Genomic DNA, 71,905 nt, shown 5'->3' on the forward strand with positions numbered 1-71,905 from the left:
GGCTCCCCTTCCATCTTTGACTCTCCCTATTTCCCTCGCTGCCATCCTCTTACGGAGCTGGTGTGCCAGCATCCGACTAGCCTTTTCCCCATACTCGTAGGTCGCCCCCTGCGCCTTCCTCCACTGTGCCTCCGCCTTCCCTGTGGTCAACAGGTCAAACTCCGTCTGGAGCCGTTGTCTTTCCCCAAGTAATCTTTCCTCCGGGGCCTCTGCGTATCTCCTGTCCACTCTCAAAATCTCCCCCACTAACCTCTCCCTTTCCATGCCCTCTGTCTTCTCCCTATGAGCCCTGATGGAGATTAACTCTCCCCTGATCACCGCCTTCAACGCCTCCCATACCACCCCCACCCGCACCTTCCCGGTGTCGTTGGCCTCCAAGTGCCTTTCGATACACCCCCTCACCTTCCCACACACCAACTCATCTGCCAGCAGTCCCACGTCCAGCCGCCAGAGCGGGGGTTGGTCCCTCTCTTCTCCCAGCTCCAGTTCCACCTAGTGCGGGGCGTGGTCCGAAACGGCTATGGCCGAATACTCCGTCCCCTCCACCCTCGGGATGAGCGCCCTGCCCAGAACAAAAAAATCTATCCGGGAGTAGGCTTTGTGCACATGGGAGAAAAAAGAAAATTCCCTGGCCTGCGGCCTTGCAAACCGCCATGGGTCCACTCCCCCCATCTGATCCATAAACCCCCTAAGGACCTTGGCCGCCGCCGGCCTCTTTCCAGTCCTTGATCTGGAGCGGTCCAGTGCTGGGTCCAACACTGTATTGAAGTCCCCTCCCATTATCAGGCCTCCTATCTCCAGGTCCGGAATGCGCCCCAACATGCGCTTCATGAATCCAGCATTATCCCAGTTTGGGGCGTATACATTTACCAACACCACCCACGTCCCCTGCAGCCTACCGCTCACCATTACGTATCGCTCTCCATTGTCCATCTCAATAGTCTTGGCCTCAAATGACACCCGCTTTCCCACTAATATTGCCACCCCTCTATTTTTTGCGTCCAGTCCGGAGTGAAATGCCTGTCCTACCCATCCCTTTCTTAACCTGACCTGGTCCGCCACCTTCAGGTGTGTCTCTTGGAGCATGACCACGTCTGCCTTCAGTCCCTTTAAGTGCGCGAACACTCGAGCCCTCTTCACTGGCCCATTCAGGCCCCTCACGTTCCATGTTATCAGCCAGATTGGAGGGGCTCTCCCCCCCCCCCCCCCAACCCCCACCCCCCCACCCCCACCGACTAGCCATCTCCTTTTCTGGGCCAGTCCCGTGTCCGCGCCTCCCTCACCCTCCAGTCCCCCAGCCGGGGGACCCCCGTCCCGACCGCCTCTTCTGTGTCCCATTCCCTTTCGGCCAGTGCAGCAGCAACCCTTTCCACCCCCCCCCCCTTCTCCCCTCCCCCCCTCCCCTCCCCCTGCTAGATCCCTGTCTAGCTTCTTTGCTCCTCCCACATCACTCCCGTAAGTCAGCTGACACCTGCTGACCCCGGCTTCCCCCGCCATCCCTTTGACCTCCCCGTGTGGGAGTCTCCCAATCAATATGCATTCCTTCGTTCCCCTTCCCGCCTTTCTTCCCGCACGCGGGAAAAACCCCGCGCTTTCCAAAGCCCGCCCCGCCCCCTCTGGCGCAGCTCCTGTTGTGGCCTTGTCTCTCTCCCCCAGCCCATGTAACATTTTCTGCGTGTGATTGACCCCCTATACACAACAACCATCACACATCAAACTTCAAACATCCCCTCCACCCTCACAAACCCTCAGTTAGAGTCCAACTTTCCGGTTTGTATGAAGGTCCACGCCTCTTCAGGCGTTTCATAGTAATAGTGTTGGTCCTTGTATGTGACCCACAGTCGCGCTGGCTGCAGCATTCCGAATTTCACTCCTTTCCGGTGCAGCACCGCTTTGGCCCGGTTGAAACCCGCTCTCCGCTTTGCAACCTCCGTGCTCCAGTCTGGATATATTCGGATCTCTGCATTGTCCCACTTGCTGCTCCGCTCCGCTCTTTCTTGGCCCATTTCAGGACCCTCTCTCTGTCCGTGAACCGGTGAAATCTCACCACCATCGCCCTTGGCAGCTCATTTGCCTTGGGCTTCCTCGGCAGCACCCGGTGTGCCCCGTCCAGCTCCAGCGATCTCGAAGGGGCCTCCGCGTCCATCATCGCCCTGATCATCGTGCCCACATATGCCATGGCATCGGCCCCCTCCACTCCTTCAGGGAGACCCAGGATCCGCAGATTCTTTCTCCTCGACCTGTTCTCCAGGTCTTCGAGTCTTCCCACCCACCTCTTGTGTAGCGCCTCGTTCTGCTCCACTCTCACCGCCAGGCCCAAGAGCTCGTCCTCATTCTCACTGACTCTGATCCTGGATCTTCACCTCGTGGGCCTTCTGGGTCATCCCTAGTCCTTCAATTGCCGCCAGCATAGGCGCCAGCATCTCCTTGCGCAGCTCCTCGAAGCAGCGCTTGATGAATTCCTGCAGCTCCGGCCCGCACTCCGCTTTGTCCCCGGCCGCCATTTTGTTTTTTTCCCCTCGCTTTTTTGGCCGTTGCACTTCTGGTCCGGTCCATAAAAGTTGGAGGGGGACCTCTCTCTTCCCTTCCCCACGGGTTGTCTTCGAAAAAATTCCGTTGGGGCTCCTCCAACGAGCCCGAAAGTCCGTAATAGTGGGAGCTGCAGAATCGTGCGGCTTAGCTCCGCATAGCCGCAACCGGAAGTGCCGAACGAGATTTCAGCATCGGAGACCGGAGAATCCCGCCCCCTGTTTTTGGAGCTTTAGTTTTGCAAGCGTTCATGATTTCATTCGATTTGATGAATGGGATTTGTTGTCCCCGACTCTGCAATACGTTTTGCGTTCCTTCATCGTTTAGTCACTGCAACCAATCCAGCTCCTGTGGTTGTTACATTTTGTTCAGTTAACCCGCAACATTGTGCAATTTCAGTTTCTCCTTGATGGTAAATGCCAACGAAAGAGAAGATTGTAGCTAACTTTCCAATAACATGGGGTGTGGTTCTATTGTGGTGAGGGATAAAAATGATAATTTAAGAAGGAAACCAGAAATAATTGAGATGATGAAAGATTGTGGGCTGTCAGCTGAAACTGAGGCTGGTGAAGTGGGCAGGAAAGGGGCATGGAAAGCTCGAGTGAAACAAGACTTTCCTCGGTGCTATGGAATGGAACATTGAACCTTTTAGGCATCCAGGGTAGAAGTTAGTACATATTGTGCTTTGTTTCTGGCATACAATGAGTGCAAAGCATCCTGAGTTAGCAGTGGGATGGCCTAGCCCCAGTCTGTGCAGATGTTGTACCCACTCCTATTTTTGCAGGACTCCCATTTTTAAGGCCTAATTCCTGTTGCAAAACCTCCTCCAGAAATGAGTCACTTGCCTTTCTTGGCATCCGTCAGCAGCCGCAAAGTCGGATTTCTGGACCAATCAACCACTGGATTCACCAGAGACATGTGCAGTTCCGTCCCCACCCATCATCCACACATATCCCGTGGTAGAGTGGCTGCTGGATAATTATGATTTTCTCTGTCTCTGATCTCATGCTCACCCATCTGACTTGCCATCAGGTCAATGGGGTCGTGACCTGTTGGTTAGGTGTGGCAGGACTTTAGAAAAGACCCTGGTTGGTTTGGACTGCCTCAAGACCGATGACAGCCCTCCTCCCACCTTGTTCTCACCCTGACTGAGGTTTGACTTCCAGCCTTTCATACGCAACTCTATGACATGACCCGATGAGTGACAACACATTTCACAGAGATGCATTTGCGTCCTCTTTTATGGGAACATGTAAACATAATCCAGCTGCTGTATTTGTTTTAGATGGATTTTCCGAAGGAAGCCGAGAGTTCATCAGCAAAGCTTTCACAACAGCAGAATTGGTCCCATTCATTTGAAAATGAATCCCAGAGTGTGGGGGGAGCAGTGGGAGAAAAAATGTTGCGTGTTTTGAGGAAGAATATAAAGGAACAAAATGATTACAATTTCTGTGTGAAGACCGATGAAAGAGTGAGCCACTGTTTAAAAAAAATATTTATAAATTAAATTGGTATATTTAGATTTCCTCATAGTGACATTTTATTACGTTATCTCTTCTCAAGGGCAGTTTCCTGTTGTAAAATAGCCCAGAAGTGCACATTAATAGGGAACATTTTGTGCCTGAAGCCAAATTGCAGTGTTTATTTGTGCGAGGAGCTGGAGCTGAATGAAGATTGTAGGGAAAATGAACAAAGTTATCATATTATATATAAATTGAGTCAGATTTTTCAGGAGATGTTTTTTAAAAAAAATGTTTTTAATTGGATTTTTGCACAGAGTATATTTTGCCGTTATGTACACAGGATATGATATATCTATATATATGTAAGTAGGCATCCGTTCGTGCCGGCGAGGCACTTCCGGAGGGCAATGCTCGAGTGGGTCTGGTGCCGGTGTTGCCCCTCGCTTCTCCCGGTCGGATTTCGCCACCGTTGTCACCTCGTGCACGCTGCCACTTCAGCCAGCCCTCCCGTCCTCCACCTATATTCTCCTTTTTCTCTGTTCCTGTCGATGTCAGGTTGGCTACCCCTCCCCTTGATTTTGTTTTTTGTAAGACCTTCTTTGTGATCCTAGCATTCTTCCTCCCCCATACGAACGCAAAGATTAGTTTGTCTACTGCTTGGAAAAAGGCCTTGGGGATGTAGATCGGGATGGCTCTGAATGGGAAGAGGTACCTGGGCAGCACGTTCATTTTGATCGTCTGGACTCTCCCCGCAAGGGAGAGTGGGAGTGTGTTCCATCTTTGCAGGTCCTTCTTTACTTCCTCTGTCAGACTGGTGAGGTTCCATTTGTGGATCCCTTTCCAGTCATGGGCTATTTGGATCCCCAGGTAGTGGAATTTGAGTCGGGCTTGTTTAAACGGCAGTCCTGTTAGTGCTGCCTCACCTACTTGTGGGTGTACCGGGAAGATTTCGCTTTTGCTCATGTTGAGTTTGTCGCGCGAGAAGACGCCAAAGTCTTTCAGGAGCGCGATGATTCCGTCCATGCTGCTTTTTGGGTCCGAGATGTAGAGGAGCAGGTCATCTGCATAGAGTGAGACTCTGTGCTGTCTGCCACCCATTCGGATTGCCCTCCAGCTTATTGCCGCTCTCAGCGCAATTGCTAGTGGCTCGATCGCTAGGGCGAACAGCAGGGGGGACAGTGGGCATCCTTGTCTGGTGCCCCTGCGCAGTTGGAAGTATCGGGAGTTGGTGTTGTTGGTCCATACACTCGCCATGGGAGCTTTGTATTACCCAGGAGGTGAATCCTGTTCCAGGCCCAAACTGCTCCAGTACCTCTATGAGGTATTTCCATTCGACTCTGTCGAAGGCCTTCTCTGCGTCTTGAGAGACGATCATCTCTGGTGTTCTCTCCCCGGAGGGGATCATTATCACGTTCAGCAGGCGCCTGATGTTGGAGGTAAGCTGTCTACCTTTGACAAAGCCTGTCTGGTCTTCTGCGACCACCTTTGGCACGCAGTCTTCTAGCCTTTTGGCTAGAATCTTGGCCAGTATTTTGGCATCTGCGTTCAGCAGTGAGATGGGTCTGTATGACCCACATTCCGTTGGGTCTTTGTCCTTCTTAGGTATCAGCGAGGTTGAGGCCTGTGCTAGCGTGGGTGGCAGTGTGCCCTTGGCCAGCGAGTCTGTGAACATCTCCCACAGGTGCTGTCGCAAATTCTTTGTAGAAGTCCGCCGGGAATCCGTCCGATCCCGGTGCCTTCCCCGCCTGCATGGGGCCATGATCTCTCCCAGTGCCAGTGGTGTTCCACGGATACAAAGCACCCAACACATCATGATACCAGTAGTTGAGGGATTTTAGAACTTCTTAGACCTACCTGCAAGTGATCTGCCTTCCACCAGCATACAGCCATCCTGCAAAATGGACAGCGTCCGCCCGCCGCCGCTGCTCCGCATCACCGGTAACCTAGGGGCCAACTGGAAGATATTCAAACAACGCTTCCAGCTCTACCTTGAAGCCACAGACCGGGAAGCTGCCTCAGACACCAGGAAGATTGCTCTCTTCCTATCCACGGCCAGGGACCATGTCATCCACATTTTCAATTCTCTCACCTTTGCTGATGGTGAAGATAAATCAAGATTCAAGACGGTCCTCATTAAGTTTGACAGTCACTGCGACATGGAAGTGAATGAAAGTTTCGAGCGCTATGTATTCCAACAGCGTTTGCAGGGTAAGGATGAACCTTTCCAGTCCTTTCTCACGCACCTCCGCATCCTTGCTCAGTCCTGCAATTACAGGTCCACCTTCAACTCCATGATATGTGACCAGATCGTTTTCGGTGTTCAGTCGGACCCCCTACGCCAGCAGCTCCTCAAGGTAAAGCAGCTCACCCTAACGATTGCCATCGAGACCTGCGTGCTACATGAACACACCACTCGTCGGTATTCCCACATCCAAGTGGCTGAAACAGCGCGGCAAGGTCCCCACGAGGCAGAACGGGTCCAAGCAATCGAGCAACTCCAGGGCCTCAGCCTGGATGAGGGCGGCCATTTCGCGCACTTTTCATGGACTCCCGCGTTTGTGCACACCGAACGAGGGGACGGCGACGTCGACGTCGACGAACGCACTGCGCAGGCGCGCACCACGTACGACCGCACCGCGCATGCGCGGTGGCGCAGCGAACATACTGACGCTACAACGTACGGCAACTGTGGCTCCACCATTTAAAGCGGCAATGTCCTGCCAAATCTCGCCGATGCCTGCAATGTGGCAAACTTGGCCACTATGCCGCTTTATGCAGATCAGCTCAGCCTGCCAACTCTCGACGCTCCAGCCAGCCTCGCAGGAATGTCCGGGCCATTCAACCCACGGTCACCGAGCCCGGTTCAGACCTGCTACCCGATATTGACACCGAGGACCCGAAGGCGACTTTTCGAGTCGGTATCATTACAAAAAACAGGGTGCCCCCGAAGCAAAGAATCCAGCCTCTACAGGTATACAGCATCGATCCGGACGATGAGTGGTGTGCTACCCTTACGGTCAACCGGTCCCAAATATGATTCCGCCTGGACACCGGTGCCTCCGCCAATCTCATTGCGCGATCTGACCTCCAAAGCCTTTGTGTCAAACAAGCCATCCTGCCATCAGCCTGCCAGCTATAAGGTTATAATGGCAATGCCATTGCTGCCAGCGGCTCATGCCAACTTGAAGTGACGCACAGGTCACACAAAGCCATCCTTCCCTTTGAAATCGTGGCCTCCTCGAAAGCCTCCCTGCTTGGCGCACAGGCATGCAAGCTGTTGAACCTGGTTCAGAGAGTTCACTCTCTCTCCTGCTGACGCGTCTGCCTTTCAGAACACTGACTTCAGGGCGCAGCTCAACGCCATTATCAACCAGTACCACGACGTCTTTGAGGACATGGGCATGCTCCCGTACACCTACAGGATTTTATTAAAACCGAATGCCACGCCTGTGGTGCACGCACCTCGCAGGGTCCCAGCACCCCTTAAGGACCGCCTCAAGTAGCAGCTGCAGGACCTCCAGAACCAAGGAGTGATTTCCAAAGTCACGGAACCGACCGACTGGATCAGTTCCATGGTATGTGTAAAAATGCCTTCCGGCGAATTGAGACTTTGCATTGATCCCAAGGATCTCAATCGCAATATTATGAGAGAGCATTATCCAATTCCCAAGCGCGAAGAGCTCACATGTGAGATGGCTCGCGCCAAGCTTTTTACCAAACTCGACGCCTCAAAAGGATTCTGGCAAATCCAGCTCGATGAATCCAGCAGGAAACTGCACGTTTAACACCCCCTTCAGAAGATATTGTTACAACAGGATGCCATTTGGCATCATCTCTGTATCAGAAGTGTTCCATAGGATTATAGAACAAATGATGGAAGGTATTAAAGGTGTTCGCGTCTATGTCGATGACATAATCATCTTGTTTACCACCCCGCAGGAGCATGTTAGTCGCCTCCAGCGCGTATTCAGACGTATACATGAGCATGGCCTCCGCCTCAACAGGGCCAAATGCTCTTTTGGTCAACCAGAATTCGTCGCCCACCTCAGAGACTAAATTTATGAACTTTTTGAATTTATGGACTCTCTGAATTGTTTCATTGCTTTGTTTGATCGTTTCCCTGGTTTATATATAGTGTTGATCTTGTTACTCTTGTTGCATACTGCTTCTCTGCACCAGGCACCTTCCCATGTAAATAGCTTAGTTCTCACGTACATAGTCCTGTAAATATGTCTTCGCATCCCACACGTAGTTAGGAACATGGGGCGTCATTCTCCGACCCCCCCAGAGGGTCGGAGAATGGCCGTTGGCCGCCGTGAATCCCGCCCCCGCCAGTTGCCGAAGTCTCCGAAGTGAGAAAAGTCGGCGGGGCGTTAATGGCGCCGCTGCCGTCGGAGAATGGCACGGGTCTGCACAAGGCAGCCGATTTTCGGCCTGCCGATATTCTGCCTTCCGGATGGGCCGAAGTCCCGTCGACGTGATGACCGTTCACATCGACGTAAATTAAACCTCCTTTTCATCGGCGTGACCCTGTGCTCCAGGGTCACGCCGACCAGCGTGGAGGTGAGTGACGGCCTGGGGGGTTGGCTCTGGGCAGGCGATGACGTGGCTGCAGTCTGAATGTGTGAGGAGAGGTGTGTCTCGGGTTGTGTGTGTGTGTGTGCGGCGGGGGGGTGGTTAGAGTGGGCTGGGCTCCGGGGGATAGCCGGGAGGGGGGTCCGTGCCGGGGAGGAGGTTGGGGTCCGTGCCTGGGAGCGGGATGGGGGGTCCATGCCGGGGAGGAGTTTGTGGTCCGTGCCGGGGAGGAGGTTGGGGGGGTCGTGCCGGGGAGGGGGATGGGGGGTCCGTGCCGGGGAGGAGGTTGGGGTCCATGCCGGGGAGGAGGTTGGGGGGGGTCCGTGCCGGGGAGGAAGTTGGGGGGGGTCCGTGCCGGGGAGGAGGTTGGGGGGGGTCCGTGCCGGGGAGGGGGATGGGGGGTCCGTGCCGGGAAGGGGGATGGGGGGTCCGTGCCGGGGAGGAGGTTGGGGGGGTCTGTGCCGGGGAGGGGGATGGGGGGTCCGTGCCGGGGTGGAGGTCGGGGTCCGTGCCGGGGAGGGGGATGCGAGGGCAAGTGAGTTGGTCTACCTGGCCAGGTGCCAGCCTCCAATAGTTGGACCCATGCGGTCCATGCCACCTGGCTGGGGGGAGGAGGGGATATGGGCAATGATGACATGTCGTCGTTCCCCTCCCCCCCCCCCACAAGGCCGTCATGTTTTCCGATCGTCCAGCGATGTTCGCCGCCGTGGCGGCAGCCGCTAATGTCTATGTTGCCCTGGATGAGGAGGAGGATGAGGAGGAGGAGGAGGAGCGTGCCAGAGAGGGACAGGCGGCAGCCGCCCAGGCTGGAGGGACACCTGACCGACAGGACGAGGAGGGGGAGGAGGACGTCGCGGCCCCATGGCAACGGAGGCACCCGAGGGCGCTCCGTGTGTACCGGCCCCGGCAGTCATACCAGGACCTTACGGACCGGGAATGCAGGAGGAGACTCCGGATGAGGCGGGAAACCGTGGCACACATCTGCCACCTGCTGGCACACCTGTCACCGCGTGGCACTGGCGGGGGGGACCCTCTCCCCGTGTCCGTCAAGGTTACGGTGGCCCTGAACTTTTATGCAACGGGGTCATTCCAGGCACCGAGTGGGGACCTGTCCGGCATATCGCAGACATCGGTGCATCGGTGCATCCGGGCAGTGACAGATGTCCTATATGCCATGGTGCACTGCTACATCCGCTTCCCCGTGGACCGGGCCAGCCAAGATGCCCGGGCCGTGGGCTTCTCTGCCGTGGCCGGGTTCCCCATGGTCCAGGGCGCGATCGATGGGATGCACGTCGCCGTGCGGCCACCTGCAGATAACAGGGCCGTGTTCACCAATAGGAAGGGGACCTATTCGATGAACATACAGGTGGTCTGCGACCACCGCATGATGATCCTGCACGTCTGCGCCCGTTACCCAGGCAGTGTACACGACTCATACGTGTTGTCGCGGTCATCCATCCCCGGCATGTACGAGGGACGCCATCCCCGGCTGAGGGGCTGGTTGCTGGGCGACAGGGGCTACCCATTGCGATCGTGGCTGATGACGCCTATACGGAGGCCACGCAATGAGGCGGAGAACCGCTACAATGATGCCCATGTAGCGACAAGGGGAGTGATAGAGAGGTGCTTTGGCGTGCTGAAGATGCGTTTCAGGTGCCTGGACCTCTCTGGGGGCGCCCTCCAGTATCGGTCAGATAGGGTTGGCCACATCATTGTGGTGTGCTGCGTCCTGCACAACATAGCCCAGCAGAGGGGCGATGTGCCGCAGGCAGAGGAGGGCGGAGTGGAGGAGCAGCAGGAAGAGTCCTCCCCAGATGAGGGGGATGGGGGCAATGGTCAGGGCAGACGGGGTAGACACAGGCGGGTGGCTGTCCACCATTACCGGCTGGCCCAGCGGGCACGGGACAGACTGATAGCCGCCCGCTTCACTGACTAGATGGGCGTGGGAATCGGGTAGTATGGCCACAGACCGCACACCATGGCAACAGCCGACCAACCACACCCCCCACCCATCCACCCACCCAGCACCCTCACCCCCCTCCCCAACCCCACCCACCCCACCCGCATGCACACCACCCCCCCCCATTGCCGATCCACCTGCGGCACAACGGGCCGGGCTCACCCAGTTGCGGGTGAACGCGTGTCTATTGCAGGCCATGGAGGATGATGACAACCCGCCCTGCGGTGAGCTCCTGGCTCCACATCGTTGGACTATGTCTGACCCATGGCCACAGTACCACCATCCACCCGGACCATCCCTACATGCGGCTGTGACACTGCAGCGCACGGTCCCGTCCTCTGCCCAGGGGGATGTTGATGGCGGCCCAGGGGGAACGGGGCAGACTCACCTGGGGCTGAGGTAAGACCACCCCTCACACACACACTTGCGCTCAACGTACATGGCACCCCCGCACGCTTTGGACAGAGCACAAAGGCAGCTTCTGTAGGTGTAACATTGACTTTAATAACCAAAGGAGTTCATGCACGTGCCCTAGCCCCTAAAACTCATCTGTGCCCTGCACCCATGCCGACTTACTCAGTGTCTAATTGTTTGGCCTTACGGGCCCTTTGACTACGTCTACGTGGTTCCCCAGACGGTACAGCAGAACTGGAGGTGGACTCCTGTGATTCCTGCCCTCTGACACTGGATCCCTTTGGTGGCCGTTTCCTGGGGCGTCCTGGCCTAGATGGGCCAGGCTGCGGCCCGGGCGACTGGGATGGCGACCTGCCAGCCTGTCCTGCCCGTTGCCTACCCGATGCACCTGGGACGGAAGGGGGGGAGTCCGAGGTGTCGCGGTGTTCCGAGACCTCCCCTACAGGGGGAGCCGGGACGGACCACACCACCTCCTCCTCCCTCGGGGTGCCCGATGGCCCCCAGGCCTCTTCATGGGTGGGGGATGCGAACGGACTGGCCATCCGACGTCCCCCCGACATCTGGCGCTGCCAGTCCTGGAGGCCCGTGCTGGTATCGACAGGGGTCTGCAGGTTTGCAGCCATGGAGCCCAGGGGGTTGGCAAACCCTGTCTGTGACAGTGCGACGCCGGCTCGCACATGGCCACTGGCGCCGATGCCCTCAGCGATGGCCTGCAGAGACTGGGCCATGGCCTGCAGAGACTGGGCCATGGCCTGCTGAGACTGGGCTATGGTGTTGAGCGCTTCTGCCATCTGGCACTGGCACTGGCTCATGGCCTCCTGTGAGAGGGCAGCCATGTCCTGGGCCACAGACGCCGCCTGCACGGAAAGCCCCAGGCCTCGCAAACCGTTCCCCATGTCTGACACCGCGGACGCCACCCGTGCGGTGTCGGCCTGGGTGGCACGTATGACCGGCACCACTTCCAGCACCTGGACGCGGGTGGACTCCTCCACCTGTGACTGCAGCCGCCGCAAGCCAGCCGTCACCCTCTTCGCTCGTCTCCGGGTTGGTGGTTGCATCGGATCTATGTGTGGGTGTGGTAACTCCAGGAACCCGGGATCCATCTGGGCGGCAGGTGGTCGCTTGGGCTGGGCTGCCCTCCGACCGCCCGGCCCCTCTGCTACTCCTACCTCCACCTGCTGTACCGGGACGGCTGTGTTGTGCGCACCAGTGAGTGTACCAGACGCCTCATCACTAAAGTGCCCAACCGAGGTGAGTGTTTCTGCGATGGTGGAGGGTGTTGGTGACAGCAATGGCGTTGTGTCGTGCTCTTCGTCCCACTCTGAGTCCATGGCACTTTGGGGTGGGGGTTCGTCTCCACCCATCCACTCTGAGTCACTGTCCGGTATTTCGTCTTCCTGGGTAGTGCTGTCCCGGGTAGGGGTGTCCTGGGTAGGGGTGTCCTGGGTAGTGGAGCGCCAGGTCTCTCCGTCTCCCGTGGCCTCCGAGGAGCATCCTGCGGGCGTCGCATGCTGGAGGGTCCGGGTCTCTCTGTCTCCCGTGGCCTCCGAGGGGCATCCTGCGGGCGTCGCATGCTGGAGGGTCCGGGTTTCTCTGTCTCCCGTGGCCTCCGAGGGGCATCCTGCGGGCGTCGCATGCTGGAGGGTCCGGGTCTCTCCGTCTCCCGTGGCCTCCGAGGGGCATCCTGCGGGCGGTCTGCATCTGCGGGGATGGGTGCCTGGACGTTTGCTCCTGCGATACACAATGAAGCATGTATGGTTAGACACGCAGGCAGTGATCAGGTGATATGGGGAGGGGGATATAGGGGAGGCGGGATATGGGGACGGGCTGTCGGTGGCTAGTACGCCCCGACCTCTGCATCAGCATCCTCCCTGGTGCCTGTTCCTGCTGTCAGTGGTACTGGCAGCTGACACTAACCATGCCAGCGGTATGCTCCACAGCAACCATCCGGCACCCACCTGCAAGAGCTACTGTGGGCGGTGCCCTCGGGTGCTGCCCCGCTGGCAGGTGGGGACTGGTTGGGGTTTGGGGGGGGGGGCGGATTGATGGTGTGGGGTTTGTGGGTTTTCAGGGATGGTGCGGTGTGGGCACCCATACGGGCGGTGTCACTCTGCACGACCAGAGACTACAGTGGGGGTCAGTGGGGTGCGCAGCAAGATAGCTGCCTTGCAGGCCGTGGCAATGGCGGTCTGTGCCTGGATACCCCCTCCCCATGGGGGGGGGGGAGGTTTCCTTGATCCCATGGCCCATGCCCTGGTCACCTCCAACAACCCATGCTGCCCCCCCGGGAACTGGCAGATGCATCCTCCTCCACCACCAGCCCTGCCAGCGGCAGGACCGGCAGCCTCTGCATGTCTTACCGCCTCTCTCTCCCTTGCCAGCTATGACGCCTGTTTCCCGATTTTTAAAACCACAAGTGACACTCGCCGTCAGTAATTCCCCCTGGAGGAGGCACCGCTTCAATGTCCAGGTGGCCCTGGTACATGCTACCTGTGACAGGACAGTCATGTCGTGGGCCTCGGCCACCCCCACACAAAGTGACCAAGGCTTTGGACATTTTGATCCATGGCCAAAACCATGCCCCAAGGCCTCCACCGCGGATGCGCGATGTTGGCCTGAGTGGCAAGCATGGGCAGCACCATCTCCTGCTCCTGCATGCAGTAGGAACATTGCAGAGGCCCTGGAGAATATTGGGTTATGCCCGCTAATGATTTGCAAATGGCATTTACTGTACTTGCGGAGTAGAACGCATTGACGTCGCTATCGAGGAACCAGAACATTGCAACTTGGCATGCGCCTGGCATACACTACGGTTTTGGCTTCACGACCGATTCTCTTCCAATTGCCTTTCTTGATATTGGCGTTGGCTCGCGGAGATGGTTTAGCACACTGGGCTAAATCGCTGGCTTTGAAAGCAGACCAAGGCAGGCCAGCAGCACGGTTCAATTCCCGTACCAGCCTCCCCGAACAGGCGCTGGAATGTGGCGACTAGGGGCTTTTCACAGTAACTTCATTTGAAGCTTACTTGTGACAATAAGCGGTTTTCATTTCATAGATCATTTGTATGGAGCTCCTGATATATCTGGGTCAGGACATTTAATACTACGGGGAATAGTAGTTTGCTAGTGCGAATGCATCCCACTTTTATTTGAAACAGCGATGTTCAATCAATGCCGTGGACATGCTGCAACTCATTTTTTTCTGTAATAATTTTCACCTTTCCTTGTTAATTTCATGGAAAACAGCACATCTTTTTGTAATTCAGCCAAACAGTCAAAATTTCCATATCGTTATGCAAATATCAGCAGCTAGTTGCTCTAACCTGTCCATTGTGCAGTTATCACAGCAGAGTGCAGTCACACCCCCTCACAAAGACAAATGAGGGGCAGCACAGTGGTGCAGTGGTTAGCACTGCTGCCTCATGGTGCTGAGGACCCTGATTCGATCCCGGCCCTGGGTCACTGTCCGTGTGGCGATTGCACATTCTCCCCGTGTTTGCGTGGGTCTCACCCCCACAACCCAAAAAGATGTGCAGGGCTAAATTGTCAAAAGATAAAGACAACCCAAATGAATTTCCAGGAAATGCCAGGAATTACCAGCACGGTAGCATTGTGGATTGCTTAATTGTTTCACAGCTCCAGGGTCCCAGGTTCGATTCCGGCTTGAGTCACTGTCTGTGCGGAGTCTGCACATCCTCCCCGTGTGTGCGTGGGTTTCCTCCGGGTGCTCCGGTTTCCTCTCACAGTCCAAAGATGTGCAGGTTAGGTGGATTGGCCATGATAAATTGCCCTTAGTGTCCAAAATTGCCCTTAGCGTTGGGTGGGGTTACTGGGTTATGGGGATAGGGTGGAGGCGTTGACCTTGGGTGGGGTGCTCTTTCCAAGAGCCGGTGCAGACTCGATGGCCCGAATGGCCTCCTTCTGTACTGTAAATTCTATGATCTAATTCTATGAAAGGTTACCTAAATAATAAGCTGATGCAGAATATTGCCTAACGCCGGAGCAATATTCGCCACATACATCCCAGGCTTTTTTCCCTCTCCAATATTAGGAAGGATATCCTCTCCAATATCAGGAAGGATTCCCTCTCCAATGTATGGCTAATTGGACTAGAAGTGGCCGTGTGAAAAGACTCAGCCTGGATAGAGTGAAGCAGTTGGAGTTGGGACCGCGGTGCAGCTTGGCGGAGGGTCAGGGCCAGGGAGCGGTGGCTCAGTGGTCTAAGGAGCAGCAGATGAAGTTCTTTAAGGACTGTTTTGCTGAACTGAAAAAGGAAACGTTGGACCTGATCAAGGCTGCGATCGATCAAATGATATTGAACCAGGCGGCCCAAGGGAAAGCGATACAAGAAATTGAGCTGAAGTTGTCTAGCCAGGAGGACTATCTAACCGTGCTGGAGAATAAGGTGGAGGTGTTGGATGAGCGCCACAAGAAAATGCAGGAGAAGTTGGAGGACCTGGAGAACAGGTCCAGGAGGCAGAACTTAAGGACTATTGGCCTCCCCAAAGGAATTGAGGGGTTGAATGCGGGAGCATGTGGCGAGCATGCTGGAGACGCTGATGGGGCCTGGGGCATTTTCTTGGCCCCTGGAAGTGGGCGGAGGCCATCGAGCCCTCGCAAGGAAGCCTAAGGCGAACGACCTGCCGAGGGTCATGGTGGTCCTCTTCAAGAAGGGGGTGAAATTCGGGATGCTGTATCCAGCGCAGTTGTGGGTTATGCATGAAGACTGGCACTTTTACTTTGAGGCACCGGACGATGTATGGTCTTTTATCAAAGGAAAGAAGTTGGAAGCGTCTTAAAGGACACTTAAGCCTTGAAGAAGTTATGTGGCGGCGATTTTTAATTTTTGTAATTCTTGAATCGTTTCAAATAAGACTGTATGTGGTTCTGGGTGAAGTAGTGGGCTGGGGTGGTGGTTTGAGGCTGCTTTGTTTTTGCAGAGATTGGATGCGGAAGGGGGAGGGTGCCCCGATTCTGTGGGAGGTTGGGTTTGGTTTCAAGCGATTGTTTCTGCGTTGGTTTATGTTAATTTATTTTACTTGAGGTTGTTTACTTACTGGGGACTGCGATGTTTTTAAATGGTTTATGCATGTCGGGAGAGGGGTTCGAATATTAGGGAGCCAGACTGTTTGGCACCAAGGGTGGGGGCTGTCGGGATCAGCATGGGTCAGCTGACTCTCGGAAGCGTGGTGGGGGGTGCACATGCGCTAAGATGGTGCTTGTCCCCCATCCAGGTTGATTACATGGAATGTGAGGGCTTTGAATGGGCCGGTCAAAAGGGCTCACGTTTTCAGGCATTTAAAGGGGCTGAGAGCAGACGTAGCGATGCTTCAGGAGACACATCTAAAGATTATTGATCAGACAAGATTGAGAAAGGGGTGGATTGGTCAGGTGTTCCACTCTGGGCTGGACTCAAAGACCAGGTGGGTAGCAATATTGATCAGCAAGTGGGTGGCGTTTGAGCCTGGAAGAATTGTGGCAGATAAGGGGGGTAGATATATTATGGTGAGTGGGAAGCTGGAGGGTGTATGGGTGGTGCTTGTAAACGTATACACTCCGAACTGGGACGATGTGGGAATTATGAGACGGGTGTTAGGCAAGATCCCGGACCTAGATTCGCATGGCTTGATCATGGGGAGGGGGGGCTTTAACATGGTCATTGATTCCGATCTGGACCGGTAAAAATCCAGGACTGGGAGGAGGCCTGCCGCGGCGAAGGAGTTGAGGGGTTTCATGGAGCAGATGGGGGTAAGACCCGTGGAGATTCGAACGGCCGAGGGCGAAGGAGTTTTCGTTTTTTTCTCATGTCCATAAAGTTTACTCCCGCATTGATTTTTTTGTTCTAAGCAGGGCGCTAATTCCGAAGTTGGCGGGGACGGAATGTTTGGCGATTGCAGTCTCTGATCATGTCCCGCATTGGGTGGATTTATGGTTGAGTGAGGAGAGAGTGCAGTGCCCGTTGTGGAGACTGGATGTGGGGTTGTTAGCAGACGAAGCAGTCTGCGGGCGGGTCCATTGAAAATTACCTGGATACAAACGATATGGGTGAGGTATCAGCAGCGGTGGTTTGGGAGGTTCTGAAAGCAGTTGCAAGGGGGGAACTAATTTCAATTCGGTCCCATAGAGAAAAGGTGGAACGAGCAGAGAGGGAGAGATTATTGGAGGAGATACTTCGAGTGGATAGGAGATATGCGGAGGCCCCGGACGTGGGGCTCTTGAGGGAGCGTCGGAAACTACACGCAGAGTTTGAGCTGTTGACCATGGGGAGGGCGGTGGAGCAGTTGAGGAGGGCAAGGGCGGTGGTCTACGAATATGGGGAAAAGGCGAGCAGGATGTTGGCGCACCAGATTAGGAAGAGAGAAGTGGCCAGGGAGATTGGGGGAGTAAGGAATAGGGAGGGCAACATGGTCTTGGACCCAGGGAAGGTGAACAACGTTTTTAAAGAATTTTATAGCAAATTAAATGAGTCGGAATCCCCGCCTGGTGTAGAAGGGATGAGGCAGTTCCTTGATCAGTTGAGGTGTCAGAGGGTGGAGGAGGACCTGGTCGAGGGGCTGGGGGCCCCGATTGAAGCAGAGGAAATTGTTAAAGGATTGGAGGGCATGCAGACGGGCAAGGCTCCGGGGCCGGACGGTTACCCAATAGAATTCTACAAGAAGTTCTCAGAGGTGTTGTGCCCACTGCTGATGAGGACCTTTAATGAGGCTAAAGAGTGGGGAATCCTCCCTCCAACGATGTCGCAAGCCTCGATTTCGCTCATCCTTTAACGAGAAAAAGACTCGGAGCAATGTGGGTCATATAGGCCGATCTCGCTTTTGAACGTAGATGCCAAGCTGCTGGCTAAGTGTTTGGCCACTAGGATAGAAGACTGTGTCCCGGGGGTGATAGGGGAGGACCAAACCAGATTCGTTAAGGGTAGACAGCTCAATGCTAACGATGGAGGCTTTTGAATGTAATTATGATGCCCTCAGAAGGAGAGGAGGAGGAGGTGGTGGTTGCGATGGACACGGAGAAGGCTTTTGATCGGTTGGAGTGGGGGTATCTTTGGGAGACGCTGGGAAGGTTTGGGTTTGGTGAGGGCTTCATCAACTGGGTGCGATTGCTCTACCAGGACACATGGCTATAGGCCATGGCGCTGAGAGCATCAAGGAAGAGGCAGGGGCTGGTTCGGGGAGGGGTGGAGCACCGGGTTTCGCTGTACGATCTGCTCTTGTACATCTCGGACCCGGTGGAGGGAATGGGGAAGGTTATGCAGATCTTGGGGGAATTTCGCAGGTTCTCGGGTACAAATTGAACATGGGAAAAAGTGAATTGTTTGTGTTCCAGGCAAGGGGGCAGGAGAGGAGACTGAAGGAGCTGCCACTCAGGATGGTAGAGAGGAGCTTTCGCCAACTGGGAATACAGGTGGCACAGAAATGGGAGGCATTACACAGGCTGAACCTAACCCGGCTGGTGAAGCAAATGGAGGGGGACTTTAAAAGATGGAATATGCTCCCGTTATCATTGGTGGGGAGGGTACAGACTGTGAAAATGACGGTGCTCCCCAGGTTTTGTTTGTCTTCCAGTGCCTCCCCATCTTCATCCCTAAGGCCTTTTCAAGCGGGTAAACAAGATTATTTTGGGCTTTGTGTGGGTGAATAAAACCCGGCGGGTGAAGAAAATGTTGTTGGAGCGCAGTGGGGGAGGGTGGGCTGGTGCTGCCGAACTTCTGCAACTACTACTGGGCGGCGAATATAGCGATGATTAGGAAGTGGGTATTGGGGGAGGGGTCGGTGTGGGGGTGGATGGAGGCGGCGCCATGCAAAGGCACCAGTTTGGGAGCACTGGTAACGGCACCTCCGGTACTCCACTAGCCCGGTGGTGGTGGTGGCACTGAGGATCTGGGGGTAATGGAGGAGGTATAAGGAGGTGGAGGGTGTGTCAGTCTGGACCTCAATTTGTAATAACCACAGGTTCGCGCCGGGCAGGATAGATTGCGGGTTCCAAAGTTGGCAGAGAGCAGGAATTAGATGGATGGGAGATCTATTCATAAACGGGAGTTTTCCCAGTCTGAAGGCGCTGGAAGACAAGATAAAGCTGCCGCCGGGGAACGGTTTCAGATATTTACAAGTCTGGGACTTTCTGAGGAAACAGGTGTTGGCTTTCTCGCTGATCCCGCCACGGGGGATACAGGACAGAGTAGTGTCCGGTACTTGGGTGAGGGAGGGGAAAGTGTTGGATATCTATCAGGAGTTGTTGGAGGCGGAGGAGACCCCGGTGGAGGAACTGAATGGCAAGTGGGAGGAGGAGCTAGGTGGGGAGTTAGAGGCGGGTCTGTGGGTGGACGCCCTAAGCAGGGTTAATTCCTCCTCAACATGTGCCACGCTCAGTCTAATACAGTTTAAGGTGGTACACTGGGCACACATGATGGCGGCGAGGATGAGCAAGTTTTTCGGGGTAGAAGATACATGTGCGAGGTGTTCGGGGAGCCCAGCAAACCATGTCCATATGTTTTGGGCATGCCCGAAGCTGGAGGGGTTCTGGCAGGGGTTTGCCAGGGCAATGTCCAAGGTGCTAGGAACACAGGTGGTGCCGAGTCCAGAGGTGGCGATCTTTGGAGTGCCAGACGACCCGGGAGTTCAGGGAGTGAAAGAGGCCGACGTTCTGGCCTTTGCCTCCCTGGTAGCCCGGAGGCGGATCCTTTTAATGTGGAGGGACTCGAAGCCCCCGAGTGTGGAGACTTGGGTCAGTGACATGGCTGGGTTTCTCAAGCTGGAGAAAATAAAGTTTGCCTTGAGGGGGTCAATGCTGGGGTTCTCTCTTAGCAGCCGTTCGTCGACTTTCTCGGGGAAAATTAAAATGTCAGCAAAAGCAGCATTCTGAAGGGGGGGTGGGGGGGGGGGCGGGTAGGTGAAATATGGTTAAGGGATGTTCGGAAGGGGTTGGGTGGGAAATATCTAGTTTAGCATGTTGATGTTTATGTTATTATTGTTTTGTTTGTTATTGTTATAAAAATTTTGCAAATGCTTCAATAAAAATATATTTTTTGAAAACTGTGAAAGTGGACGATGCACTACAACTGGCCTCTGGGTTAGGGAAGGGAAATCAACCAATGTTCCCAATCCTGACGTACTCAGTGATTCTCCATTGAAAATGTGTGTGTGTGGATGTTGTGTGACCATACTCAGTTATGAATAGTCACGGTCAGGGTGGCACAGTGGTTAGCACTGCTGCCTCACAACGCCGAGGACCCGGGTTCGATACCGGCCCTGGGTCACTGTCCGTGTGGAGTTTGCACATTCTCCCCGTGTCTGCGTGGGTTTCACCCCCGCAACCTAAAAAGGTGTGCAGGGTAGGTGGATTGGACACGCTAAATTGCCCCTTATTTGGAAAAACATTAATTGGGTACTCTTTCGGGACTTGTGGAAGGAAACCGGAGCATCCGGAGGAAACCTACGCAGACACAGGGAGAACATGCAGACTCCGCACAGACAGTGCCCCAAGCTGGGAATTGAACCTGGGTCCTGTCGTGTTAAGCACATTGAGATAACACGCGCTGCAACTGGATGCAGCTATAACTGAAATATACTCTAGACCTTGAAGTTAGTTCAATTTGATTTATTGATCCTGTCACACAGTTAGCTCAGTTCTCTGTGAGTTCGACAATCTGCTAACCTAAGTGTGATTACTCTGACTGAACCAGACTAGCTCTTAGCCACATGCTGTAGGTGTTATGTGATATATACACCTGACTCACTCTGCAGATGTCCCCAGTGGAAAGAAGCGGAGTGTGAGTGCCTCGTGCCTTTTATAGTGGGAAACCACCCCCAAGTGTTCTGCCTTCTGATTGGTTATGTCCTGTTCTCTGTGTTCATTAGCTGCCTGTCTGTATCTCATTATGTGCATGTCTGCATATCATGACAGGTCCCTGGCGCTATCAAACAGCAATGGTAACCACTGTGCTACCGTGCACATAGGGAGGCGAGTGAAACTGTGCTCATTCTCCTTTAAAATGTAAGAATTTATTCTGTGCTCCAACTAATTACCTGAAATGAAATGAAATGAATGAAATGAAATGAAATGAAAATCACTTATTGTCACAAGTAGGCTTCAAATGAAGTTACTGTGAAAAGTCCCTAGTCGCCACATTCCGGCACCTGTTCGGAGAGGCTGTTACGGGCTGTTACCTGAGGTTGTTTTATGTTTTGCCACACAAATATTCCATAGTTCTCATGGTCGAGAGAGACCAGGAGCAGAATCTTACTAGAATTTGGCAAGGTGTCAGGCTCAGACTGAAAACTGCCGTGTAACTCTCCAGTTGGGGGGGGGGCAGCATGGTGGCACAGTGGGTTAGCCCTGCTGTCTCACGTCGCCAAGGTCCCAGGTTCGGTCCCGGCTCTGGGTCACGGTCAATAACCCACAAGCACCTGTAATCAAGCATCCCAGAAGAAATGAGAGGCGAGGAGTTTTATAAAGCCACAAAGGAGTCCACACAAGTAGTTCACAGAAAGTTTAAGGGCGTGATTCAGTGGCCGCATTGCGCTTGAGCAAGAGTGTGTCGAGGCCGTTAAATATCGGGAAAGACCAAAAACGAGAAACGCACGCTAGCCCGTCATGCCAACTGATCATGTGAACCTGTAGCTCCTGCCTGTCTACCCCACTGACCACCAAAGTCTCCCACTGACCGTGGAGGCCTCTGGCCGTGCAGCTGAAGGCTATTGCTAATGGGGAATCACCATTAAGGGAGCACTTCACACAACTCAATTGGATTCCCGTGGATGGGCAGGCCATGTAGCATGTGAGAGTCATTGCCTAGCATCCCAATCAGACCGTGATACCTGGACACTGTGCCTGAATACTGAGGGAGGCAAGACCACACAGGCAGCAGCCAACATCCAAACACCCAAGGATTGGTCCCCAGCACCGGGGACATGTCCCCGGCCGGAGGGTGAGTGAGTGCAATGGTGGCGGGGGGGGGACCTGCTCCCATTCCAGGTAACATAATGTGCCGGTGTCTGGGGTACAAGCTCTGGGGTCCGGTGAGCATGTGCCCACGCTGTGGCGTGGTGTATGTGGCCAGAGGGTGCCAAGGGTGGGGAGGAGAGCAATGAGGTACTGGAGGATCCCAGGTGGAAGATATCGCTGTTTGTCAGTGTCACACCCTCTCTCAATTCAGTACAGATGTCAAACAGTATGGATGATATTCTGGACCTTGTGGAGCTGCTGGTAGGCCGGGCAGCCAGGCACTGGAGGTGGCAACAGCAGCAGCGTCGATAGAGGCTCGAGGTGGCGGCCCCTGTGCAGGACTCTGCCCCACACCCTGAGACCCGGCTGCCCGTAAGGCCAGAGTGAGACGCGGAGGGTGAGGCTGGCACGGCCCAAGGTGTACAGGTGTCGCTGGTGTTTCGAGCAAATGACGAACAGCGTGAGTTGCAGGAGGCTCCGCAATAACAAGAAGACGATGCGGCACCTGTGCCATGTCCTTGCAGACCTGGCACCACATGGAGGAGTAGGAGACCCCCTTCCGGTGGCCATCAAGGTCACTACACCCCTGAACTTCTACGTCTCAGGATCATCCCAGGCCTCGAGCGGGGATTTGTGCGGCATCTTGCAAGCTACAGTCCACAGGTGCATCCGAGAAGTCATGAATTCTCTATTTGTCCAGGCAACCGACTATGCACACTTTGGCATGGACCAAGCCCAAAAGGGTGCCCGGTCAGCAGAATTCGCCGCCACCGATGGGATGCCCCAGTCCAGGGGCTGATAGATTGCACGCATATTGCGTTGTGTGCATGGGGACTTTTGGGAATGCCCTACGTCAACAGGAAGGGGTTCCACTCCCTGAATATCCAATTTGTGTGTGACCACCACATGAAGATCATGCACATGCGTGCACACTTCTCAGGAGGTGTACAGACAGCTACATCCTGGGATAGTCAAACATCCCCGGCCTCTTCAAGGACCACCATGGGATGACCGGTTGGCTTTTGGGGGATACGGGCACCCACTGAGGTCCTGGCTAATGACACCAGTACGGAAGCGGGTGACCAATGCAGAGGCCCGATACAACGAGGCCCATGCGGCCACCTGGTCTGTCACTGAGTGGTGCATCGGACTGCTGAAAATGCGGTTCCAATGTCTCAATCGCTCTGCTGGTGCCCTGCAGTCCATCCTCCAGAGGGTCGCCCACTTTGTGGTGATCTGCTGTGTCCTCCACAACCTGGCACAGCAGTGGTGCGATGTGCTGGATGTGGAGGAGGAGGAATATGTGGCCACCTCCAAGGAGCAGCAGGACAAGGAGGCACCAGATAAGGAGGGGCTGGAGGACATTCACTGAATCACAGATAAATACCGTGCAGAAAAGGCCCTTCGGCCCATCGAGTCTGCACCGCCGCGTGAAAGGCATCCAATCTGCCAATCCCAATCCCATTTGTCAGCACTTGGCACATAGCCCTGAATGTTAAGACGTGCCAAGTATTCATCCAGGTACTTTTTTTTTAAAGGTTGTGAGGCAACCCGCCTCTACCACCCTCCCTGGCAGTGCGTTCCACATCGTCATCACCCTCTGGGTAAAAAGACTTTTCTTCAAATCCCCCCGAACCTCCCGCTCCTCACCTTGAACCTGTGTCCCCTCGTAACCGACTCTTCAACTAAGGGGAACAGCTGTTCCCAATGGGCCAAATGGCCTCTTCCTGCACTGTAAATTCTATGATTTTATGTTTCAAGAATCATAGAGGGGCTGTTTAGCACAGGGCTAAATCGCTGGCTTTGAAAGCAGACCAAGGCAGGCCAGCAGCACGGTTCAATTCCCGTACCAGCCTCCCCGAACAGCCGCCGGAATGTGGCGACTAGGGGCTTTTCACAATAACTTCATTTGAAGCCTACTTGTGACAATAAGTGATTTTCATTTCATTTCATTTCTATCCATCCTGTCCATGCCCCTCAATCTTGTACACCTCGATCAGGTCGCCCCTCAGTCTTCTCTGCTCCAACGAAAACACCCCAAGCCTATCCAACCTCTCTTCAGAACTAAATTGTTCCATCTCAGGCAGCATCCTGGTGAAACACCTCTGCATCCGCTCTAGTGCATTCACAACACTCCTATAATGTGGCGACCAAAACTGCACACAGTACCCCAGCTGTGGCCTCACCAATGTTCTATATAACTCCAACATGACTTCCTTGCTTTTGTAATCTATGCCATGATTGATAAAGGCAAGGTTTCCACCTCCGGGCGAACCCTGACAGTGACCCTCTCGGAGCGAACTTAATTTTCTCCATCCCGAGGAAGCTCGCCATGTCCGATAGACAGGCCTCCGACTTCGGGGGCTTTGAGTCCCTCCATGCCAACAGAATTCATTGCCGGGCTACCAGGGAAGCAAAGGCCAAATCTTCGGCCTCTCTCTCCTCCTGGACTCCCGGGTCCTCCGAAACCCCAGAAATTGCCACCTCTGGACTCATCACCACCCTTGTTTTCAGTACCCGGGACACAACGTCCGCGAATCCCTGCCAGTACCCCGAGTTTTGGACATGGCCAGAACATGTGGACATGGTTCGCTGGTGCTCCCGCACATCTGGCGCACCTGTCCTCCAGTCCAAAGAATTTACTCATCCGGGCCACTGTCATGTGGGCCCGGTGGACAACCTTGAATTGGATCAGGCTGAGCCTAGCGCATGTTGCGGTCGCGTTTACCCCACTCAACGCCTCTTCTATCTCACCGCCGAGCTCTTCTTCCCACTTAAGCTTCAGCTCCTCGGTCTGCGTTTCCTCAGACCCCATAAGTTCTTTATATATATCCGAGACCCTCACCTCCCCCACCCATCCACTGGACACTACCCTGTCCTGGACTCCCCGAAGTGGCAGGCGTGGGAAGGATGGAATCTATCTGCGTAGAAAGTCCCGCACCTGCAAGTACCTGAAATCATTCCCTCTCGCCAACCCAAATTTCTCCTCCAGCGCCCTCATGCTCGGGAAGCTCCCGTCTAAGAACCGATCCCCCATCCTCGCAATCCCAGCCCTCCGCCATGCTCAGAACCCACCATCCATATTCCCCGGGGCAAACCGGTGATTGTCGCAAATTGGGGACCAAACTGATGCTCTCACTTCCCCCACGTGCCTTCTCTATTGGCCCCAGATCTGCAAGGCCGCCACCACTATAGGTCTGGTGGAGTGCCGTGCCGGCGGGAGCGGCAGGGGTGCCGTAACCAGGGCTGCCAAACTGGTGCCCCTGCACGAAGCGGCCTCCATCCGACCCCGCACCCACCATCCACTTCCTTATCATAGCTATGTTGGCCGCCCAGTAGTAATTACTAAGGTTTGGCAGCACCAGCCCCCCTTCCCCTCGGTTCCTTTCGAGCATCAATCTCCTCACCCGCGGGGACTTTCCAGCCCACACAAATCCCATAATCATTCTATTGACCTTCTTAAAAAAGGACCGCTGAGTGAAAATGGGGAGACACTGGAATACGAACAGGAATCTCGGGAGAATCGTCATTTTAACCTTCAGCACTCTTCCCGCTAGTGTCAGTGGGAGCGCACCCCACCTCCGGAACTCCTCCCTCATTTGCTCCACCAACCGAGATAAGTTGAACTTGTGCAGCCGGCCCCAGTCCCGCGCCACCTGTATCCCTAAGTATCGAAAACTGTCCCCCTACTAACCTAAACGGCAGCCCCCTCAGCCGACCCTCCTGGGCCCGTCGCCTGGACTACAAACAACTCACTTTATGCCATGTTCAGTTTATACCCAGGAACCGGCCGAATTCCCTCAGGATTCCCATGATTTCGTCCATCCCAGCCACTGGATCCATGATGAAGAAGAGCAGGTCATCAGCGTATAACAACTCAACCCGGTCAAAAGCCTTCTCGGCATCCATTGCCACAACTACCTCTACCTCCCTACTCTCCGGGGACATCATGATCACATTCAGCAGCCTTCTTAGGTTGGCCCCCAACTGCCTGCCCTTGACGAACCCGGTTTGATCTTCCATAATAACGTCCGGCACACAGTCCTCAATCCTAGCAGCCAAGAGCCTGGCCAGTAATTTTGCATCAGCCATATTGCCATATTGCCCTCAGCAGCAGCTTCCACTCTGCCCTTGTTTGCCCACTTCTTCAACTGTTTACGATTCTTTCTGCTTCTTAATTCCAGACACCACACAGCGCTCAAAAGTACAAAAAAGTCAGGGGAAAAGGTCCAAAAGTCCGACTGGAGCGAGAGCCACCAAATGTGCGACTTACTCCCTCATATCCGCCACCGGAAGTCCCCAGTGATGATTGTTGACCTTCTTGCGGCACTGGAGGCCAGTCCTTCTGTCATGCTGCCTGAAATGATGGCCCTGCCACTTCCTCCCAGACAGCACTGGCTGCCCTGTGGCTGACCCTTCTGGACCCTCAGGGGAGGCCTTTTGGCCTCAACGGCCTCTCGGAATCTCCCAAGGTCCGCATCTCCGAATCGAGGGGTCGGTCGTCTCGGCATCATGGCTGTGAACTTAGTGGGGTTGGCTGTGCAAGACCAGTTTAAGTGATGCTCTACCTTGTTAGTGGAGGGGGGATTGGGGGCATGGCAAATTGGCTGGTGAGCCATGGTTTGTGGCGTGAAATCCGTGGGGCCTCCTAAAGTAGACTAATTAACGTTGGACTGCGGTGACGGCCTCGCCGGGCTGAGCACCGGGAAGTTCGCGGCATTTCCCGCTTGCTATCACACTTCAAAACATTTTCATTGAATTGCACCCTTAGTTTATTTACAATAACTATTATATACATTACATTGTAGACCCCAACCGGCTCTGCCTTGCCGGTGCCTAACTGGCCAGCTTCATATACCATCCAACTATACATTGTTTAGAGATCTCCCGCCCCCATCAACGGCGGAGCTCGTATCCAGCAAGGTTCATGGGGAAGTTAATCATTCCCACCCCTTAAGATACTTGCGGGCTATAACAAGGAAAGAATACACAGTTGAATAAGAAGTGTAATTTGTCCAGTAGAAAGTTTAATATGGTGGAACTTACAGCTCCTTATTTTACTTTTCAGCTTTTTATTATCTCTTTTTTATCAGTTCCATTGGTATCACAGCAGCATGGTCACCTGGAGCTGGAATCATTCAACGCCCCTGTCTACCGGCATTGGGATGATGAATTGGCTCATTATCACACATGTGAGCAATGCCCTCCTGGTACTTACAGGAAGACTCACTGCAATACAAAACAGAGGACTCAGTGTGCTGACTCACACTATACAGAATACTGGAATTACCTGGATGAATGCCAGTATTGCAATGTGTTTTGCAAAGAGTATCAGTACATTAAACATGAATGCAACAGCCCTCACAACCGTGTCTGTGAATGTGTCGAAGGTCACTACTATGAATTTGAATTTTGTCTGAAGCACTACAAATGCCCACCGGGATTTGGCGTGAAGAAGCTGGGTGAGCAGGATTAACGTTTAAATTTATGCTCTGTGAAGTATTCAATGTTTTAGCTTTTTATGGCTGATTAAAATGCAATTTGACACCAAGCTTCATTTCAAGAATGTTGCCACACATGCTTTTCCATCTGGGTTAAAAAATAGTTTGAGTCAGGTTCATAGAATTTACAGTGCAGAAGGAGGCCATTCAGCCCATAAAGTCTGCACCGGCTCTTGGAAAGAGCACCCTACCCAAGCCTGCACCTCCACCCTATCCCATAACCCAGTAACCCCACGGCAATTTATCATGGTCAATCCACCTAACCTGCACATCTTTGGACTGTGGAAGGAAATCGAAGCACCCGGAGGAAACCCACGCAGAAAAGGGGAAAACGTGCAGACTCCACACAGACAGTGACCCAAGCCAGGAATCGAACCTGGGACCCTGGCGCTGTGAAGCAACTCTGCTAACCACTGTGCTACCCAGGGAGGCAAGGTTAGCCCTGTGCCTCACGGTGCCAAAAACCCGGGATCGATCCCGGCCCCGGGTTACTGTCCATGTGGAATTGGCATTAACCCCGTGTCTGCATGAGTCTGACCCTCACAACCCAAAGAAGTGCAGGGTTAGGGCTGGTTTAGCTCAGTGGGCTAGATAGCTGGTTTGTGATGCAGAACAAGGCCAGCAGTGCGGGTTCAATTCCCGTACCAGCTTACCCAAACAGGCGCCGGAATGTGGCGAGTAGGGGCTTTTCACCGTAACTTCATACTTGTGACAATAAAAGGTTATTATTATTATTATTAGGTGGATTGGCCAAGCTATATTGCCCCTTAATTGGAAAATCTAAAAAACAATTATTCGAGTCAGACAGATCTCCCTGACTGCCATCAAAGTTAAAATTTGATCAAGAATGATTTGGTGAGCTGTCCTTTATAAATTAAATTATCATCTCCTCTCCCCTACTTCTATGCTGCCCCCTACTGTCACCTCTATGCTGCCCCCTATCACCATCTCTATGCTGCCCCCTACCACCACCTCTATGCTGCCCCCTATCACCGCCTCTATGCTGCCCCATACCGCTCCATCTATGTCCCTACTAACACCCTTCAAGCAAAACATACATTAAAAATCATTTGCCAATGCTGCTTCTAAGGGAAAAATCTTAACTGAATACTGTTTCGCCAGCCCAGGTCCCCCCATGCCCTGGCATCCTCGGACTTCTGACCATGCCATCGGGAATTTGGCCCATTCGGGGTGCAGCATCGTTGGGGGCGCGATTTTCGGGGGAGCGGAGATTCGCAAAACAGCGTCAGAAGCAATTGTGCTATCCACAATGCTACCGTGCTGCCCTTAAGAACAAATAAATCTACACTATATCATTTTACCATAATCCATGTACCTATCCAATAGCTGCTTGAAGGTCCCTAATGTTTCTGACTCAACTACTTCCACAGGCAGTGCATTCCATGCCCCCACTACTCTCTGGGTAAAGAACCTACCTCTGATATCCCTCCTATATCTTCCACCTTTCACCTTAAATTTATGTCCCCTTTCCTCGTAAGACCTACTCTCCATTCTAGGCAACATCCTGGTAAATCTCCTTTGCACCTTTTCCAAAGCTTCCACATCCTTCCTAAAATGAGGCGACCAGAACTGTACACGGTACTCCAAATGTGGCCTTACCAAAGTTTTGTACAGCTGCATCATCACCTCACAGCTCTTAAATTCAATCCCTCTGTTAAAGAACGCGAGCACACCATAGGCCTTCTTCACAGCTCTATCCACTTGAGTGGCAACTTTCAAAGATGTATGAACATAGACCCCAAGATCTCTCTGCTCCTCCACATTGCCAAGAACTCTACCGTTAACCCTGTATTCCACATTCATATTTGTCCTTCCAAAATGGACAACCTCACACTTTTCAGGGTTAAACTCCATCTGCCATTTCTCAGCCCAGTTCTGCATCCTATCTATGTCTCTTTGCAGCCGACAACAGCCCTCCTTACTATCCACAACTCCACCAATCTTTGTATCGTCTGCAAATTTACTGACCCACCCTTCAACTCCCTCATCCAAGTCATTAATGAAAATCACAAACAGCAGAGGACCCAGAACTGATCCCTGCGGTACGCCACTGGTAAATGGGCTCCAGGCTGAATATTTGCCATCCACCACCACTCTCTGACTTCTATCCAACTGGCCAAATTTCCCACTATCCCATGCCTCCTTACTTTCTGCATAAGCCTACCATGGGGAACCTTATCAAATGCCTTACTAAAATCCATGTACACTACATCCACTGCTTTACCTTCATCCACGTGCTTGGTCACCTCCTCAAAGAATTCAATAAGACTCGTGAGGCAAGACCTACCCCTCACAAATCCGTGCTGACTGTCCCTAATCAAGCAGTGTCTTTCCAGATGCTCAGAAATCCTATCCCTCAGTACCCTTTCCATTACTTTGCCTACCACCGAAGTAAGACTAACTGGTTGTAATTCCCAGGATTATCCCTATTCCCTTTTTTGAACAGGGGCACGACATTCACCACTCTCCAATCCCCTGGTACCACCCCTGTTGACAGTGAGGATGAAAAGATCATTGCCAACGGCTCTGCAATTTCATCTCTTGCTTCCCATAGAATCTTTGGATATATCCCATCAGGCCCGGGGGACTTGTCTATCCTCAAGTTTTTCAAAATGCCCAACACATCTTCCTTCCAAACAAGTATCTCCTCGAGCTTACCAAACTGTTTCACACTGTCCTCTCCAACAATATGGCCCCTCTCATTCGTAAATACTGAAGAAAAGTACTCGTTCAAGACCTCTCCTATCTTTTCAGACTCAATACACAATCTCCCACTACTGTCCTTGATCGGACCCACCCTCGCTCTAGTCATTCTCATATTTCTCACATATGTGTAAAAGGCCTTGGGGTTTTCCTTGATCCTACCCACCAATGATTTTTCATGCCCTCTCTTAGCTCTCTTAATCCCTTTCTTTAGTTCCCTCCTGACTATCTTGTATCCCTCCAGCGCCCTGTCTGAACCTTGTATCCTCAGCCTTACATAAGTATCCTTCTTTCTCTTAACAAGACATTCAACGTCTCTTGTCAACCATGGTTCCCTCACTCGACCATCTCTTCCCTGTCTGACAGGGTCATACATATCAAGGACACGTAGTATCTGTTCCTTGAACAAGTTCCACATTTCAATTGTATCCTTCCCTGACAGCCTATGTTCCCAACTTATGCACTTCAGTTCTTGTCTGACAGCATCGTATTTACCCTTCTCCCAATTGTAAACCTTGCCCTATTGCACGCACCTATCCCTCTCCATTACTAAAGTGAAAGTCACAGAATTGTGGTCACTATCTCCAAAATGCTTCCCCACTAACAAATCTATCACTTGCCCTGGTTCATTACCAAGTACCAAATCCAATATGGCCTCCCCTCTGGTCGGACAATCTACATACTGTGTTAGAAAAGCTTCCTGGACACACTGCACAAACACCACCCCATCCAAACTATTTGATCTGAAGAGTTTCCACTCAATATTTGGAAGTTGAAGTCACCTATGACTACTACCCTGTGACTTCTGCACCTTTCCAAAATCTGTTTCCCAATCTTTTCCTCCACATCTCTGCTGCTATTGGGGGGTCTAGAGAAAACTCCCAACAAGGTGACTGCTCCTTTCCTATTTCTGACTTCAACCTATACTACCTCAGTCGGCAGATCCTCCTCGAACTGTCTTTCTGCAGCTGTTATACTATCTCTAATTAACAATGCCACCCCCCCCACCACCTCTTTTACCACCCTCCCTAATCTTATTGAAACATCTATAACCAGGAACCTCCAACAATCATTTCTGCCCCTCTTCTATCCAAGTTTCCGTGATGGCCACCACATTGTAGTCCCAAGTACCGATCCATGCCTTAAGTTCACTCACCTTATTCCTGATGCTTCTTGCGTTGAAGTATACACACTTCAACCCATCTCCGTGCCTGCAAGTACTCTCCTTTGTCAGTGTTACCTTCCTCACTTTGGCGTCCTGAATATCAGCTACCTGAGTTGCTGGACTACATATCCGGTTCCCATTCCCCTGCCAAATTAGTTTAAACCCTCCCGAAGAGTACTAGAAAACCTCCCTCCCAGGATATTGGTGCCCCTCTGGCTCAGATGCAACTCGTCCTGCTTATACAGGTCCCACCTTCCCCAGAATGCGCTCCAATTATCCAAATGCCTGAAGCCCTCCCTCCTACACAATTCCTGCAGCCACATGTTCAACTGCACTCTCTCCCTATTCCTAGCCTCGCTATCACGTGGCACCGGCAACAAACCAGAGGCTGATTTTGCACACTGGGCTAAATCGCTGGCTTTGAAAGCAGACCAAGGCAGGCCAGCAGCACAGTTCAATTCCCATACCAGCCCCCCTGAACAGGTGCCGGAATGTGGCGACTAGGGGCTTTTCACAGTAACTTTATTTGAAGCCTACTTGTGACAATAAGCAATTTTCATTCATCTCATAACAACTCTGTCTGTCCTGGCTTTTAACTTCCAGCCTAACTCCCTAAACTCGTTTATTACATCCACACCCCTTTTCCTACCTACGTCGTTGGTACCAATGTGCACCACGACTTCTGACTGCTCCCCCTCCCCCTTAAGGATCCTGAAGACACGATCCGAGACGTCATGGACCCTGGCACCCGGGAGGCAACAAACCATCCGAGAGTCTTGCCTGTGCCCACAGAACCGCCTGTCTGTACCTCTAACTATTGAGTCCCCTATAACTAGTGCCCACCTAATCTCCCCCCTTCCCTTCTGAGCCCCAGAGCCAGACCTCGTGCCAGAGACCCGGTCACTGTAGCCTACCCCTGCTAGGTAATCCCCCCCAACAGTATCCAAAGCGGTATACTTATTGTTGAGAGAAAAAACCACAGGGGATCCCTGCTCTGACTGCTTCCTCCTCTTCCCACCTCTAACTGTTACCCAGCTACCTTTATTCTCAGGTGTAACTATGTCCCTGTAGCTTCTATCTATCACCCCCTCAGCTTCCCGAATGATCCTCAGGCGAAACACTGTTTCAATAACCTACATTTCTTGAAAATTGAATAAAAGTGGCTCCACATACGTGAAAATTACTGGAGAGAGGGAATTAAGGCCAGATTTCTGGGTGGATTCAATGCCCAAATATAACTGCGTGTTGTGCTTCTGAAAAGAAGCTTTGTGAATTATGTGGCCTGATGCTAGAGATCGGTGAAGCAGAGTCATTCGCTGGGAGCAATATCAAAACTGCTTCTTTTAAAAATTATTTTCATTCCTCATCTCAACCTATTAAATCCATTACCATTCTCTGTCACCGTTTTAGTTTGCCTGTAATTATTTCAAATCTGTGCTCATTTTAAATATGTCATCATGGGGACAAATAAAGTAACACCATTAAGCATAACAACCTTTGAGCCATCAATTTGTTCTCTTGTATTTACGGATCAAAAGAACTACAGGGCAATGTGTGTTTCATGAACGATAGAGTCTTACAGAGGTTCACAAAAGAAAAAGGACCATGATTCAAATCGCTGGCTTTGAAAGCAGACCAAGCAGGCCAGCAGCACGGTTCAATTCCCGTAACAGTCTCCCCGAACAGGCGCCGGAATGTGGCGACTAGGGGCTTTTCACAGCAACTTCATTGAAGCCTACTTGTGACAATAAGCGGTTTTCATTTCATTTTTCATTTCATATGGGGAAAATTAAATAGAATCAAAACAAAAGACAAAACGAAAGGAAGAAAGAAAGAAACACCAACACATACAGAAGGTGGGAAATGCTATAATGTGGGAAGCGTGTTACAACATGTAATGGGCTAGCTAATCATAAAATAGATAATGGGCGCGATCTAACGCAACCATTTCTATGTGTCATTTGTAGTGGGTTTTGTTGGGATTTTCCTGCCGGCTCAGTTGGGAAGTTCCACACCACTATCTAACCATGCTTAAGTCACTTTTGGCACCCCGGGGAGTTTCTCACCAGTTTATCCCACACTTGGAATTATTTTCATCACTGGGGAGCTGAACTCGCCAGCCAGGCCGGCTCCTCAGAGATAGGGTCGCCATTTTGAAAGGGTGCTCTGATCTCTAAGTGAGCTTGTGGGTCCCCCACTTCCCCCAACCATGGACAATGTCACCCTCCACAATTATGGGCATTACCCCACACTCCCCAAGTGATGACACCACACTGTGGGGTCCCTGGGGCTCCCCCTCTTCAGGCCCCCCACGCTCCCTTATAAGCCCACCCCTTCCAGGCCCCCCACCCTTCAACCCCCCAACCTCCCAGAGGAGGTCTGCACTGCACCCGCCGCCCTTAATACCCCTCTCATCCATCTTTCATGGGCATGGTCCCCCTCAGCCCCAGGTCCTTGACAGTTCCACCCTGGCACCCTTGCACTGCCAGCCAGGCACTGTGGCAGTGCTAAGGTGCCAACCTGACAGTATCAAGGTGCTCACGTTCCAGGGGAAGCGCCAGGCGTCTATCTTGCACTGTCCCTGACCGATGGCCCAAAGAGACCGCCCCCTCCCTCCCCACCCCAGGTGCCATTCCGTTTTGTCCATTGTTGTGTGGACCAGTACGGAACAGCACCCGGCTGAGGCCTTCCTGGGGAGGCCGATAAATCCCGGGAGGCCGATGGATCTCGGGTGAGCTCACCTAAGTAGATTTAAAACTTAATTAAGCAAGTGTGGTTTGGTCACGTTCATTGTGGGCGTGATCCTGATCTCGACGCCACGCGAGAACTGGGTAGATCTCACGATGTGTACTGGTTGCCGAGAAGCCCACGGGAGGCTTCTCCCAACATCTATAGGCTGTGCTGTGTTCCCAGTCGAGCATGGTAGATCGTGCCCAATGCTGCCAGAACTTCATTTTGACGAAGGCTGTTCACATGGAATATCTACTGACCTCGTCATTATTTTTTTCAATTATTAATTCTATCAGCGATCGATTTATTCCAAGCAAAAAATATTATTTCCTTTGTGGACCTCCGTTGCATTGAAATGAAGATTTATTGCTTTGCCTTTTACTAATTTTGATCCACCTGAGCCTCAATCCATCCTATTTCATCCCACCCTGTCAGTATGTCTTTCCATTCCTTTCTCTCTCATGTAGTTATCTAGCTTCTGGGTAACTTGTTAATCGCGTCAGCCACTCCCTGCGGTCGTACGTTCCACATTCTAACCACATAGGCATAACAAATTTACACAGAATAGCTTATTAGATTTATTAAGTCATAGGGAACATTACCAGGATTAATTGATGCTACAGTCTATTTATAGTGCAGTATTGTGGTAGTCACTACTCATGTATTATACTGTATATATATGGGTTTTACAGTAAGGCCCCTGTACTACAGGTACGGGGTAAATCCCTGCCTGCTGGCTCCGCCCAGTATAAATAGGCGGAGTATAAATATGTGTGCTCTCCGAACAGCAACCATTTCGTCAGCTGCTGTAGGAGGCCCCACATCTCTGTGTAATAAAGCCCCGATTACATTCTACTCTCGTCTCGTCGTAATTGATAGTGCATCAATTTATTACACAGAGATTTTTCAGAGATGGACCTCCACATCAAGCCGGATCGCCTGCAGCTGCATCCTCAAGCAGACAATGTCAAAAAAGGCTTCGAACATTGGCTAGCCTGTTTTGAAGCTTACATCGGGTCTACGCCAGACCCAATCTCAGAAGCACAGAAGCTCCAGATTCTGTACACGGGCTGAGCTCCAACATTTTTCCCCTAGTCCAGGATGCGCCGACCTACGCAGAGGCCATGACACTACTGAAGGAAAATTAGGCTCAGTCGACCAACAAAATCTACGCCAGGCATCTCCTATCCACGTGGCGCCAACTTCCCGGTGAGTCTGTGGAAGATTTCTGGCGTGCCCTGCTTGCCCTAGTGAGAGACTGTGACTGCCAGGCCATTTTGGCCACTGAACACTCGAACCTACTGATGAGAGGCGCGATCGTTACGGGCATAGGGTCTGACTACATTCACCAGCACCTCTTAGAAGGGGCCAGGCTTGACCTCGCGGCGACCAAAGATCTAGCGTTCTCACTTACGGTCGCATCACGCAACGTTCAGGCCTATGCCCCCGACCGCGCGGCCCACCCCCCCTGTGCATCATGGACCCCGACGACAGCCAATCCATCGTGGACCCAATCAGTGACAGCCCCCAGCCAACCCCACGACTGCGCCGCGCGTCAGCCAACCAACCACGGGGGACCGAAATGCTATTTCTGTAGACAGTCAAAACACCGCTAGCAGTGCTGCCCGGCGTGCAGTGCCCTCTGCAAGGCCTGTGGCAAGAAGGGACATTTTGCTGCAGTGTGCCAGGCCCGCTCAATCGCCCGCTATTGTCCCGGCACCCCCCATGTGCGGACAGTGGACGCCGCCATCTTCCCCTCCACGGACCACGTGCGGCCCGTGAGTGCCGGCATCTTACCCACCTCAGGACTCCTGCCCGTCGCGCACCTCATCAGGCTGCTCATCACCTGCAACCACTGACGACCAGCCGCGTCTCGCCTCGGTCACGATTGACCAGTCTCGACCGCACAACCTCGCGACCGCTTCGACAAAGGTGAAGGTCGACGGGCACGTGGTCTTCTGCCTTCTGGACTCCGGGAGCACTGAGAGCTTCATCCACCCCGATACGGTAAGGCGCTGCTCCCTCGCGGTACACCCCGCTAACCAGAGAACCTCCCTGGCCCCTGGATCCCACTCCGTGGCGATCCGGGGGTACTGTATCGCCACCCTCACCGTCCAGGGTGTGGAGTTCAGCGGCTTCCAGCTCTACGTCCTCCCCAACCTCTGCGTTGCCTTGCTACTCGGCCTTGACTTCCAGTGCAACCTCCAGAGCCTAATCCTGAAATTTGGCGGGCCCTTACCACCTCTTACCATTTGCGGCTTCGCGGCCCTTAAGGTTGATCCGTCTTCCCTTTTTGCAAACCTAACCCCGGATTGCAAACCTGTTGCCACCAGGAGCAGACGGTACAGCGCCCAGGACAGGACCTTCGTCAGGTCTGAGGTCCAGCGGCTGCTGCGGGAAGGTATCATCGAGGCCAGCAACAGCCCCTGGAGAGCCCAAGTGGTAGTCGTGAAAACCGGGGAGAAAAACAGGATAGTCGTTGACTAGTCAGACCATCAATCGCTACACGTAGCTCGACCTGTACCCCTTCCCACGGATATCTGATATGGTCAATCAGATTGCACAATACCGGGTCTTCTCGACAGTGGACCTGAAATCTGCCTACCACCAGCTCCCTATCCGTAGGGCAGATCGCCAGTACACTGCGTTCGAAGCAGACGGCCGCCGTTACCCCTTTCCCTTTGGTTCCCTTTGGCGTCACCAATGGAGTCTCGGTCTTCCAACGGGAGATGGACCGAATGGTTGACCGGTAGACTGCGGGCCACCTTCCCGTGCCTGGACAATGTCACCATCTGCGGCCACGACCAGCAGGACCACGACGCTCACCTTTCCAAATTTCTCCACGCCGCCACTCTCCTCAACCTCACGAATAACAAGGAGAAGTGCGTGTTCAGCATGAACCGTTGAGCCATCCTCGGCTATGTGGTCCTGAACGGAGTTCTGGGCCCCTCCCCCGATCGCATGCGCCCCCTCATGGCACTCCCCCTCCCCCACTGCCCCAAGGCCCTCAAACAATGCCTGGGGTTCTATTCGTATTACGCCCAGTGGGTCCCAAACTATGCAGACAAGGCCCGCCCTCTCATTCAATCCACCGTTTTCCCACTGACGGCAAGGCTCACCAGGCCTTCAACCGTATCAAGGCCGACATCGCCAAGGCAGCGATGCACGCGGTTGACGAGATGCTCCCCTTCCAAGTCGAGAGCGATGCATCAGACGTCGCTCTGGCCGCCACCCTCAATCAGGCAGGCAGGCCCATGGCATTCTTTTCCCGCACCCTCCATGCCTCCGAAATTCGGCACTCCTTTGTCGAAAAGGAGGCCCAAGCCAACGTTGAAGCTGTGCGGCATTGGAGGCATTACCCGGCCGGCAGGAGATTCACTCTCCTCACTGATCAATGGTTGGTTGCCTTCATGTTTTATAACACACAGCGGGGCAAGATCAAAAACGATAAAATCTTGAGGTGGAGGATCGAGCTCTCCACCTACAACTACGAGATTTTGTATCGCCCCGGTAAGCTCAACGAGCCACCCGATGCCCTATCCCGAGGTACATGTGCCAGCGCACAAGTGGACCGACTCTGGACCCTAAACGACAATCTCTGTCACCCAGGAGTCACCCAGTTTTACCACTTCATTGAGGCCCGCAATCTGCCCTACTCCATCGAGGAAGTCAGGGCTATCACCAGAGACTGCCAGGTCTGCGCGGAGTGTAAACTGCACTTCTACCGGCCAGACCGTGCGCGCCTGGTGAAGGCCTCCCACCCCTTTGAACGTCTCAGCTGGGCTTCAAAGGGCCCCTCCCCTCTACCGACTGCAACACGTAATTACTCAGTGTGGTCAACGAATATTCCCGATTCCCCTTTGCCATCCCATGCCCTGATATGACATCTGCCACCATCATCAAAGCCCTCAACACCATCTTCGCTCTGTTCGGTTTCCCCACCTATGTCCACAGCAACCGGGGATTCTCATTTATGAGCGATGAGCTGCACCAGTTCCTGCTCAACAGGGGCATTGCCTCGAGCAGGACAACCAGCTACAACCCCCGGGGAAATAGAACATAGAACATAGAACAGAGAACATTAACGCGCAGTACAGGCCCTTCAGCCCTCGATGTTGCGCCGACCTTTGAAACCCATCTACACTTTTCCCTTATCATCCATATGTTTATCCAATGACCATTTAAATGCCGTTAATGTTGGCTAGTCCACTACTGTTACAGGCAGGGCATTCCACGCCCTTACTACTCTCTGAGTAAAGAACCTACCTCTGACATCTGTCCTATATCTATCTCCCCTCAATTTAAAGCTATGTCCCCTCGTGCTCGACTTCACCATCTGAGGAAAAAAGCTCTCACTGTCCACCCTATCTAATCCTCAGAACGTCTTGTATGCCTCAATTAAGTCACCTCTTAACCTTCTTCTTTCTAAAGAAAATAACCTCAAGTCCCTCAGCCTTCCCTCATAAGATCTTCCCTCCAGACCAGACAACATCCTGGTAAATCTCCTCTGCACCCTTTCCAATGCTTCCACATCCTTCCTATAATGCGGCGACCAGAATTGCACGCAATACTCCAAATGCGGCCGCACCAGAGTTTTGTCCAGCTGCAACATGACTTCATGGCTCCAAAACTCAATCCCTCTACCAATAAAAGCTAACACACCGTATGCCTTCTTAACAACCCTCTCAACCTGGGTGGCAACTTTCAGGGATCTAAGTACATGGACACCAAGATCTCTCTGCTCATCCACACTACCAAGAATCTTACCATTTGCTCAGTACTCTGTCTTCCTGTTATTTCTTCCAAAATGAATTACCTCACGTTTTTCTGCATTAAACTCCATTTGCCACCTCTCAGCCTAGCTCTGCAGCTTACCTATGTCCCTCTGTAACGTGTCACATCCTTCCACACTGTCCACAACTCCACTGGCTTTAGTGTCATCGGCAAATTTACTCACCCATCCTTCCAAGCCATCCTCCAGGTCATTTATAAAAATGACAAACAGCAGTGGCCCCAAAACAGATCCTTGTGGTACACCACTAGTAACTGGACTGCAGGCTGAACATTTCCCATCAACCACCACCCTTTGCCTTCTTCCAGCTGGCCAATGTCTGATCCAAACTGCTAAATCACCCTGAATCCCATGTCTCTGTATTTTCTGCAATAGCCTATCATGGCGAACCTTATCAAACACTTTACTGAAATCCACATACACCACATCAACTGCTTTACCCTCGTCCACCTGTTTGGTCACCTTCTCAAAGAACTCAATAAGGTTTGTGAGGCACAACCTACCCTTCACAAAACAGTGTTGACTATCTCTAATTAAATTATTCCTTTCCAGATGATTGTACATCCTATCTCTTATCAACCTTTCCAAGACTTTGCCCGCAACAGAAGTAAGGCTCACTGGTCTATAGTTACCGGGGTTGTCTCTGCTCCTCTTCTTGAACAAGGGGACAACATTTGCTATCCTCCAGTTTTCTGGCACTCTTCCTGTAGACAATGACATAAAGATCAAAGCCAAAGGCTCAGCAATCTCCTCCCTAGCTTCCCATAGAATCCTAGGATAAATCCCATCCGGCCCAGGGGACTTATCTATTTTCACACTTTCCAGAATTGCTAACACCGCCTCCTTAAGAACCTCAAGCCCTTCTAGTCTCGTAGCCTGTATTTCAGTATTCTCCTCAACAACATTGTCTTTTTCCTGTGTGAATACTGACGAAAAATATTCATTTAACACCTCTCCTCTCTCCTCGGGCTCCACGCACAACTTCCCACTACTGTCCTTGACTGGGCCCACTCTTACCCTAGTCATTCTTTTATTCCTGACGCATCTATAGAAAGCTTTAGGGTTATCTTTGAACCTACCTGTCAAAGACTTCTCATGTTCCCTCCTGGCTCTTCTTAGCTCTCTCTTTAGGTCTTTCCTAGCTAACTTGTAACTCTCGAGCGCCTTAACTGAACCTTCACGCCTCATCTTTACATAAGCCTCCTTCTTCCTCTTAACAAGTGATTCAACTACTTTAGTTAACCACGGTTCCCTCGCTCGACCACTTCCACCCTGCCTGACAGGGACATACTTATCAAGGACACGCAGTAGCTGTTCCTTGAACCATCTCCACATTTCAATTGTGCCCATCCCCTGCAGTTTCCCTCCCCATCCTATGCATCCTACGTCTTGCCTTATCGCATCATAATTGCCTTTCCCCCAGGTATAACTCTTGCCCTGCGGTATATACCTATCCTTTTCCATCGCTAAAGTAAACGTAATCGAATTGTGGTCACTATCACCAAAGTGCTCACCTACCTCCAAATCTAACACCTGTCCAGGTTCATTTCCCAATACCAAATCCAATATAGCCTCACCTCTCGTTGGCCTATCTACATACTGTGTCAGGAAACCCTCCTGCACACATTGGACAAAAAAGGACCCATCTAACGTGCTCGAACTATAGCGTTTCCAGTCAATATTTGGAAAGTTAAAGTCCCCCATAACAACTACCCTGTTACTTTCGCTCCTATCCAGAATCATCTTTGCAATCCTTTCCTCTACATCTCTGGAACTTTTCGGAGGCCTATAGAAAACTCCCAGCAGGGTGACCTCTCCTTTCCTTTTTCTGACCTCAGCCCATACCACCTCAGTAGACGAGTCCTCATCGAACGTCCTTTCTGCCACCGTAATACTGTCCTGGACTAACAATGCCACCCCTCCCCCTCTTATACCACCTTCTCTGAGCTTACTGAAATATCTAAACCCCGGCACATGTAACAACCATTCCTGTCCCTGCTCTATCCATGTCTCCGAAATGGCCACAACATCGAAGTCCCAGGTACCAACCCATGCCGCAAGTTCACCCACCTTATTTCGGATGCTCCTGGCATTAAAGTAGACACACTTTAAACCACTTTCCTGCTTGCCGGTACACTCCTGCAACTTTGAAACCTTACTCCTGATCTCACTACTCTCAACCTCCTGTATATTGGAGCTACAATTCAGGTTCCCAGACCCCTGCTGAACTGGGCAGGTGGAGCGGGAGAATGGGACGGTCTGGAAGGCCGTCCAGCTGGCCCTACGGTCCAGAAATCACCCGGCCTCCCGCTAGCAGGAGGTCCTCCCCGACGCATTTCACTACATTTGGGCGCTCCTGTGCATCGCGACCAACGAAACCCCCCATGAACATCTCTTTGCCTTCCCCAGGAAGTCCACCTCCGGGATTTCACTCCCAACATGGCTGGCAGCTCCAGGACCCGTTCTCCTCTGTAGACACGTGCAACTCCACAAGGCGGACCCGTTCGTTGAGAGGGTACAGCTACTCCATGCCAACCTGCAGTACGCTTACGTAGCGTAGCCTGACGGCCGCCAAGACACAGTCTCCCTCTGGGACCTGGCACCAGCTGGTTCCACACACAACTCCCCCCTGCCCCGGCGCCACCCTCCCTTCCCCCGGCGCACCCCACCGCAGCCCCCGCTCCAGGACAATCCGTCCTCCCCTTGCTCCCACCCGGGGATTAAGAGGATTGCGACACGCTCCCGGAGTCACCGAAGACCAAGCCGACGCCTGAGTCGCCACCAGCACTGCGGCGCTCTCAGCAACAGATCAAGGCACTGGACCACCTAAATTTGTAATATTCTCTGCGATTTTTAAAAGCAACTTGGCTGTATATAGTTCTCCACCATCCCCGCGGAGTATAAATATGTGTGCTCTCCGAACAGCAGCCATTGCGTCAGCTGCTGTAGGAGGCCACACATCTCTGCATAATAAAGCCTCGATTACATTCTACTCTCGTCTCGTCGTAATTGATAGTGCATCATGTATTAAACACTGAGATTTAAGAAAGTGATTGAAGAAATTGTGATATTTCTCTATATGTTTCTAACTTTCTCATGTCTCTTCAGGAACTCCATATTTCAACACAGAGTGCATGAAGTGTTCAAAGGGTTACTTCTCAATGAATAGTTCTGCCACCCAACCCTGTCAAAAGCACACAAATTGCACTGTACTTAGCTTGAAACAGGTTCTCCAAGGATATGCTTTTCAAGATAATGTGTGCAAGCCATGTCACAACAGAGAGCCATTAAGCTTAGAGTGTTCGGACCCACCTATAAAGAAAGTTAAATATTTGTCTCCTATATAAAATAGCACTTAATAAAATTTCAACTTCTGGATCGTTTAATGATTTGAAACATTGACAACTTTTTTAAAAGCTTCATTTATTTCAGAAGAAGCTTATGAAAGAGTTGATATCGCACTTAACTGCAATTGAAAGTGCGAAGTAACAAGTTAAAATATCGGGCGCAATCTGCCGGCCTCGTCGCACCGGCCGCAAAAACGAGCGGGCCAGTTAGATAGAGGGAGTGGCGGAAATCAGGAAGCACGCCGGCTGCTGATCGGTTTCCGATCTAACAGGCCCTCTTCCGTTGGCGATACACGGATCACACCGCAACATGGCGAGAAACCAATAATCACCAATTAAATCTAATCTCCATACCATCAACGCGAAGGATGCCCTAACGAACGGCCACCCATGATCTAACCACCTCCCCAGCGAGTGGTCACGGAGATACCATTCAGTACACCTATTTAAAAACGTGAAGCCAGAAGAATAGCTGCTGTGGGGATCTGAGGAGCTGAGTAGCTATCCTGGCAATCAGGTAGTCAGGGGGCGGAAGGGGGCACCATTGGTGGCGGTTCACGTCTGGGCTGACGGAGTGGGGGGGGTGGTCCATCTCCCGCGCATCCCCCGTGCCACCTCCCTGATTGAGTATACCCTAACGGGGGCAGCTCCAGCTGCTGGCGGTCTGTCCCACTGACCACCCCTGTTGTGACAGTGCGCCGTCTGTGGTAATATGGTGAAGGTCACTTTAACTCTCATTGACTCTGGCGGCTGCAGGCCACACAACTGAAGGCTATTGCTAATAGGGAATTGACAATTCTCATAATGTGAGCACTTCACAGCTCCCAAGTGAATTCCCGTGGGTAGACAAGCCACAAAGCAGGCGGTTGTTACTGCCGAGCATACCAATTAGACTGTGAGGCCCAGACATCTTGCCAGAATTCCAGAGGCAGCAACACCAGAGGCAGCAGCCAACTTTCAAACACCCAACAGCCTGCCACAGCACTGGAAACATCTCCGCAACCAAAGGGTGGGTTTGTGAACTGGGGAGGGAACCAGAGTCCGGTCCAGGTCACATTTGCAATGGATGTCCATCAGGCCAGGGAAGGACCCAAAGGGGGAGGTGGTGATGGTCCAGGGTGTACAGGTCGAGGATCTTTCGAACTGATGTCGGATAGCATGTGCCGCAGGAGTTTCCGCCTTAAAAAGACAACGGTGCAGCACCTGTGCCATGTATTTGCGGACTTGGCACCATGTGGAGGAGGAGGATATCCACTCCCGATGGCTGTCAAGGTCATCGTGGCCCTGAACATTTATGTTTTGGGTTAATTCACGGGGATTTATGTGATATATCCCAACCAACAGCGTGCAAGTGCATCCGTGAAGTCAGGGATGCCCTGTTTGCCCTGCAAGAAAACTGTATAAACTTTGACCTGGACCAAGCACAATAAGATGCCGGGCAGCAGGATTCTCCACCATTGCCGGATGCCCCAGTTTCAGGGGGTAATAGATGGCACGCATGTCACCTTGCGCACACTGGGCGGTCCGGGAGTGCCCTTCATCAACATGAAGGGGTTCCACTCCCTGAACGTCCAGCTTATGTATGACCACCACCTGAAGATCATGCCCGTGTGTACACACTCTGATGGAATGAGCACGACAGCTACATTCTGGGGCAGTTAGAGATCCCCAGCGATCTTCAAGGGTCACTCTCGGATGGCCGGTTGGCTCCTGGCTAATTACGCCAGTAAGGAGGCTGGTGACCGATGTGGAGACCCAGTATAACAAGGCCCATGTGGCCACATGGTCTGTCATTGAGCGGTGCATCAGACTGCTGAAAATGCCGTTCCGATGCCTCGACTGCTCTGATGGTGCCCTGCAGTTCATCCCGGAAGGTCGCCCACTTTGTCGTGGTCTGCTGTGCCCTCTGCAACCTGACAAACAGTGGGGCGGCATGTTGGAGGTGGAGGAAGAGGAACACGCGACCGCGCTGAGGAAGAGGATGAGGAGGAGCTGAAGCAAGAAGGGCTAGAGGAGGTGCCCAGGGAGTACCCGCAGGACCAGCCGGAGGATGGAGGACAGTTGGAGATGGCGAGGGTCTGGGAGGACCAGGGAGGCCCTCATCCTCGTCAACTTCTCATAGGACGTGGCTTCGTCCATCATTTTACCTCCCCTCCCCATCCCACCCACCAGCCCCCCACAACCATGCTCCCCTCCCCATGTCCTCCCCCTTTCCCCTCACCCTCATCGCCACCACCCCCCACCCCCGCTCCATCACCCTGTTCCACCATCCCAGGTGTTACATCGCTCCAGGGTAATGGATCTGAGTCGGCACTGTCAGTGGGTCAATGGACAAGACAGGTGGGTGATGATAACACGCTGTCAGCTGAGCTCTAGTGCTCCTCAATTGATGCCATAGTCTGATTCCTGTCTGTCTGCTGAGTGTGTGCTCACACCCATCACCTGCACATGGTATGTCTATGGGCAGGGGCCCTAGCGAGCCCAGGGAGGCACATGGAGGATCACTGAGACGGTTTGGGGAGGTCAGGGGACAACTGGTGTCGGGGAGAGGGTGCAGGCCAGTCCACAGCGTGGAATAACGTGACGGATGCTTCATATTCTTGGGTGTAACGTGTAACGGCTAGGTCTCCGTGCTCTGTTGCTAGGTGTGTCCCCAGGGTAAGCCTGCTGCTTACCATGTCCTGTGGCCTTTGATGTCCTTGGCAGGTGTCCTCTGGAGGACCATGTGCACGTCGTGGGAGGGGGGTGCAGCGCCCCGGATTAGATAGCACTGCTAGCTGAAGATCTTGCGGGAGAAAGGACATGTGGTCAGTGAGAGGGAAGGATCATCATGCTGGCATTAACAACTCATGTGTGAGTTGGGCGGTGTGGTGGCACAGTGGTTAGCACTGCTGCCTCACAGTGCTAGGGACCTGAGTTCAATTCCCACCTTGGGTCACTGCTTGTGTGGAGTTCTCTCCATGTCTGCGTGAGTTTCCTCCGGATGCTCTGGTTTCCTCCCACAGTCCAAAGATGTGCAGGTTAGGTGGATTGGCCATGATAAATTATCCCTTAGTGTTCAAAGGTTAGATTGGGTTGCGAGGATAGGGTCGGTTGCGGGCCTAGGTAATGTGTTCTTGTAGAGGGTCAGTGCAGACTCAATAGGTCGAATGGCCTCCTTCTGCACTATGATTCCGTTCCAGTCCAAAGATATGCAGGTTAGGTGGATTGGCCATGCTAAATTTAAAAACTCTTACCTTTACAGGAGCAGCCCTTTGAATTTCGGCGGCAGCGGTGCGCAGGGGCCTTCTGGGAGGTGAGTACTTACTTTAAAAAGCCTTGCCTTTACAGGACCAGCCCTTTGGATTTCGGCGGCAGCGGTGCGCAGAGGCCCTCTGGGAGGTGAGTACTTACTTTAAAAAACCTTACCTGGTCCCGTGTCTGTCCTTCTTTTCTGTTTTATTTGTTTTTATATAAGGCGGGAACCGGAAGTTCGACCCGCGGACCTCTGGGAAGTCCCCCCCCTCAATCCCGCCCCCAACCAATAAATTCTGGTGGAGAGGAAACCCGAGACACTACACGTGTAGTGTCTCCCACCCGCCCTCCTCCTCTAACCTAATAATAAGACCCATTGGTGTAAGGTAAGTGCCATATTATATTATTATTATATTATTAGCATTGTGCAGGTCAAGGTTCGGAGGTGGAGGAGCAGTCTCTGTCAGCGAGAGAACCTGAGAACATCTAAGACACTCAGAAGGTAAGAAGGTAAGTAAGTGATTTTTACTTATTTTTACTTTTATACCTTTTTTCAAATTGTGTGTGTCGGGGGGAAACTGAAGTGACATCACAGAAAAGCTGTGGCCAGAGTGGCGGGTTGGGATTCTACCATAAATTTTAAAAAAATTTGAGTATTTGGTAACTAATTAAACATAATAACTTAATTATAATTTAGAGGGATATCTAAGCCAGAGATCGGAGAGTATTATAGTTAGCTATCGCATTTCTATTAGAAATCTAGTGCTAGGAAACAGATAGTTGACAGTAACTTTGAAATTTAAAAAAAATATTTTAAAAAAAAAGACAAATTTTAATTTTAATTAATTGACGCAATGTCAGTTAGAGGGGTGCTGTGCTCTGACTGTGAGATGTGGCAGGTCCGGGAGGCTTCCAGCGTCCCGGATGGCTTCATCTGCAGAAAGTGCACCCAACTGGAGCTCCTCACAGACCTCATGGTTCGGTTGGAGCAGCAATTGGATGCACTTAGGAGCATGCAGGTGGCGGAAAGCGTCATAGATCGCAGTTATGTAAATGTGGTCACACCCAAGGTGCAGGCAGAGAAATGGGTGACCACCAGAAAGGGCAGGCAGTCAGTGCAGGAATCCCCTGTGGTTGTCCCCCTCTCGAACAGATATACCCCTTTGGATACTGTCGGGGGGGATAGCCTATCAGGGGAAAACAGCAGCAGCCAGAGCAGTGGCACCACGGCTGGCTCTGATGTTCAGAAGGGAGGGTCAAAGCGCAGAAGAGTAATAGTAATAGGGGACTCTATAGTCAGGGGCACAGATAGGCGCTTCTGTGGACGTGAAAGAGACTCCAGGGTGGTATGTTGCCTCCCTGGTGCCAGGGTCCAGGATGTCTCCGAACGGGTAGAGGGAATCCTGAAGGGGGAGGGCAAACAGGCAGAGGTCGTTGTACATATTGGTACTAACGACATAGGCAGGAAGGGGCATGAGGTCCTGCAGCAGGAGTTCAGGGAGCTAGGCAGAAAGTTAAAAGACAGGACCTTGAGGGTTGTAATCTCAGGATTACTCCCTGTGCCACGTGCCAGTGAGGCTAGAAATAGGAAGATAGAGCAGATAAACACGTGGCTAAACAGCTGGTGTAGGAGGGAGGGTTTCCATTATCTGGACCACTGGGAGCTCTTCCGGGGCAGGAGTGACCTGTATAAGAAGGACGGGTTGCATCTAAACCGGAGAGGCATAAATATCCTGGCCGCGAGGTTTGCTAGTGTCACACGGGAGGGTTTAAACTAGTATGGCACGGGGGTGGGCACGGGAGCAATAGGTCAGAAGGTGAGAGCATTGAGGGAGAACTAGGGAATAGGGCCAGTATGGCTCTGAGGCAGAGCAGACAGGGAGAAGTTGCTGAACACAGCGGGTCTGGTGGCCTAAAGTGCATATGTTTTAATGCAAGACGTATTACGGGTTAGGCAGATGAACTTAGAGCTTGGATTAGTACTTGGAACTATGATGTTGTTGCCATTACAGAGACCTGGTTGAGGGAAGGGCAGGATTGGCAGCTAAACGTCCCAGGATTTAGATGTTTCAGGCGGGATAGAGGGGGATGTAAAAGGGGAGGCGGAGTTGCGCTACTTGTTCGGGAGAATATCACAGCTGTACTGCGAGAGGGCACCTCAGAGGGCAGTGAGGCTATATGGGTAGCGATCAGGAATAAGAAGGGTGCAGTCACAATGTTGGGGGTATACTACAGGCCTCCCAACAGCCAGCGGGAGATAGAGGAGCAGATAGGTAGACAGATTTTGGAAAAGAGTAAAAACAACAGGGTTGTGGTGATGGGTGACTTCAACTTCTCCAATATTGACTGGGACTCACTTAGTGCCAGGGGCTTAGATGGGGCAGAGTTTGTAAGGAGCATCCAGGAGGGCTTCTTAAAACAATATGTAGACAGTCCAACTAGGGAAGGGGCGGTACTGGACCTGGTATTGGGGAATGAGTCCGGCCAGGTGGTAGATGTTTCAGTAGGGGAGCATTTCGGTAACAGTGACCACAATTCAGTAAGTTCTAAAGTACTGGTGGACGAGGATAAGGGTGGTCCGAGGATGAATGTGCTAAATTGGGGGAAGGCTAATTATAACAATATTAGGCGGGAACTGAAGAGCATAGATTGGGGGCGGATGTTTGAGGGCAAATCAACATCTGACATGTGGGAGGCTTTCAAGTGGCAGTTGAAAGGAATACAGGCCGGCATGTTCCTGTGAGGAAGAAAGATAAATACGTCAATTTTCGGGAACCTTGGATGACGAGTGATATTGTAGGCTTCGTCAAAAAGAAAAAGGAGGCATTTGCCAGGGCTAAAAGGCTGGGAACAGACGAAGCCTGCGTGGAATATAAGGAAAGTAGGAAGGAACTTAAGCAAGGAGTCAGGAGGGCTAGAAGGGGTCACGAAAAGTCATTGGCAAATAGGGTTAAGGAAAATCCCAAGGCTTTTTACACGTACATAAAAAGCAAGAGGGTTGCCAGGGAAAGGGTTGGCCCACTGAAGGATAGGCAAGGGAATCTATGTGTGGAGCCGGAAATGGGCGAGGTACTAAATGAATACTTTGCATCAGTATTCACCAAAGAGAAGGAATTGGTAGATGTTGAGTCTGGAGAAGGGGGTGTAGATAGCCTGGGTCACATTGTGATCCAAAAAGACGAGGTGTTGGGTGTCTTAAAAAATATTAAGGTAGATAAGTCCCCAGGGCCTGATGGGATCTACCCCAGAATACTGAAGGAGGCTGGAGAGGAAATTGCTGAGGCCTTGACAGAAATCTTTGGATCCTCGCTGTCTTCAGGGGATGTCCCGGAGGACTGGAGAATAGCCAATGTTGTTCCTCTGTTTAAGAAGGGTAGCAAGGATAATCCCGGGAACTACAGGCCGGTGAGCCTTACTTTAGTGGTAGGGAAATTACTGGAGAGAATTCTTCGAGACAGGATCTACTCCCATTTGGAAGCAAATGGACGTATTAGTGAGAGGCAGCACGGTTTTGTGAAGGGGAGGTCGTGTCTCACTAACTTGATAGAGTTTTTCGAGGAGGTCACTAAGATGATTGATGCAGGTAGGGCAGTAGATGTTGTCTATATGGACTTCAGTAAGGCCTTTGACAATGTCCCTCATGGTAGACTAGTACAAAAGGTGAAGTCACACGGGATCAGGGGTGAGCTGGCAAGGTGGATACAGAACTGGCTAGGCCATAGAAGGCAGAGAGTAGCAATGGAGGGATGCTTTTCTAATTGGAGGGCTGTGACCAGTGGTGTTCCACAGGGATCAGTGCTGGGACCTTTGCTCTTTGTAGTATATATGAATGATTTGGAGGAAAATGTAACTGGTCTGATTAGTAAATTTGCAGACGACACAAAGGTTGGTGGAATTGCGGATAGCGATGAGGACTGTCGGAGGATACAGCAGGATTTAGATAGTTTGGAGACTTGGGCGGAGAGATGGCAGATGGAGTTTAATCCGGACAAATGTGAGGTTATGCATTTTGGAAGGTCTAATGCAGGTAGGGAATATACAGTGAATGGTAGAACCCTCAAGAGTATTGAAAGTCAAAGAGATCTAGGAGTACAGGTCCACAGGTCATTGAAAGGGGCAACACAGGTGGAGAAGGTAGTCAAGAAGGCATACGGCATGCTTGCCTTCATTGGCCGGGGCATTGAGTATAAGAATTGGCAAGTCATGTTGCAGCTGTATAGAACCTTAGTTAGGCCACACTTGGAGTATAGTGTTCAATTCTGGTCGCCACACTACCAGAAGGATGTGGAGGCTTTAGAGAGGGTGCAGAAGAGATTTACCAGAATGTTTCCTGGTATGGAGGGCATTAGCTATGAGGAGCGGTTGAATAAACTCGGTTTGTTCTCACTGGAACGAAGGAGGTTGAGGGGAGACCTGATAGAGGTATACAAAATTATGAGGGGCATAGACAGAGTGGATAGTCAGAGGCTTTTCCCCAGGGTAGAGGGGTCAATTACTAGGGGGCATAGGTTTAAGGTGAGAGGGGCAAGGTTTAGAGTAGATGTACGAGGCATGTTTTTTACGCAGAGGGTAGTGGGTGCCTGGAACTCGCTACCGGAGGAGGTAGTGGAAGCAGGGACGATAGGGACATTTAAGGGGCATCTTGACAAATATATGAATAGGATGGGAATAGAAGGATACGGACCCAGGAAGTGTAGAAGATTGTAGTTTAGTCAGGCAGCATGGTCGGCACGGGCTTGGAGGGCCGAAGGGCCTGTTCCTGTGCTGTACATTTCTTTGTTCTTTGTTTAAATTGTCCTTAGTGTCCAAAAAGTTTCGGTGGGGTTACTGGGTGGAGGTATGGGCTTCAGTAGGGTGCTCTTTCCAAGGGCTGATGGAAACCCCTGCGGCATAGGCTAAGCTTGACATCAGTGACCGATCTGTCCTTGGCCACCCTGCGACCTCCAGGGCTCATTCCTAGTAGGGGGTGAGGATCCGGAGGTCTGGCAACCCGCCGCCCATTCGCACCCTTTCCCGCTGACTGTGCCGGTGGGGTGGTGCCAGGCACAGAGTCACTGGTGGGGGGGGGGGGGGGGGGGGGGCGGGGTTGTCAGGCACAGAGTGGCCTGGAGGGGGTCAGGGGGATGGCAGGTGGGGCCGATGCCAGGGGACAGATGTCAACTCACCCATGCGACCTGGTGGAGGTCATTGCTTCTTGCCGCAATTGGTGGCATTCCTCCTGGTCACAATCCCCGAGTTGACGGCCACTGCCACTGCCTCCCAGGCATCACTGACTGCCCTGTGGTTGACTCTCAGACCCCCTCGGGTGAAAAGCGTATCCCTCGTGGACTTCATCGCATCCATGAGCTTGGCCAGACCGGCATCCCTGAATCATGGCGATGGTCTGTGCGGTGGCACAGCTGCCTGGATTTTGTTCTGAGGGATCGGTTTAAGTGCTGCACCCTCTCGTTAACGGGAAGTTGCCAGGTAACAGCAGGGAAGAAGCTGTTTTTGAGTCTATTCGTGTGTGTTCTCAGACTTTTGTATCTCCTGCCCAATGGAAGAAGTTGGAAGAGTGAGTAAGTCGGGTGGGAGGGTCTTTGATTAAGCTGCCCATTTTCTCCAGGCAGCGGGAGGTGTAGATGGAGTCAATGGATGGGAGGCAGGTTTGTGTGATGGACTGGGCTGTGTTCACGACTCTCTGAAGTTTCTTGCCGTCTTGGATCGAGCAGTTGCCATACCAGGCTGTGATGCAGCCAGATAGGATGCTTTCTATGGTGCATCTGTAAAAGATAGTGAGAGTTAATGTGGACATGCCCAATTTCCTTAGTTTCCTGAGGACGTATAGGTGCTGTTATGCTTTCTTGCTGGTAGCATCGACGTGGGTGGGCCAGGACAGATTTTTGGAGATGTGCACTTCTGGGAATTTGAAACTGCTAACCATCTCTACCTCGGCCCGTTGATGCTGACAGGGGTGTGTACAGTACTTTGCTTCCTCAAGTCAATGACCAGCTCTTTAGTTTTGCTGGCATTGAGGGATCGATTGTTGTCGCTGTACCACTCCACTAGGTTCTCTATCTCCCTCCTATATTCTGACTCGTCGTTATTTGAGATCCAGCCCACTATGTTCGTATCGTCAGCAAACTTGTAGGTGGAGTTGGAACCAAATTTTGTCACGCAGTCGTGTGTGTACAGGGAGTATAGTAGGGGGCTAAGTACGCAGCCTTGCGGGGCCCAGGTACTGAGGACTATTGTGGAGGAGGTGATGTTTATTCTTACTAATGGTGGTCTGTGGGTCAGAAAGTCAAGGATCCACTTATTGGACACTTATGGTCCTCAATTGGGGTGAGGGTGGCAGGAAGGCCAACCTGGAAACGTCAGGGGCCTGTAAAATTCTGCCCCTCTGAGTGAAAGACAGATTCTCCATACTGTGACAACTGTTGAAACATTTGAAAGGAAAAGTATTCTCATTGTTATGAATGTTCCAGCATCATTTATGGTGCAAAAAGGAAGTTTGGCAAAATATGGGACCACATTTGCTCAAATGATTTAGAATACCCAGGATGGTATTATTCTGAATAATGTAGCTTAGGAAAGTTCTGAGTTTAATGCCTTGTCTGTGCTGAGTTAACCAATATCAACTGGGACAACAGGGAGGCTTCTCCACTTTGATCACCATCTTACTGAGTTAGGCAGATTAAAGTAATTGGGTAGGATTCCCGCTGTCAACTGCAGTGAGCAGTGTTTGAATGCCAGATCAGGATCTGCCTCTCCAATGGTTCTTCCCACAAGTAGCTTGTCAACGCTCACTGTATTGACTCAAATATAGGGCGGCACGGTAGCACAGTGGTTAACTCTGTTGCTTCACAAGTCCAGGGTCCCAGGTTCGATTCCCGCCTTGGGTAACTGTCTGTGCGGAGTCTGCACATTCTCACCGTGTCTACATGGGTTTCCTCCGGGTGCTCCGGTTTCCTCCCACAAGTCCTGAAAGACGTGCTTGTTAGTTGAATTGGACATTCTGGATTCTCCTTCAGTGTAACCAGGCAGGTGCCGTAGTGTGCGACTAGGGGCTTTTCACAGTAACTTCATTGCAGTGTTAATGTAAGCCTCCTTGTGAAAATAATAAAGATTATTATTATTAAATGAAGAGTAGTCACTTGGAACTAGATCGCTGGAACATTGAAATATAAATTAGATGCAGTTTGCAGCTTTACAAGTATGGAAAGGGGAAAACACTGGGGAAAATCAGTACACATATCTGAAGAATGTGTTGGACACACTAGTGATCATATGGCATTATTATTGCAAGAGGAAAATGCTATATTTTCTGGAGACATTACGCTGGGAGAAGTGACCGCAGTCTTTTAGGACTTATACACTTACATGCTTTCTTTGGAAAAGTCACTAACTTTAAAACCTGACTTAATATATCTAGTACATGGCCCAGTGGTGCAAGATGGATCTGATAAAATTAGGGTGTACATAGCTCACAGAAACTTGAGGAAACAGCAGATTTTGAAAGTTTTTCTGAAGCCTTCAGAGAAGCAGATTCACCCCAATGGAACTTGTTAAAAGTGTTTACAACGATCCTCCACCACACTTGCATCAAGCAGCTGAAGTTAATCTTACCCACCATCTGAAAAGGTTGGGTAAGAAAACACAGAATATCTGTCATGGCACAGGGACATTTGGAGTTCTCAGTAGCAAGGATAACTTTCATAATTGTGCTCATAATTTGGTGGCAGTCTAGATCCCGGTTTCAGCACAATTCTGATATATCAGAGAAATGGTGATGGGTACACACTTAACCTTCTGCTTCCTCGGGAATTGGTTGTTTTTTTCCATTGCTATCTCCACAAAATAACAATATTTAGTAACAGTTCATGCAACTGATCTTCAATCATGGGTCAACAGTGCAGAATTATACATTTTGATGTGACCTGCTTGTCTCATTTGCAATGAGCTAATTGTAATTGTCAGAATTTTCGAGCATTATCTTACACTTTGCAAGTCCTTTATTCAGGGCTACCAAGGTGCAATGTTGAACAAAGTGAAAATTGAAACAATTGACACGATATTTATATTTGAGCGTTAAATAGAGTAAACAGATAAGGTAGTGTATAACTTATTACTGGACTAGTAATCCAAAAAGTCTGAGTTCAAATCCCGTTAGGAGATTACTATTGAACATTTAATTCTGCTCCACAAAGGGGAAAGAAAGTGTTGGTGTCAGTGAGTAGCCACACAGCTGTGGGATTATTATAAAAACCCAACTGGTTTACTAACGTGCTTTAGGACAGGAAACCTGCTGCCCTTTAAATTGTCTGGCCGATATCAGACTCCAGATGCACTACAATGTGGTGCTTCTCAACCTCCCTCTAAAATGGACCAGCAAGTCACTCAGTTAAGGGAAACTAGGGATGGGCTATAAATGCTGGCCTTTGTCGGTGATGTCCACATCCCGATAATGAATTTTGAGATAAGTCACCTCGTCAGCACAGGATAGGTATGTAATTTATACACTGCTAGGAAGATTCAAGTTTAGAAGAAGACATTCTGAAATATCCTTGACAAAGGTTTAATATTGACTGCTGAAGGGGCTTTATACACGATTTAGTAGGTTTACTATTTTATATGTGTCACAGAGTAGGGGATGGTAAACCTGAGGCACACAAGAGAGACATAGCCTGCAAGCTGTCAAATGTACACCTGGGGCGTCATTCTCCGACCCCCCGCCGGGTCGGAGAATGGCCGTTGGCCGCCGTGAATCCGGCCCCGCCCCCGCCGAAGTCTCCGAAGGGAGAAAAGTCGGCGGGGCGTTAATGGTGCCGCTGCCGCGGAGAATGTCACGGGTCTGCGCAAGGCAGCCGATTTTCGGCCTGCCGATATTCTCCCTTCCGGATGGGCCGAAGTCCCGTCGACGTGATGACCGTTCACGTCGACGTGAATCAAACCTCCTTTTCATCGGCGTGACCCGGTGCTCCAGGCTCACGCCGACCAGCGAGGAGGTGAGTGACGGCCTGGGGGGTTGGCTCTGGGCAGGAAATGGCGTGGCCGCAGACTGATTGCGTGAGGAGAGGTGTGTCTCGGCTTGTGTGTGTGTGTGTGCGGCGGGGGGGGGGGGGTTAGAGTAGGCTGGGCTCCGGGGGAGTGCCGGGAGGGGGTCCGTGCCGGGGTGGAGGTTGGGGGTTGGGGGGGGGTCCGTGCCGGGGTGGAGGTTGGGGGTTGGGGGGGGGTCCGTGCTGGGGTGGAGGTTGGGGGTTGGGGGGGGGTCCGTGCCGGGGTGGAGGTTGGGGGGGTCCGTGCTGGGGTGGAGGTTGGGGAGGGGGTCCGTGCCGGGGTGGAGGTTGGGGGGGGGGTCCGTGCTGGGGTGGAGGTTGGTGGTTGGGGGGGCTCCGTGCTGGGGTGGAGGTTGGGGGGGGGGTCCGTGCCGGGGTGGAGGTTGGGGGTTGGGGAGGGGGTCCGTGCCGAGGAGGGTGATGGGAGGGCAAATGAGTTGGTTCACCTGGCCAGGTGCCAGCCTCCAACAGTTGGACCCATGCGGTCCATGCCACCTGGCTGGGGGGAGGAGGGGATATGGGCAATGATGACATGTCGTCGTTCCCCTCCCCCCCACCAGGCCGACATGTTTTCAGACCATCCAGCGATGTTGGCCGCCGTGGTGGCAGCCGCTCATGTCTATGTTGCCCTGGATGAGGAGGAGGAGGAGGAGGAGCGTGCCAGAGAGGCGGCGCAGGCTGCCGCAGAGGGGCAGGCGGCAGCCGCCCAGGCTGGAGGGACACCTGACCGACAGGACGAGGAGGGGGAGGAGGACGTCGCGGCCCCACGGCAATGGAGGCACCCGAGGGCGCCCCGTGTGTACCGGCCCCGGCAGTCATACCAGGACCTCACGGACCGGGAATGCAGGAGGAGACTCCGGATGAGCCGGGAAACCGTGGCACACACCTGCCACCTGCTGGCACACCTGTCACCGCGTGGCACTGGCGGGGGACACCCTCTCCCCGTGTCCGTCAAGGTTACGGTGGCCCTGAACTTTTATGCAACGGGGTCATTCCAGGCACCGAGTGGGGACCTGTCCGGCATATCGCAGACATCAGTGCACCGGTGCATCCGGGCAGTGACAGATGCCCTTTATGCCATGGCGCACCGCTACATCCGCTTCCCCGTGGACCGGGCCAGCCAAGATGCCCGGGCCGTGGGCTTCTCTGCCGTTGCCGGGTTCCCCATGGTCCAGGGCGCGATCGATGGGATGCACGTCGCCGTGCGGCCACCTGCAGATAACAGGGCCGTGTTCACTAATAGGAAGGGGACCTATTCGATGAACGTACAGGTGGTCTGCGACCACCGCATGATGATCCTGCATGTCTGCGCCCGTCACCCAGGCAGTGTACACGACTCATTCGTGTTGTCGCGGTCATCCATCCCCGGCATGTACGAGGGACGCCATCCCCGGCTGAGGGGCTGGTTGCTGGGCGACAGGGGCTACCCATTGCGATCGTGGCTGATGACGCCTATACGGAGGCCACGCAATGAGGCGGAGAATCGCTACAATGATGCCCATGTAGCGACAAGGGGAGTGATCGAGAGGTGCTTTGGCGTGCTGAAGATGCGTTTCAGGTGCCTGGACGTCTCTGGGGGCGCCCTCCAGTATCGGTCAGATAGGGTCGGCCGCATCATTGTGGTGTGCTGCGTCCTGCACAACATAGCCCAGCAGAGGGGCGATGTGCCGCAGGCAGAGGAGGGCGGAGTGAAGGAGCAGCAGGAAGAGGCGCAGTCCTCCCCAGATGAGGGGGATGGGGGCAATGGTCAGGGCAGACGGGGCAGACACAGGCGGGTGGCTGTCCACCGTTACCGGCTGGCCCAGCGGGCACGGGACAGACTGATAGCCGCCCGCTTCACTGACTATATGGGCGTGGGAATCGGGTAGTATGGCCACAGACCACACACCATGGCAACAGCCGACCACCCACACCCCCTACCCATCCAGCACCCTCACCCCCCTCCCCAACCCCACACACCCCACCCGCATGCACACCACCCCCCCCCCCCCAATTGCCGATCCACCGGCGGCACAACGGGCCGGGCTCACCCAGTTGCGGGTGGACGCGTGTCTATCGCAGGCCATGGAGGATGATGACAACCCGCCCTGCGATGAGCTCCTGGCTCTACATCGTTGGACTATGTCTGACCCATGGCCACAGTACCACCATCCACCCGGACAATCCCTGCATGCGGCTGTGACATTGCAGCGCACGGTCCCGTCCTCTGCCCGGGGGATGTTGATGGCGGCCCAGGGGGAAGGGGGCAGACTCACCTGGGGCTGAGGTAAGACCACCCGTCACACACACACTTGCGCTCAACGTACATGACACGCCCGCACACTTTGGACAGAGCACAAAGGCAGCTTCGGTAGGTGTAACATTGACTTTAATAACCAAAGGAGTTCATGCACGTGCCCTAGCCCCTAAAACTCATCTGTGCCCTGCACCCGTGCCAACTTACTCAGTGTCTAATTGTTTGGCCTTACGGGCCCTTTGACTACGTCTACGTGGTTCCCCAGACGGTACAGCAGAACTGGAGGTGGACTCCTGTGATTCCTGCCCTCTGACACTGGATCCCTTTGGCGGCCGTTTCCTGGGGCGTCCTGGCCTAGATGGGCCAGGCTGCGGCCCGGGCGACTGGGATGGCGACCTGCCAGCCTGTCCTGCCCGTTGCCCACCCGATGCACCTGGGACGGAAGGGGGGGAGTCCGAGGTGTCGCGGTGTATATGGACCTCCCCTACAGAGGGAGCCGGGACGGACCACACCACCTCCTCCTCCCTCGGGGTGCCCGATGGCCCCCAGGCCTCTACATGGGTGGGGGATGCGAACGGACTGGCCATCCAACGCGCCCCCGACATCTGGAGCTACCAGTCCTGGAGGCCCATGCTGGTATCGACAGGGGTCTGCAGGTTTGCAGCCATGGAGCCCAGGGGGTTGTCAAACCCTGTCTGTGACAGTGCGACGCCGGCTCGCACATGGCCACTGGCGCCGATGCCCTCAGCGATGGCCTGCTGAGACTGGGCCATGGCCTGCTGAGACTGGGCCATGGCCTGCTGAGACTGGGCCATGGCCTGCTGAGACTGGGCTATGGTGTTGAGCACCTCTGCCATCTGGCACTGGCACTGGCTCATGGCCTCCTGTGAGAGGGCAGCCATGTCCTGGGCCACAGACGCCGCCTGCACGGAAAGCCCCAGGCCTCGCAAACCGTTCCCCATGTCTGACACCGTCGCACCCATTGCCTCCACCGCGGACGCCACCCGTGCGGTGTCAGCCTGGGTGGCACGCATGACCGGGACCACTCCCAGCTCCTGGACGCGGGTGGACTCCTCCACCTGCGACCGCAGCCGCCGCAAGCCACCCGTCACCCTATTCGCTCGTCTCCGTGTCGGTGGTTGCATCGGATCTATGTGTGGGTGTGGTAACTGCAGGAACCCGGGATCCATCTGGGCGGCAGATGTTCGCTTGGCCTGGGCTGCCCTCCGACCGCCCGGTCCCTCTGCTGCTCCTACCTCCACCTGCTGTACCGGGACGGCTGTGTTGTGCGCACCAGTGAGTGTACCAGACGCCTCATCACTAAAGTGCCCAACCGTGGTGAGTGTTTCTGCGATGGTGGAGGGTGTTGGTGACAGCAGTGGCGTTGTGTCGTGCTCTTCGTCCCACTCTGACTCCATGGCACTTTGGGGTGGGGGTTCTTCTCCACCCATCCACTCTGAGTCACTGTCCGGTATTTCGTCTTCCCGGGTAGGGGTGTCCTGGGTAGTGCTGTCCCGGGTAGTGCTGTCCCGGGTAGTGCTGTCCCGGGTAGGGGTGTCCTGGGTAGTGCTGTCCCGGGTAGTGGTGTCCCGGGTAGGGGTGTCCTGGATAGTGGTGTCCTGGGTAGTGGTGTCCTGGCTCGGATGTGACGGGGGCCTATGGCTGCCCCCCTCATCGCTGGGTGATCGCTCCCGCACGTGACGGGGGTGTCGTCTCCCTGTTGCTCCAGGTCTCTCCGTCTCCCGTGGTGTGCGAGGGGCATCCTGCGGGCGTCGCATGCTGGAGGGTGCGGGTCTCTCCGTCTCCCGTGGTCTCCGAGGGGCATCCTGCGGGCGGTGTGCATCTACGGGGATGGGTGCCTGGACGTTTGGTCCTGCGATACACAATGAAGCATGCATGGTTAGACATCAGGCAGTGATCAGGTGATACGGGGGAGGGGGATATAGGGGAGGGGGGATATGGGGACGGGCTGTTGGTGGCTCACTTGCTCGTGGGCCCCCGACCTCTGCATCAGCAACCTCCCGGTCCTCAGGTCCGCCAGCCAGTTCCAGGGCCCTTTCCTCGTGTACGGTCAGTGGCCTCTCATCAGCGGGCCCTCCTCCAGTCCTCACATGCTCCCTATTGTTGTGTGCGCGCTTCTCCTGTGGGGGGGGGGGGGGGTGCTGGCAGGGGTAAAAGGCAACAGTGTTAGGCAGGTATATGAATGCACGCCATCGGTTGCGCGTGCATTGCAGAGGTTAAGGTTAGGGCTGGATTCACTTGGGGATATGGGGGATATGGGGGAGGGGGGATATGGGGGAGGGGAGGATATGGGGGAGGGGGGGATATGGGGGAGGGGGGATATGGGGAGGGGGGATATGGGGGATATGGAGGAGGGGGGATATGGGGGAGGGGGGATATGGGGGAGGGGGGATATGGGGGATATGGGGGAGGGGGGATATGGGGGAGGGGGGATATGGGGGAGGGGGGATATGGGGGAGGGGGGATATGGGGAGGCTCACCCTGCCTGCTCTGACAAGGTCGTTCACCTTCTTGTGGCACTGGGTGCCTGTCCGTGGTGTCAGGGCCACAGCGGTGACGGCCTCTGCCACCTCCCTCCACAGACGCCGGCTGTGGCGTGGGGCAACTCTGCGGCCGTGCCCGGGATACAGGGCGTCCCTCCTCTGCTCCACCGCGTCCAGGAGCGCCTCCACATCGCGTGACTCGAACCTCGGGGCTGAGCGACGGCCAGCCATCCAGTCGGGTGTTGCGGTCGGGTGGGGGGAGCTGCGCGGCCTTATGAGCCGTCACCCCGTGCAGGGCGTATGATGCTGCACGGCGTGAACCACTGCGCAAGCGCGGATCCCGTTACGTCGCTGCTAGCCCATTTCGGGCCGGAGACTATCGTCCCATTTTTATGACGTGACGCAAGTGGGATTTGCGCCGTTTTTTGCGTCGATCGGCGGACTTTCCGCCGATAACGGAGAATTTCGCCCCTGGTTCCTTGCTTCTTTGTGAGTTTACAACCAATGCTGGCTTTGTTTAGCCTGAGCGCTAAACCTCCCAAGGCTGGAGGGTTAAAAAAAATCTATTTTCAACTTTCAGATTTAGATTAATGACTGAGCATTCTACATCAATTCTGCAGGTCTGAAAAGATTAAAGAGGTGAAGATGATATTTCATCCTGTTAAATCCTTGTGGCGGACCCTGAGGCAGTTGTTGATGCAGAATGAATGCAAGAGGAAAGACAAGACAGCAAGGAGCAATTGAAAGTGATGATTAGGAGGCAGCACACAGTCCAGAGCAGGCCTGGGGATGGACAATAGTAGATGAAAGAGGAGCAGACCAGACAAGACCAGGCATAAAATAAACAACAGAAAGACATTTGGGTAGAGGCAATCAGACAGGTTTTGGAGAAATTAGTGGGGGGGGGGGAAGCAAATCCGTAATCATACCAGGAAGTCCTGCGGCATTTCACAGTCAATTAAAAAGTTTTGAAATGCAATCACTGTTACAGTAAAACACATTAACCAAATTTCACACAGTACAGTACTAAAAACAGCAATTAGAGAAATGTCAAGATAATTGATTTATTGATGTTGATTGAAGAATAATCATTGGCAAACCACCAGGGAGAATTATCCTGTTTTTCTCTCACTCTAGTGCCATCAAGGTTTTGCACTCACCTGAAAAGACAGACATGACCAAGCTTTAATGTCTTATGTAAAAGACAGCACTTAGATCAACAGTCCCTCCATACTACACTTGGGGGAGGTGGTGGCGTAGTTGGATTGACGCTGGAAAAGTAATCCATCGATCCAGGATAATGAAGTGGAGACCCAGGTTTGAATCCCACCACGGCAGGTGATGGAATTTAAATTCAATTAAAAGTCTAATGATGACCATGAAATTGATTGACGTAAAAACCCAGGTTTACTAATGCCCTTTCGGGAAGGAAATATGCCATCCTTACCTGGTCTGGCCTACATGTGACTCCAGACCCACAGTAACGTCATTGACTCTTAAATGCCCTCTGAAATGGCCTAGCAAGCCACGCAGTCGTGTTCAACCGCTACGAAAACACAAAAAAGGAATGAAACCGGATGGACCACCCGGCATCGAACCAGGCACCGGAAACGTCAGTGGCAAACCCAGCCCTGCTGACCCTGCAAAGTCCTCCTTACTAACATCTGGGGACTTGTGCCAAAGTGGGAGAGCTGACACACAGACTAGTTAAGCAACAGCTTGACATAGTCATACTCACAGAGTCATAATAATAATCTTTATTATTGTCACATGTAGGCTTACATTAACACTGCAATGAAGTTACTGTGAAAAGCCCCTAGTCGCCACACTCCGGCACCTGTTCGGGTACACTGAGGGAGAATTCAAAATGTCCAATTCACCTAACAAGCACGTCTTTTGGAACTTGTGGGAGGAAACCGGAGGATCCGGAGGAAACCCATACAGATAAAACGAGAACGTGCAGACTCCGCACAGACAATGACCCAAGTGGGAATCGAATGTGGGATCCTGGCATTGTGAAGTAACAGTGCTAAACACAATGCTACCGTGCCACCCATACTTTACAGACAATGTCCCAGACACCACTGTCACCATTCCTGAGCATGCCCGGCCTCACCCGCAGGACAGACCCCGCAGAAGTGGCGGCATGGTGGTATACAGTCAGGAGGGAGTTGCCCTGGGAGTCCTCAACATCGATTCTGGACCCCATGAAGACTCATGTCTTCAGGTTAAACATGGACAAGGAAACCTCCTGCTGATTAACATGTACCGACCACCATCAGCCGATGAATCAGCACTCTTCCATGTTGAACACCGCTTGAAGGAAGCTCTTATGGTGGCAAGGGAGCAGAATATGCTCTGGGTGGGGGACTTCAATCACAAAGAGTGGCTCGGTAGTACCACCACAGACCCAGCTGGTCGGGTCCTAAAGGACATAGCTGCTAGACTGGGACTGCAGCAAGTGGTGAGGAAACCAACAAGAGGGAAAAACACATTTGATCTTATCCTAACCCCCTGCCTGCTGCAGATGCATCTGTATCGGTCGAAGTGACCACCACACAGTCCTTGTGGATACCCTCTATCGTGTTGTGTGGCACTACCACCGTGCTAAATGGGATAGACTTCGAACAGATCTAGCAACTCGAAACTGGGCATCCATGAGGTGCTGTGGGACATCAGCAGCAGAACTGTACTCAACCACAATCTGCAACCTCTTGGCCCGGCATATCCCCCACTCTACCATTACCACCTAGCCAGGGGATCAACCCTGGTTCAGTGAAGAGCGCTGGAGAGCATGGCAGGAGCTACATCAGGCATACCGGAAAATTGAGGTGTCAACCTGGTGAAGCTACAACACAGGACTACTTGTGTGCCAAACAGCACAAGCAGCAAGCAATAGACAGAGCTAAGTGATTCCACAATGAACACATCAGATCTAAGCTCTGCAGTCCTGCCACATCCAGCCGTGAATGGTGGTGGACAATTAAACAACTCACTGGAGGAGAAGACTCCACAAATATTTCCATCCTCAATGATGGAGGAGACCAGCAAAAATGTGCAAAAGATAAGGTTGAGGCATTCGCAACAATCTTTATCCAGAAGTGCCGAGTGGATGATCCACCTTGGTCTACTCCGGAGGTCCTCAGCATCACAGATGTCAGTCATCAGACAACATGATTCACTCCACATGATATCGAGAAGCACGGTTGTACAGTAGCACTGCTGCCTCACAGCGCCAGGGACCTGGGTTCAAATCTGACCTCGGGCGACTGTCTGTGTGGAGTTTGCACTTTCTCCCCGTGTCTGCGTGGGTTTCCTCCGGGTGCTCCGGTTTCCTTCCGCACTCCAAAGATGGGTAGGTTTGGTGGATTGGCCATGATAAATTGCCGCTGTGCAGCACGGCGGGACAGTGGTTAGCACTGCTGCTTCACGGCACCGAGGTCCCAGATTCGATCCCGGCCCTGAGTCACTGTCCATGCAGAGTTTGCACATTCTCCCCGTGTTAGTGTGGGTTTTGCCCCCACAACCCAAAGATGTGCAGGGTAGGTGGATTGGCCAGGCTAAATTGTCCCTTAATTGGATAAAATGAATTGGCTTCTCTAAATTTAAAAAATGAAAATAAAAATGATAAATGGCCCCTTTGTATAGATGGGCTTTAGAGTGGTTTCACAGGTCGGCGCAACATCGAGGGCCGAAGGGCCTGTACTGCGCTGTAATGTTCTATGTTCTATGTTTGTGTCCAAAAGGTTAGGTAGGGTTATTGGGTTACAGGCATAGGGTGGAGGCGTGGGCTTAAGTAGGGTCTCTTTCCAAAGACCAATGCAGACCCGATGGGCTGAATGGCTTCCTTCTGCACTGTAGGATTCTATGATACTATAAACGGCTGAAGACACTGGCCACTGCAAAGGCTATGGGTCCTGAGAAGACTTGTGCTCCAGAATGTGTCACACCCCTAGTCAAGCTGTTCCAGTACAGCTACAACACTGGCATCTACCCAACAATGTGGAAAATTTCCCAGTGTGTCCTGTACACAAGGAACAGACAAATCCAACCCAACCAATTGTCTCCCTCTCAGTCTCCTCTCCATCATCCGCAAAGTGATGGAAGGAGTCATCTACACTGCTATCAAACGGCACTTACTCAACAATAAACTGCTCATGGGCATTCAGTTTGTGTTCCACCAGGGTCACTCAGTTCCTGGCCTCGTTACAGCCTGGCTTTCAACATGGACAAAAGAGCTGAATGGCAGAGGTGAGGTGAGAGTGACTGCCCTTAACATCAAGGCAGCGTTTGACCGGGTATGGCATCAAGGAGCCCTAAACTGGAGTCAATGGGAATCATAGAACATAGAACAATACAGCGCAGTACAGGCCCTTCGGCCCACGATGTTGCACCGAAACAAAAGCCATCTAACCTACACTATGCCATTATCATCCATATGTTTATCCAATAAACTTTTAAATGCCCTCAATGTTGGCGAGTTCACTACTGTAGCAGGTAGGGCATTCCACGGCCTCACTACTCTTCAGGGAGAAACCTCTCCACTGGTTGGAGACATACCTGGCACAAAGGAAGATGGTTGTGGTGGTTGGAGGCCAATCATCGCAGCTCCAGGACATCACTGCAGGAATTCATCAGGGTAGTGTCCTTGGCCTAATCATCTTCAGCTGCTCAATGACCTCCCTTCCATCATAAGGTCAGAAGTGGGGATGTTTGCGGATGACTGCACAATGTTCAGTACCATCCGCGACTCCTCAGATACTGAAGCAGTCCCTGTCCAAATGCAGCAAGACCTGGACAATATCCAGGCTTGGGCTGACAAGTGGCAAGTTACATTTATGCCACAGAAGTGCCAGGCAATGACCATCTCCTACAAGAGAGGATCTAACCATTGTCCCTTAACATACAATGACATTACCATCGCTGAATCCCCCAAAATTAACAGCTTGGGGGTTACCATTGATCAGAAACTGAACTGGACTAGCCACATTAATACTGTAGCTACTCGGGAAGGTCAAAGGCGAGGAATCCTACAGCGAGTAACTCACCTCCTTACCCCCCCCCCAAAGCCATGATTCTCCGGCCCCCGAAAAGCGGCGTACCCGGGGAGTACATCGCGCCGGGTATCCCCCACCAGAGGCCCGCCCTGCTATTCTCCGCCCCCGACCGGCCAAAGTCCCGATGGCGTAGACCACTCATGGTCCTGCCGTTCAGGATACTCGCGTGGTGGCTGTGGACTCAGTCGGGCCGATGAGAGGGCAGGAATTAAACCTTTCGGCTCAGGGGCATTGGGATCCACAACCATTGAATGGGTTACATTGAGACCGCCACCAAAGATCAGGGACCTCTTACGGGACCGGGCTATTTTTGAGTGGAAGTTCCGGGTGCACGGCTGATCGGGGGCACTATTTGCACGGTCCAGCTCCGTGGTCTGAGTCCGTCATGGAGCACGGCGCGGCCACTGGAGGCCGCCGCCATGCGCATGCGTGTCCTCTGACCCAGAAGTGCGGGGAACCGTATCTGCAGCTGGAGCTGTGAGCCTCATGATGGTTCCCGGCTAGCCCCCTGCAGGGCTGTGAATATGTGGCCTTTTGACATCGGTTTTTCTGGCATAAAAGGCCACAGTTTTCATGACGGCGTGGGGACATAGTCCCTGATCTTTGGTGGCGGTCTCAATGTAACCCATTCACCGGTTGTGGATACCCAAGGCCCTGAGCCAAAAGTTTGAATCCCTCTGCCATCAAGTCTGTTGCTGGAAAATAGGTTGCATTAATTCAAATCTGTTATGCCTAGTGATGCGCAATCAATTACACTCAAGACGAAGTAATTTCATAACTGAAGGCTTTAATCTACTAGAACCTTTCCCCCCAGCAGCTTCGATACAGAAAGTGAAGGCTGCTGGGACGGCACCATCTCTTATACTCCGCCTTCAGGGCGGAGCTACATAATACAGCCAATGGTAGACTCCAGGGTCTAACCAATGGTCATCAGCGTCTCAGGTACCGCAATACCTGGTACTACCACATTCACCCCCTGTTAAAAAAGAGCCCGGCGGGGGTGGTGGCCAGCGTTAATATTCTCCTTTAGCTTGGTATGACCAGTTATGGAGGTACCGTGATGTCGAGTGCAGCATTCAGTCGATCGGGTGGCCTGCTCGTCCTTCTGGAGCGTCTGGGCTTCGGTAGTGATTCTGATGAGGGTCCCGGCAGTTGCGACTCTGGGAGCATGGTGTCGTCCTCCCTGGCAGCTTCGTCACCCCTAGGCGGCGCTGTAGGGGCAAAAGGTTGACAGGGAGGGGGGGCGCCTGTAGGGGGCATCGGTGGGTGGTCGGGCCTAGGCAGGAGCGGCGGGAGTACTGACCCTGCAGTGAGGTGCTGTGGTAGAGGTGGGGGTGGTGGCAATGGTTCGGGTGCGCGTGGGGTTCCGGCGGGTGCCAGGTCCCGAAGGGAGACTGTGTCTTGCCGGCCATCAGGGAATGCCACGTAGGCATACTGGGAGATAGCGTGTAGCAGGTGGACCCTCTCGACCAACGGGTCCGACTTGTGCGCCCGCACATGCTTCCGAAGCAGGAGGAGGACTTCCTGGGGAAAACAAGGAGACGTTCATGAGGCGTCTGATTTGTGGTTGTACAGAGCAGCGACCGGATGGCGTGGAGGGCCATCGGGAGGACCTCTTGCCAGCGGGAGACCGGGAGATTCCTAGACCGTAGGGCCTGTAGAACGGTCTTCCAGACCGTTCCGTTCTCCCTCTCTACCTGCCCCTTTCCCCGGGGGTTGTAACTGGTCATCCTGCTCGAGGCAATGCCCCTGCTGAGCAGGAATTGACACAGCTCGTCGCTCATAAAGGAGGACCCCCTATCACTGTGTATGTACGCGGGGAAACCGAACAGTGTAAAGATACCCTGGAGAGCCTTGATGACGGTGGTTGCGGTCATGTCTGGGCAGGGGATGGTGAATGGGAACCGGGAGTACACATCAATCACGTTCAGGAAATACGTGTTGCGGTCGGTGGAGGGGAGTGGGCCTTTGAAGTCCATGCTGAGGTGTTCAAAGGGACGGGAAGCCTTTATCAGGTGCGCCCTCTCTGGCCGGTAGAAGTGCGGTTTGCACTCCGCGCAGATTTGGCAGTCCCTGGTGGCTGTCCTGACCTCCTCGATGGAGTAGGGCAGGTTGCGGGTCTTGACAAAATGAAAAAAATGAGTGACCCCCGGGTGGCAGAGATCCTCATGGAGGGATCGGAGGCGGTCCACTTGTGCAGTGGCACAAGTGCAGCGGGACAGGGCATCAGGAGGCTCATTTAGCTTCCCCGGACGATACAAGATCTCATAGTTGAAGGTGGAGTGTTCTATCCTCCACCGCAAGATCTTGTCGTTTTTAATCTTGCCCCGCTGTGCATTATCGAACATGAAGGCAACCGACCATTGGTCCGTGAGGAGAGTGAATCGCCTGCCGGCCAGGTAATGCCTCCAATGTCTCACAACTTCAACTATGGCTTGTGCCTCTTTTTCGACCGAGGAATGGCGAATTTCGGAAGCATGGAGAGTGCGGGAGAAGAAAACCACGGGCCTGCCCGCTTGGTTGAGGGTGGCCGCCAGAGCGACGTCGGACGCATCGCTCTCGACCTGGAAGGGGAGGGACTCGTCAATGGCGCACATCGTGGACTTCGCAATGTCTGCTTTGATGCGGCTGAAGGCCTGGCAGGCCTCCGTCGACAGGGGGAAGGTTGAGGACTGGATCAGGGGTCGAGCTTTGTCTGCGTAATTGGGGACCCACTGTGCATAATAGCTGAAGAACCCGAGACAGCGCTTCAGGGCTTTGGGGCAGTGAGGGAGGGGGAACTCCATAAGGGGGCGCATGCGCTCAGGGTCGGGGCCTATGACTCCACTTCGCACTACGTAGCCTAGAATGGCTAGACGGTCGGTGCTAAACAGGCATTTATCCTTATTGTATGTCAGATTAAGGATTTTCGCGGTCTGGAGGAATTTGCGGAGGTTGGTGTCGTGGTCCTGCTGGTCATGGCCGCAGATGGTGACGTTATCCAGATATGGGAACGTTGCGCGTAAGCCGTACCGGTCAACCATTCGGTCCATCTCTCACTGGAAGACCGAGACCCCATTAGTGACACCGAAGGGAACTCTTAAAAATTGATAGAGCCGCCCATCTGCTTCGAAGGCAGTGTACTTGCGGTCACTAGTGCGGAGGGGTAGCTGGTGGTAGGCGGACTTGAGGTCCACCATGGAGAAGACCTTGTATTGTGCGATCCTGTTTACCTGGTCGGCTATACGGGGGAGAGGGTATGCATCCAGCTGCGTAAACCTGTTGATGGTCTGGCTGTAGTCTATGACCATCCTATGCTTCTCCCCGGTCTTTACCACAACTACCTGAGCCCTCCAGGGGCTGTTGCTCGCTTCGATGACCCCTTACCCCAGCAGCCTTTGGACCTCTGACCTGATGAAGGTCCGGTCCTGGGCACTGTACCGTCTGCTCCTGGTGGCGATGGGTTTGCAATCCGGGGTGAGGTTCGCAAACAGGGAAGGCGGATCGACCTTAAGGGTCGCGAGGCCGCAGACAGTAAGGGGAGGTATAGGGCCGCCGAATTTAAAAGTCAGGCTTTGCAAATGGCATTGGAAGTCCAGTCCCAGGAGGGTAGCCACGCAGAGGTGCGGCAGGACATACAGGAGGAAATTGTCGAATTTCCTGCCTTGGACAGTGAGGTTCGCTAGGCAGAACCCCTGTATCTCCACCGAGTGTGACCCGGAGGCCAGGGAGATCCGTTGATTTACAGGGTGGGTTACAAGTGAACAGCGCCTCACCGTGTCGGGGTGAACAAAGCTTTCCGTGCTCCCAGAGTCAATCAGGCACGACGTCTCGTGGCCGTTGAGGAGGACCGTTGTTGTAGCCGTTGTGAGTGTCCGGGGTCGACTTTGGTCCAGTGTTACCGAGGCCAGATGAAGCAATTGTGAGTTCTGGGCGGGCAGCGTGTAGTCGGCCGTGCTGGGGGCCTGGGGCCCCATCCAAGATGGCGTCACCCATGGGTCGCACATGGTGTCCGGTGTGAACGAGATGGCGGCGGCGATGGACAAAATGGCGGCGCCCACCCGTTCAGCGTGGAGTCCGGGGGGCAAGATGGCCACGCCCGTGGGTCGCACATGGCCCTAGAATATGGGGGTGGCGGTGAGTGCTGGCCGGTCGGGGCCTGAAGGGGGGGGGTTGCCGCGGCGGTCCATAGTCGCTGGAGACCGCGGCCACGGCGCGGGCCTGGCAGACCCCCACAAAGTGGCCTTTCTTGCCGCACCCTTTGCAGGCGGCGGTGCGGGCTGGGCAGCGCGGGTGGGGATGGTTCGCCTGCCCGCAGAAGAAACAGCGGGGCCCGGCGGCGTTAGCGGGCTGTCTCGCCGCGCAGGCCTGTGGGGTCAGGGGGAAGGTCTGAGGGGCTGCCACTGCGGGGTGCCACGCAGTCCAGGGGGCTGCCACCCGATCGGGTGCAAAGGACTGCGCATTTTTGTAGGTAACGTCCATGGACCCTGCCAGGGCCCGTGCCTCTCTAAGTCCCAGAGTGTCCCTTTCTAGGAGTCTTCGGCGGATATCGGGGGAGCTCATACCTGCAACGAAAGCAACCCTGATTAAAAGTTCCGTGTGCTCGCTCCCCGAAACTTGCGGACAACCACAGTTTCGGCGCAGCACCAGTAGCGCCCAGTAGAAATCTTCCAACGTTTCCTCGGGGCTTTGCCGCCTAGTCGCAAGCAGGTGACAAGCGTAGACCTGGTTTACAGGGCGGATATAATGTCCTTCTAGCAGTTCGATAGCGGAAGCATAGTTCTCCGCCTCCTCGATAAGGGGGTAGATCCCAGGGCTGACCCGGGAGCGCAGGAGATGCATCTTCTGTCCTTCCGTGGGTGTGCCTACGGCCGTGTCGTTGTAGCCCTTAAAGCACGCCAGCCAGTGTTTAAAAATAGCAGCAGAGTTCTCCGCGTGGGGGCTGAGCTTGAGGCACTCCGGTTTGTTACGGAGATCCATCCTTCCAACTTAGGTTCTAGTAGATTAAATTGCTGCGCAATCAATTACACTCAAGACAAAGTGATTTCAGAACTGAAGGCTTTAATCTACTAGAACCTTTCCCCCCAGCAGCTTCGATACAGAAAGTGAAGGCTGCTGGGACGGAGCTACATAATACAGCCAATGGTAGACTCCTGGGTCTAACCAATGGTCATCAGCCTCTCAGGTACCACAATACCTGGTACTACCACACCTAGATCCTTGCACAGATGAAATCTCAATGTTTGTCAAGTCTTTTGAAGTACAGCATCTAACATTGTATAACATCCTTCAAATATGATTTTACTTTAGGAAGAGTGTATTGATCTTGGAGGAAGTAAATATATATTTACCAGAATGATGCCTGGATTCCAAGGGTTAGTTTATGTAGAGACATATTAGGTGGAATTTAGAAGGTTAAGGGGTGATTCGATCAAAGCTTTTGAGATATTAAGGGGAACAGACAGTGTTCCAAATCTCTTCCTAGACTGAACAGACAGAGTACAAAGAACAAAGAACAAAGAAAAATTACAGCACAGGAACAGGCCCTTCGGCCCTCCAAGCCTGCGCCGATCCAGATCCTCTATCTAAAACTGTCGCCTATTTTCTAAGGATCTGTATCCTTGCCCATTTATGTATCTGTCTAGATACATCTTAAATTACGCTATCGTGCCCGCCTCTACCACCTCCGCCGACAATGCGTTCCAGGCACCCACCACCCTCTGCGTAAAGAACTTTCCACGCATACCTCCCTTAAACTTTTCCCCTCTCACCTTGAACTCGTGACTCCTAGTAATTGAGTCCCCCACTCTGGGAAAAAGCTTCTTGCTATCCACCTTGTCTATATCTCTCATGATTTTGTAGACCTCAATGAGGCCCCCCCTCAACCTCCATCTTTCTAATGAAAATAATCCTAATCTACTCAACCTCTCTTCATAGCTGGCGCCCTCCATACCAGTCAACATCCTGGTGAACCTCCTCTGCACCTTCTCCAAAGCATCCACATCCTTTTGGTAATGTGGCGACCAGAACTGTACTCAGTTTTCCAAATGTGGCCGAACCAAAGTCTTATACAACTGTAACATGACACGCCAACTCTTGTACTCAATACCTTTTCCGATGAAGGACAGCATGCCGTATGCATTCTTGACCACTCTATCGACCTGCGCAGCCACCTTCAGGGTACAATGGACCTGAACACCCAGATCTCTCTGTACATCAATTTTCGCCAGGGCTTTTTCATTTACCGTACAGTTCGCTCTTGAATTGGATCTTCCAAAATGCATCACCTCGCATTTGCCCGGATTGAACTCCATCTGCCATTTCTCCGCCCAACTCTCCAATCTATCTATATTCTGCTGTATTCTCTGACAGTCCCCTTCACTATCTGCTACTCCACCAATCTTAGTGTCATCTGCAAACTTACTAATCAGACCATCTATACCTTCCTCCAGATCATTTATGTATATCACAAACAACAGTGGTCCCAGCATGGACCCCTGTGGAACACCACTAGTCACCCTTCTCCATTTTGAGAAGCTCCCTTCCACTACTACTCTCTGTCTCCTGTTGCCCAGCCAGTTCTTTAACCATCTAGCTAGTACACCCTGGACCCCATGAGACTTCACTTTCTCCATCAGCCTACCATGGGGAGCCTTATCAAATGCCTTACTGAAGTCCATGTATATGATATCTACAGCCCTTCCCTCATCAATCAATGCCGGGTCGGAGAATCGCCGGGGGCTGGCGTGAATCCCGCCCTCGCCGGTTGCCGAATTCTCCACCACCGGATATTCGGCGGGGGCGGGAATCGCGCCACGCCGGTTGGCGGGCACCAAATGGGCCGAAGTCCCGCCGCTAAAATGCCTGTCCCGCCGGCGTAGATTAAACCACCTACCTTACCAGCGGGACAAGGCGGCGCGGGCGGGCTCCGGGGTCCTGAGGGGTCCTGAGGCGATCTGGCCCCGGAGGGTGCCCCCACGTTGACCTGGCCCGCGATCGGGGCCCACCGATCCGCGGGCGGGCCTGTGCCGTGGGGACACTCTTTTCCTTCCGCCTTCGCCACGGTCTCCACCATGGCGGAGGCGGAAGAGACTCCCTCCACTGCGCATGCGCGGGAATGCCGTCGCGGCCGCTGACGCTCCCGCGCATGCGCCGCCCGGAGATGTCATTTCCTCCACAGCTGGCAGGGCTCCAAAGGCCTTTTCCGCCAGCTGGTGGGGCGGAAATTCGTGCGGCCCTTAAGGTTGGGGCTCGGCCCCCAAAGATGCGGAGCATTCCGCACCTTTGGGGCGGCGCGATGCTGGACAGATTTGCGCCGTTTTGGGCGGCAGTCGGCGGACATCGCGCCGTTTCCAGAGAATTTCGCCCCAGATGTTTCAGGGACAATTTTGTATTGTTCTTTCGTGGGATGTGGACTTGGCTGGCGAGGCCAAAATTTGTTGTCTATCCCTAATTGCCCTTGAACTGAATGGATTGCTTGGCCATTTCATAGGGCAGTTAAAGGTCAGCCACATTGCTGTGAGTCAGGAGTCACATGTGGCTGAAGTGCATTCGTAAACCAGATTGATTTTTTGATTATAATAGTTTGATGGTCACCATTACCGAGACTGGCTTCTGACTTCAAATTCCACCAGCTTCCGTGGTGGGATTTGAACCCCTGTCCCCGGAACATTAGCCTGGGTCTCTGGATTACTAATCCAGTGTCATCACCATC

General features: G+C 53.0%; 1 protein-coding gene across 1 annotated transcript; it reads left to right on the plus strand.

Moving 5' to 3' along the window:
• The first annotated feature begins 26,916 nt into the window (after window positions 1–26,916).
• Window positions 26,917–42,143, plus strand: LOC140385931 (tumor necrosis factor receptor superfamily member 11B-like). Its single transcript, XM_072468582.1, has 2 exons — window positions 26,917–27,346; window positions 41,905–42,143. Exons 1-2 carry the CDS (start codon window positions 26,917–26,919, stop codon window positions 42,141–42,143), a joined length of 669 nt encoding a protein of 222 aa, XP_072324683.1.
• Window positions 42,144–71,905: the final 29,762 nt, after the last annotated feature.

Source organism: Scyliorhinus torazame, chromosome 11 (assembly GCF_047496885.1).
Source record: "Scyliorhinus torazame isolate Kashiwa2021f chromosome 11, sScyTor2.1, whole genome shotgun sequence".
Lineage (NCBI taxonomy): Eukaryota > Metazoa > Chordata > Chondrichthyes > Carcharhiniformes > Scyliorhinidae > Scyliorhinus > Scyliorhinus torazame.

Coding starts and splice junctions, on each gene's coding strand:
- LOC140385931 (XM_072468582.1), top strand. CDS start 26,917: ATGGTGGAACTTACAGCTCCTTATTTTACTTTTCAGCTTTTTATTATC. Junction 27,347..41,904: donor ATTTGGCGTGAAGAAGCTGG/GTGAGCAGGATT, acceptor ATGTCTCTTCAG/GAACTCCATATTTCAACACA.